The sequence below is a fragment of the Salvelinus alpinus genome, chromosome 24 (assembly GCF_045679555.1).
Source record: "Salvelinus alpinus chromosome 24, SLU_Salpinus.1, whole genome shotgun sequence".
NCBI lineage: Eukaryota > Metazoa > Chordata > Actinopteri > Salmoniformes > Salmonidae > Salvelinus > Salvelinus alpinus.
Window position 1 is genome coordinate 3,963,688 of NC_092109.1, and position 72,089 is coordinate 4,035,776.

General features: G+C 42.3%; 1 long non-coding RNA gene and 1 pseudogene across 1 annotated transcript; one reads left to right on the plus strand and one right to left on the minus strand.

The window, feature by feature from the left end:
- Window positions 1-2,516: 2,516 nt before the first annotated feature.
- LOC139551719 (uncharacterized) lies at window positions 2,517-42,329 on the minus strand. The gene is made up of 4 exons (XR_011670308.1): window positions 42,273-42,329; window positions 42,011-42,094; window positions 11,220-11,563; window positions 2,517-2,975 (listed from the first exon to the last, which is right to left on the minus strand). It is a non-coding gene; the product is annotated as an uncharacterized lncRNA (long non-coding RNA).
- Window positions 42,330-62,757: 20,428 nt separating this feature from the next.
- Window positions 62,758-62,909, plus strand: LOC139552911 (U1 spliceosomal RNA; annotated as a pseudogene).
- The last annotated feature ends 9,180 nt before the right edge of the window (window positions 62,910-72,089 follow it).

The following is a 72,089-nucleotide window of genomic DNA, read 5'->3' on the forward strand; positions in this document are numbered from 1 at the left end:
TTAAACTAGTTGGCAATATCAGTTGGTTTTGTGATGAATGAGGCATCTTTTTCAATGAATGATGGAGTTGAGTTTGCCTTTTTTCCCAGAATTTAATTTAAGGTGCTCCAAAGATTTTTACTATCATTCTTTATTTCATTTATATTGGTTTCACAGTGTATTTTCTTCCTCTTTTTATTCAGTTTAGTCACATGATTTCTCAATTTGCAATAAGTTTGCAAATCGGTTGTGCAGCCAGACTTATTTTCCATTCCTTTTGCCTCATTCCTCTCAACCACACAATTTTTAAATTACTCATCAATCCAAGGGGATTAAATCAGGTAGAGCAGTGCATCTGTAGTGATGCCTCAAGCACTGCGATGCAGTGCCTTAGGGGCCTCCCAAGTAGCGCAACGGTCTGAGTAGATTATTATTGCAAACGTAATAAAATGGTGGTCCAATATTTATTCCACGGGACAAAACTAGGACCAGGGTATGCCTGTGATAATGCGTAGGTCCAGAGACACGTTGGACAAAACCCAATGAGTCGATAATGGCTCCGAAAGCCTTTTGGTGTGGGTCTGTGGACTTTTCCATGTGAATATTTAAGTAAACCAAAAATGTTAATATTTTCTGTCATGACTACAAAATCAGCGAACTCAGTAAAGAACGCTTTGTAAGGCCCAGGGGGCCTGTAAACAGTAGCTATAAAAAGTGATTGAGTACACTGATTAGATTTCATGACTAGAAGCTCAAAAGACAAAAAGGCAGTCTTCTTTTTTTTGTAAATTGAAATTTGCTCTCGTAAATGTTAGCAACACCTCCTCCTTTGTGGGATGCACAGGGGATATGGTCGCTTGTGTAACCAGGAGGAGAGGCCTCATTTAACATAGTAAATTTAACAGGCTTGTGCCATGTTTCAGTCAGGCTAATCACATCAAGGTTATAATCAGTGATTAGTTCATTGACTATGATTGGCTTATAGGACTGAATAATTGAAATACGTTTAAATCGCTAATCTCGTTACATGACCCTATGTGCAGACTTAGGCCTAAATGTCTTTACGGAGAACTTTTGCACGTCCATAAGAAATACGAGGCTCCTGTCAATTGTATCATTGCCTACGTGCAAGGCAGATTCACAAAATAATCTGCAACTGATATGGCATTACAGGAGGACTGAATAGTTTGGAGGAGCTTGTCTTTGGTAATCAGACGAGGGCACACTTTGAAAATGGAGATGGATTGCCTACTTAAACAAGCAAAATGAAGTTTGCATGTATGTGAATAATGAAAAAGCATGAGGGCGAAAAACCTCCAAAATATCTCAAAGAACTCTCAGTATACCATTTAAAACCCCTTTATTCATGCTGTAGGCTACTTTGCTAATGGCCTGTATAAAAAGACACACCTACAGTGCATTCGGAAAGTATTCAGACCCCTTGAATTTTTTCACATTTTGTTACTTACTGTAACAGCCTTATTCTAAAATTGATTTCCCCCCATCAATCTACACACAATAGCCCATAATGACAAAGCAAAAACTGTTTTTTAGAAATGTTTGCAAATCTAAATATCACATTTACATAAGTATTTAGACCCTTTACTCAGTACTTGTTGAAGCACCTGGCAGCAATTACAGCCTCAAGTATTCTTGGGTATGATGCTACAAGCTTGGCACACCTGTATTTGGGGAGTTTCTCCCATTCTTCCCTGCAGATCCTCTCAATCTCTGTCAAGTTGGATGGGGAGTGTCGCTGCACAGCTATTTTCAGGTCTCTCCAGAGATGTTTGATTGGGTTCAATTGGCTGGGCCATTCAGAGACTTGTCCTGAAGCCACTCCGTTGTCTTGGCTGTGTACTTTGGGTTGTTTTTCTGTTAGAAGGTGAACTTTCACCCCAGTCTGAGGTCCTGAGCACTCTGGAGCAGGTTTTCATCAAGGATCTCTCTGTACTTTGCTCCGTTAATCTTTCCCTCGATCCTGACTAGTCTCCCGGTCCCTGCTGCTGAAAAGTATACCCACATTCTCCAATCAAGTTGTATAAATCTCAAGGAAGATCAATGGAAACAGGATGCACCTGAGCTCAATTTCGAGTCTCATAGCGAAGGGTCTGAATACTGATGTAAATAGGGTATCTGTATTTAATTTGTATAAAATTTGCAAAAATGTCTACAAACCTGTTTTTGCTTTGTCATTATGGGATATTGTGTGTAGACTGATGAGGATTTTTAAAAATTTAATACACTTTAGAATAAGGCTGTAAGTTAACAAAATTTGGAAAAACTCAAGGGGTCTAAATACTTTCCGAATGCACTGTATGTCATGCTGCTAAACCAGCCTTGATTAAGGGGAGGGTAGGCTATGCTTGGTTTTTAATCAAATTAAACAAATGGGGGGCAACCAATCGTTTTCATGTTTCACTGGCACAAAAGGCACATCTCTCTTCCATGGGCACTGTGCGTCAATGCTGGATAGGCTCAGTCCTTTGCGTTATATTGTCACGCTGGCATAAATGGTCGGGAGACAGGCAAAGGAATGCGTAATCGTTATTTTTATTTCTTTACCCAAATTACAGCGTGCCGTGTACAGACACGGGGACGAAGACCAAACAAACAAGTTACAAAACACAGGGTTGAGACCCAAACAAAAGAGCGAGGATTTACACAATCGCACAATGATTATCACACGACAAGACCCGTAATCATCTGCACAATACACGTGGCACGAAAGCCAAAACAACACTGCACAGGTACTCACACGACCACCGGACATTGTAACAATAACGACAGCCCAATGGTTAACCAAAGGGCACATTTATACAATACAATCAGTGGGAATGGGGACCAGGTGTGCGTAATGACACAGTTCCGGAGAGATCCGTGACATATATCCCTCCTCCGCGACTCTCGGCCCCTGCTACCAGCATTAGGACCAGATGGAGGCCGTTGCATCACTCGTCCACAGTGCTATAGAAGTTCTTCCCGGGCGGGATCTCCTGCAGAAGAGTTCGTAAGTTCAGAGCAATGAGTCGCTCCGCATGTGACTTTGCCGATCATAGATAGACCCTGCTAAACCTTTCGTTGCTCCTTAGTCTTTGTTTCTACCGAAGGGCAGCCACTTTCTCCTGGATAGAGTGTAGTTCCATGTATGAGAATGTGTGCATGCATTTGTGTGTGTGTGTGTGTGCAGGTGAGAATATATGTGTGAGTGTGTGTGCCACAGGAGGTTGGTGGCACCTTAATTGGGGAGGGCAGGCTTGTGGTAATGGCTGGAGCGGAATATGAAATGGTATCAAATACATCAAACACGTGGTTTGATGCCATTCAAGGTGTTTGATGCCATTCAATTTGCTCCATTCCAGCCATTATTATGAGCCCTCCTCCCCTCAGAGGCCTCCTGCGGTGTGTGTGTGTGCATGTGTGTCAGTATGAGAAAGTATGCGTGTGTCCAATTGCCCATCCTCTGGCTTTCCATCACACTGTGTGACTCTGGAGCTATAACAGTGTGTGTGTGAGTCACTGTGAATGACCTGGTGTCTGCACTCCCAGGGGCGATTCTAGGATTGTTTTAATGGGGTGGCTAATGGGAGACAAAAAAAACAGTCATGGGTGGCCATGGGAAAATAGAACATTGATCAAATATACTTTGAAAATTGGCTTGAACTATTGAATAACTATAGTATTGAATAACTGTTTCAACTGTTCATTTGTATCTGCACTAATTTATTCAAATACATCAATTTGAACTGATTCATATTGATCCATATTCAAGTTAGATACATGTTCACTGGTAACTTCCCCTCCAAGGAATGTAAAAGCTCAAAAATGCTATTTGGACAACAGCAAAAATACTGTAACTCCAGTCATTATCATCATGGCTGCTGTTGCTTCATTCACCTCTGTCAATAAGGGACATGCATAACATTCTGGAACTAACTCATGCCATAGCCTACAGGAATGACCTATTCGCTAGCACAGCACCGAGATTAAAAACTAGTTTAGTTTCCTGTCAAGTCAAACAGCGGTTACCTAGACATCTTCCACCTTTGCACTGCTTTCGTAGACTCAACAGAGAGAAGTAGCGCTGTTCGATCACTGCAGTTGTATTCCTAAAGCCAGCCAGCCAATCCAATAGCATTCCCGCCGGCTCTGAGACTTCCGCATGGTCCTGAAGCAGTGTTTCCTAACTCCGGTCCTCGAGTACCCCCAACAGCACACGTTTATGTTGTAGCCCTGGACCAAAACACCTGATTCTGGTGGCCACAGATGGGGCTTGATGATTAGTTGACAGGTAGAATCAGGTGTGCTTGTCCGGGGCCACAACATACTGTTGGAACCAAATATTAATACGCCCCCTCCCCATTATCTCTAAAGGACATCTTATTTCTCATTAAAACATCTGTGGCCACCAGCTTTTCTATTCGCCACTAGCAGGAATGTAAGGTCACGTTTTGAAGTCTCATCTTATCTCTGTTTTTGTAATTTACAGATTATAATACCAGACAATCCTTCCATTACTGATGCTCAAGCAGAGACACTGCTAGAATATTAAACACTTATCTGCATAGCTGTGATGTTGCACAGACCAAAATGGGCTAGTTATCACAGCAGCGAACACTCTGATTTGTGTGCCTCTTGTTAGGGATGTCTTTTCAGTTTTGGACTAGTCTCGCGTTGCCATGCCTTCCCTTGGAGGTCTGGAGAATTTTTTATTGCAAAAACGGTTTGAATGGTCTGTTGGCTCCCAGAGACAATATTTTTATTGGATGTTACATTTCAAGAACCCTCCCCCCACACGCCCAAGAAGGGGTGCTGTGTGTTATGTGCATCACTGTTGTTGCCTATAGTAGTTTCAAGTGTTAGTTTTGAACTTATCAAGTGTGGCCGACAGTCTGCGATTGAAATTTAAATTGAAAGTGGATTACACTGGTAAAGACAAATGTCACAACATGTTCTAAACCCCTCTAGTGACAGACTTTTTTCCTCGTTTCCATTCGTACACATGGCTGCTGGCTGCGCTTTGCTATCACAAAATGTCATTAATATTGCCCATTATTTTGTTTTTATAAGGACCCAAAAAAGGGAGAACCTATTCAAGTAAGTAAGCACATTTTGGGAAAAAAAACTAAAAACAATCTATTATTAGCTACCTAGCTAAAGTAGGGCACTTTGTAGGCTAACTCAACTGAGCTGCTAGCGAGCTAGCTGATTTACACACTGTTTAGCTAAGTGAATTAAATGTAATCAGCTAGCTAACTTCCTATTAAAGGATGTGGACAGCTGCTCGTCGAACACCTCATTCCAAAATCATGGGCATTAATATGCACTATTCTGGGAAGGCAGTTCACTAGATGTTAAAATATTGCTGTGAAGACTTGCTTCCATTCTGCCACAAGAGCATTAGTGATGTTGGGCAATTAGGCCTGGCTCACAGTCGGCGTTCCAATTCATCCCAAAGGTGTTCGATGGGGTAAAGTCCAGGGCTCTATGCAGGTCAGTCAAGTTCTTCCACACCGATCTCGACAAACCATTTCTATATGGAGCTCACTTTGTGCATGGGGGTATTGTCATGCTGAAACAGCAAAGGGCCTTCCCCAAACTGTTGCCACAAAGTTGGAGGCACAAAATGGTCTAGTATGTCAATGTATGCTGTAATGTTAAGACTTCCCTTCACTGGAACTAAGGGGAACCATGGAAATAAGCCCCAGACCGTTATTCCCTCTCCACCAAACTTTACAGTTGGCACTATAAATTGGGTCAGGCAGCGTTCTCCTGGCAGCCGCCATACCCAGAATCGTCTGTCGGACTGCCAGATGGTGAAGCGTGGTTAATCACTCCAGAGAACGCGTTTAAACTGCTCAATAATAAAATGGGGGCGAGCTTTACACCACTCCAGCCAAAGCTTGGCATTGCGCATGGTGATCTTGGGCTTGTGTGCGGCTGCTCTGCCAAGGAAACCCATTTCATGAAGCTCCCAATGAACAGTTCTTGTGCTGACGTTGCTTCCAGAGGCAGTTTGGACCTCGGTAGTGAGTGTTGCAACCGAGGACAGGCGATTTTACACGCTACACGCCTCAGCACTCTGCGGTTCCGTTCTGTGAGCTTGTGTGGCCTACCACTTTGTGTGGACTTAAGAAAAAACTAGGAGTCATCGGCATTCATTGACACTTTTGTTTTTATCCCCAGGATTTCTAATCTCTTAATGTTCTCGTTGAATCTAATTTTAATTGCTAGCATTTCAATGGCCATAATAAATAGATATGGATCCAACGGACAGCCTTGTTTTTCTCCTCTTAAACACTCAATACTTTCTGAGAAGTAACCATTGTTTACCATTTTAGATCTGGGGTTCCTGTGCATAACTTTAACCCATTTTATAAGAGATTCACCAAAATTAAAGTAATCCAGGCATTTATGTATGAATTCTAGTCGTGCTTTATCAAACGCTTTTTCAAAATCTGCTATGAAGACCAGGGTTGGTATCTTCGATGTTTCATAATGTTCAAATGTTTCAAGTAATTGTCGTATATTATCTCCAATATATCGTCCATGTAATCCTGTCTGATCAGGATAAACAATATCTGGTCAAACCTTTTTTATTTTATGTGCTATGCATTTCGCCATGAGATACAATTGACTGCTGTATTCGCGTAGTTAGGACAGTTTTACATTTTAAAATGCAGAGGTTTTATCGTCTCAGAAATCCCAAGTCAACAAACCAGTGCAGGCATGTTGTGGACTGGGTAATAGGGAACAGTTACACTTTGTGTAAAACACAAATTTCAGAAGCTCAGCCCAATGAAAACATCATAAGACACAAATATAGTCCAATCAAAAATATATTTTATTTATTCCAAATGGACCCATGAATGTCTTGATTTAGTGAGACGACATAGGATAGACAATATTTTGAGCTAAACAAAAGCTAATAAGATTATGTTAAGCAGTAGATGTGAATAAACATCTACTTAGTCGAATGCCCAACTGCATTGTCCAATCCGTTTTGAAATTGTGTATTTTTCTCCAGTGAAACAATTGACTGCATTTAGATAACGCATTGAAAAATCTGTTTCTCTCTTCACTTATTTCTCCCTTATTCCCACATCCCTTCATTCACTCATTCAACAGGAAGTGTGTGTGTACGTGCGTGTGCTAACCCTATCTATATGTCTCTGTACTCTGGACTCTATTATAAAGGAGACAGACCTTAGTGTCCTGAGAAGGCCTGCTGTCCCACTCCTGTATCTCTCATAGCCCCCAGAGCTACACACATCTAATGTAAACCAGGCTGTACTGTAGACAGCTCTGGAGTAAGGGGGAATTGAGGGGGAGGTTTTAGGCCTGATATAGACTATGGTGGGAGAATAATGTTGTGCTGCCTGCCGTCAAAATGTCTGTGGGAATTGGCTACATTGGGGGCTTGGAAGGTTGGGAGTCTACATTCTCTCATTGGATAGAGAATGGGTCACAGGGGATGGAGGAGTTTGGCTATCTGTGAGGGTTAGGAAAGGTACCAGACATACCTTGGGGTTTGATATTCGGAGTCTTAAATGGATGTAACTGGCTATCGAGGGATGTCCTAAGCCTGTAGCTAGACCTATATACCCAAAAAGTTAACGAGAAAATAACAAAATATCCAATCAAAATCGGCCTTTGTTCTTTTTCGGTTTTTAATAACCCCCCCTAAATTAATCCACAAAAGAGGGAGACGGGGGATGGGGTGGTAGTGAGTTTGTGTGAAGCAGCAGGCTGCGTTAGCTTGGATTAAAGAGGTACTGAGGCCCCTTTGGGTGTGTGTGTGTTTACCGTATGTGTGTGTACAGTGTGTGTGTTTGCGCACGTGTGTCTGTGTTACTAGGGCTCCGTATGGGCCTGGTTTCCATTTGGGGGCTCCCAGACAACGCTGTTGCTTTCCACTGGAAATTATTATTAGTTAAAAAAAAAAAAATCCAAACAAAATAAATGTGAATGTGGTCGCAGCTACACTGGAAAAATGTTGATTACCAGCGTGGTTACAATTTAGAACGAAACAATTACAGATTAGCTCGACATGGCTCTCACAGGACTAACTCCAGTTAACAGGAGCAGAAATGAGCTAGAATGCAGATTCAGGGGTCATGTCGAAGTGGACTTGTTTGGGGTTAGCAGACTGACTGGTAACAACAAATAAAGGTTGCTCAAGCGGATGCTCAATTAAATAAAAGTTCTGCTGCACTAGTGGTCATGCATCACATATTGGCCCGGGATATTGGTAGGAGACGCTGAACACTCATATTCAACTACAGAAGCACCACTATTTTAGACAGGGTACTGATTGCCAAATTCAATATCTGTCAATTCATTCTGTGCAAAAGAAACTACTGAACAGTTTTCTATCCTACAAATAGATCAAATTAAGGGGCCATTTGATCTGTCAGTTTCAATGGACATAGTACCGGAGTCTAACTAATTCATTGTAGTTTAAAAGGAGCCCCTTAAGAACAAGGTTATGTAGGGATTTAGAGTAGGCCTGTCTTTTCAAGTAGCAAACCCTTGACATAAGCTCACGAAGCAGTGCGGTTGCTACTCCTCTGTCCCCGATTGGCTATACATTGAACTGCCCCGCTTGAGTCCTCTTCATTGATTGGTCCTCGAGGTGTTTGAACCGCAGTGTTCATTCATTGATCGGTGAGTTATATTCACATCAAACCCACCGACAGCAATGAATGTTTATCGCAGCAATCAGCTCATGAAGGGAGGAGATCCAACTGGGGGATCCAACTGGACTTCTGTCAAAACCAGGGAGACAGGAAATATGTGCACTACCTTTCAAAAGTTTGGGGTCACTTAGAAAAGCTAATTTTTTGTCCATTAAAATAACATTTTTAATCAGAAATACACTGTAGACGTTGTAAATGACTATTGTAGCTGGAAACGGTTGATTTTTAATGGAATATCTACATAGGTGTACAGAGTCCCAATATCAGCAACCATCACTCCTGGGTTCCAATGGCACGTTGTGTTAGCTAATCCAAGTTTATCATTTTAAAAGGCTAATTGATCATTAGAAAATAATTTTGCAATTATGTTAGCACAGCTGAAAACTGTTGTCTGGATTAAAGACGCAATAAAACTGGCCTTCTTTAGACTTGTTGAGTATCTGGAGCATCAGTGCAAACTGATCGGCTATGAAAAGCCAACTGACATTTACTCCTGAGGTGCTGACGTGTTGCACCCTCTACAACCACTGTGATTATTATTATCTGACCCTGCTGGTCATCTATGAACGTTTGATCATCTTGGCCATGTACTGTTAATCTCCACCCGGCACAGCCAGAAGAGGACTGGCCACCCCTCAGAGCCTGGTTCCTCTCTAGGTTTCTTCCTAGGTTCTGGCCTTTCTAGGGAGTTTTTCCTAGCCACCGTGCTTCTACATCTGCATTGCTTGCTGTTTGAGGTTTTAGGCTAGGTTTCTGTACAGCATTTTGTGACATCGGCTGATGTAAAAAGGGCTTTAAAAATACATTTGATTGATTGATCAGCATTTGTGGGTTCAATTACAGGCTCAAAATGGCCAGAAACAAAGAACTTTCTTCTGAAACTCGTCAGTCTTTTCTTGTTCTGAGAAATGAAGGCTATTCCATGCGACAAATTGCCAAGAAACTGAAGATCTCGTATAACGCTGTGTACTACTCCCTTCACAGAACAGTGCAAACTGGCTCTAACCAGAGTAGAAAGAGGAGTGGGAGGCCACGGTGCACAACTGAGCAAGAGGACAAGTATATCAGAGTATCTAGTTCGAGAAAAAGACGCCTCACAAATCCTCAACTGGCAGCTTCATTAAATAGTACCCACAAAACCCCAGTCTCAACGTCAACAGTGAAGAGGCGACTCCGGGATGATGGCCTTCTAGGCAGCTCACCATCCAAGCTGACAGCGCTTGAGAGGATCTGCAGAGAAGAATGGGAGAATCTCCCCAAATACAGGTGTGGCAAGCTTGTAGCGTCATACCCAAGAAGACTCGAGGCTGTAATTGCTTTTATTTTTTTTGCAAACATTCTAAAAACCTGTTTTTGCTTTGTCATTATGGGGTATTGTGTGTAGATTGAGGACAATTATATATTTTTTTAATCCATTTTAGAATTAGGCAGTAACGTAACAAAATGTGGAAAAAGTCAAATGGTCTGAATACTTTCCGAATGCACTGTAACTCAGTTCTTTCTCCTTGGCTAAACTAGGATTGTAATTAAATGTTTTTATTCATATTTACAGATCACATTTCAGTTTGTTATTAATGCACATGAAAGTTCAAATATTCAATTAGGCTTTTGTTGTGTATTGATATTCTAGTTTTGTCCCTTTAGGGCACCTGTAACCCGCCTTGAAATGCTTGGAATGTTCTTCCTGTGAAACGCATTAAACAATGCCCACGTTAATTTCTACTCCCGTCTCATGTCCTGTCCTTATATTAGTTGTAAAAGTAATACAGTGTGCTATACAACAGCTTTTTTTCTCAATTGTCCCTACTGTGATGTAGGAACTAGCGCCAAACGCCCACCTTCCTGAATCCGGTGATGTGTTTGTGTGTGTGTGGGTGCGTGCGTGCGTGCATGTGCATGTGTGTGTATTTGTGTGTGCATGTGTGACTCTTTAGAATTCAAGTTTGTGTGTGTGCCTTTAGGATTCAACTTCACGTTTGTGTGTGTGTTTAGGATTCTCAGTGGCTTCCATGCATGAGCGTGTGTGTTCATCCACCTGGACGGGAACAGTGGCCCTCAGGGTACAGTCAACCGTCGATGGTTTCTGTCAGAGGCTCAAACTCACCGACAGCGTTGAATGTTCCCCGAAAGCACCAGAGTTATAGCTAGCTCTCTGCACACGAAATCAGAAGCTATTCTGTGTCACACCCTGATCTGTTTCAACCTGTCTTGTGATTATCTATAACCCTCACTAGGTGCCTCCCATTACCTCATGTCTATCTATACCTAGGTTTTCTGTTTGTCTGTTTCCCGTCAAGTCCTACCAGCGTGTTCCCGTGTTTCCTGTGCTCTAGTTTTTTACCTTTTTGCCTGTCCCTGATCCTGCCTGCTGTCCTGTATCTGCCTGACTCTGATTTGGATTACGACTCTTTGCCTGCCTTGACTACACTTTTGCCTGCCCCTTGTACTATAATGAACTCTGAGACTCGTACTATCCACCTCCTGTGTCTGCATTTGGGTCTTAGCCTGAGCCGTGATCGGCTGTGTATTCGGTTTACTCACTGTGCTGAGGGCTGATCCTGGATCTGTTGTTCGGTCCATATGGCCTGTTTTACTGTATTTCACTATGCTAAGGCTGCTCATACACCTGTTGTTGGGTCTATGGCCTCTCTTACTACTGTTACCTGTCCTGTACAGGCTTCCTTTCCATTAAAACATCAGGCTCTCTGACCACAGTCACCAGGTGTTCGTGTCTATGCAAGTGTGTGTGTGTTCGAGACAGAACTATCAATTAGAATGGTCCTCCTTCAGGGATCTCTCTCTCGAGGTGTCATGGCCGACCCATTGGCACGTGCTGCATTGTCAACGTTCCCCTCATGCCAACAAACACCACCAAGAGATACCATCTGGAAAGAGAGGGAAACAAAAAGAGGAGGAAATACGTCAATGGAATACTCGTTTTCCCCCAAACATCCTCACAATTACTGCCAAAGGACACACTGCGGCTATAATTGTGTATATCCTAATATAGAACACAAATAATTGAGCATGTTTTGGTTCTAAGTTAGGGTAACACTTTTCTCAGTAGGGTATCACAGTCACTTGATCTTCACAGTTGCATTGATATGCAAGCGCGCACGCACACACGACTTGCTCTTCCTGTGGTGCGCTGAGGTTTACAGTGTGTTCCATGTAGGGGCATAACTTTGTGTGGCAAATTGGTGGTGGGGGGTGGGGTCAGGGTCAATGGGATCAATACCCTTCTAGGGAGGTCCAGGGGCATGCCCCCAGTGTGATTTTATTTTGAAAGAAACAGCTGTGAATTGGTTATTTCTGGAGAATTTGTAAGGGAAAATACATCCCAAGCTTTCCTGATAATTTGGTCAATATATCGCAACCACAACTGAAATAGCAAAAATGTCTGTATGTCTTTAAAATGTTGGTCTAACTCTAACAATTCATTAAGTAATGACTCTTGTCAATTTGTTTGTAGAATGTCTGAGAAAGTCAGATCTGGGGTGCGTTCAGTTCGATTGAACGTTTGCTACGTTGTGTAACGGCTTGTGCTGAATGACACGTTTCCCCAAAACGGTCAACTTTTTTTTAACAGGCTGAGATAGCCTACGTTTGCTCCATTTGGTGGGTTTGGCGGGGTGTGGCTTGAAGCAATGAGTGATGTATTTGAAGGGCAGAGTTCCATTATGAACCTGCAACCCCTCCCCGTTTTTCAACTGGTCATTCAGACCTGCACCGTTTCCGAACATTGGATTACGTTTTTTCGAACAGCCCTTCTCTAATTCTGTAGCCTACAAGAAACCAGGGGCTTCATTTATCAAACATGCGTAGGCACAAATCTGTGCGTAAACCATGCCGGTGCCAGGCGTGCCAGATACAGCATCTTTGAAACGCTCGCCCGCCGTCTGCCGCCCTCACACATGTACATTCTAATGTGAAAAGTCCAGGAGGGCGGCCGTTTCTAAGATACTGAATCCGGCTAGCCTGGCACCGACGATCATACCAAACTCAAAGTCGCTTAGGACCCTAATTTTTCCCCATTCTAACATTCAATCGAACAGTACCTGAATGCCTCGATGCCAGTCTGCCTGCTTTATATGGCCACGTGACTCAATGTCTATAGGAGCAATCCATTTCATTGAATGGGGTGGTGTGCCTAATAAACTGGCCACTTGCATATTCCCCAATGGCTTTAAAGGGATGTTTTTGACCATATATGGCGTTTCTAAATGCAAATAGCCAAGGTCGTGCACGAGCACTGAGGCTGAGAACAATTAGTATTTATCAATGGTTATCGCTGACTGGTGTGCGTATGACGCTTGTAGGATTGTTTGATAAATCACACTTTTTCTATGCGTTTGAACATTCTAAATTCAATTCTACAATAGTCTCTACGCAATATTGATAAATGAGGGCCCCAGATGTTTCAAAGTTTATAATACTACCGAAGTTGTCTTTGAACTCACAAAACGTAGCCCGATACAACCGGTAGATGCGCATCTCGTCGCAATAGAAACCTCCATTTGAAAAACATCCATTTATATATCATTGTTATTCGTGCTCATGAATTGACCATGTTAAATGTGACTGTACTTCTTTATTTGTTGCAAGTTGGCTCACAGAATTCAGGATTTTGTTAAGGAGAGAGCGTACGTGAGGAGCAATTGCTCCGTTCTCCTTACAAGCTTTGAGCAACTTTTTTCCCTTGACAAACAATAGCCTCTGAGGACCGGGCCAAACCAAGCATAATAAATCAGGAATTGAGTAGTAGTGTAAAGCCACAGAAAGTGTGCTAGTTTTTGTTAGCTGTAATGGCAGCAAAAACCAGTACATTACAGTATAAATGCACACACACTCATGCACAAATCCGCAGGCAAAGACTAAGAGTTGAAAATTGTTAAGAGGTAATTCATATTTTGTTCAAGACCCAATTGAAACCTGACAGATGGTTGAACAGTGTTGCAGTGACTATCTGAGCTAGCAAGTTATGACTGGGCTATACCGATCTCTGAACACATGGTCTCTCTACATATCTCATTCTTTCCTCCCCTCTTTCTCCGGCTCTCTCTCTTGCTCTCTCTCTCCCTCACACACAGCTGTGCTCTGACCCCTTTTCTGTCAGCAGACAGCTGCCCTAGGGCTTCTACTCGTTAAAACAGCAACCACAGCAGGAGACTTAGCTAGAGTACCGCCATTACAACATCACAGACACAATGGCCTGGGAGTGCGAAAAGAGACGGACATCGCAGTGTGTGTGTTTCACAAACTCAGTAGTGTCTTCTCACACATGTTCCCTTGTTCCCGATGTCACCAACAATTAGCCATGGCTTTCAATTAGCCAAAATTAGCCAACTTCCCTCAATGCACTTGTGCAGGCTGAAGCTCCTCCCAGTGAAGGCTGACCAGGCCTTGCCAATAGTACAGAACAGTATATGGGGGTTAGACCCACTGGTGTAGCTGACTCCCGGAAGGTGGGAGGCCCCACAAGCTTTGGGCCCCCCCAGATAACATATGAAGCCATGACATTTTTATTTTTTATTACAGGAAATTAGCTTTAAAACTGCAACATTTTCTCACAGGAAATTAGCTCATGGATTCTTGAAAGTCAATACTCATCCTGCAGGGAAACTGGGAATATATTTATTTGCATTATTTGAGCTTAAAATGTACATTTACAGGAGTTTTATAAGGGAAAATATTTGTTTTGGGAACAGTTTCCATGTTGGCTCTATGCCTGGAAATGCCCTTGTTCAGAGCAAAAATACCAATGTCATTAAAAAAATAACAGCAATAATGGATAATAAGTGAAAAATGATCTTATGTAGTTTCTTGCAATAGCCGACTGTGACTTTAAATAATATGTAATACTCTTCGGATAATAAAATATCCGAAGAGTTATATTAGGAAAATTATAACTTTGTAATCTGAAGATTTTCCTTAGTGCCCCAACTTCCTAGTTAATTACATGATTAGTTTAATCATGTAATAATAATTACAGAGAATTGATTTGATAAAATAACAGTCTTCAATTTAATGATGCCAAAGACATGACATATATGGTGCCCCGTGTGAGGCATCTAAGATAGAATTGGACTTTGCTCTTGAATTATATATATAGCAATTGTGCAAACAGAATTGTACAAACAGACTGCTTTGTATACAAATTGGTTGTGCGTGTGTTTCCATTTGAACAAGCTATTTTGGGAGCTCCTCTGGTCGTGTCATTAGCGTCAGAGCAATGAGTGATAAATTCCAGATTTAGTCCATTTGGCCAAACGGTACGATTTCGGTCATTCAATATTAATTTCTAAAGCAAGGGCATAGAGCCAGTAAGGTTAGAAATTACAGGATAGATCTGTTCGACGACCGAGCCGAAGTATTCTGTCTATCTACCGCACTAAGCCAGTGTGGGTAGGCCACAGGCGTATCTGTATTTATGTACCGCGTCGCTCCGGTCAACATAATGCTAGCAAAGTATGCTGAATGGGTTAATGTGAGACGTTACTAGTAAACCCCCCTTTCCATGGTGAAGGGGACCCTATTTTATGCTTGGAAGTGAGATTTCTGAACAAAGTCGGATTAGCTTGCACGAGATGCTAAGCTAACAAAGAGAAACAGTATTTTCTTTTTCCTGTGTCACGTTGAAATTCCTCCGCCGTGCGCGACGGAAGTCCCGCCCTTTGTACTTCCGTTTGATTTCAGCTTTCTGCGATCACTGGTGGTGAAGAATCCCCAGTACATTTCTTAAAAAAATAATTAGGTAACACCCAAACGTGGATCACGTTAAGATATCCAGCCAATCGCAATTGACTGGATATCGATGTCTCATTCAATTGAACTAACAAGTGAAATTGCCATATTTAACTTTCAAGTGGATCTTTTAAATAATATCCAAATTGATTGGTTTTCTACAATGTGACAATTTAAACTTTTCACATTAACCTAGATCAACAAGGTTCAAGTTTAATTCCCAAATAGCCTATACAGGTTTGATTTATCATTAACATTGATTAAATCCGTAAAATTTGCTTTTGCAAAGCACATTCAGTAAAACCCATTACTGACGGAATTCCCGCCTCCAGCGGGAATCCCATGTGGCTTTGGCCTTAGGTAGAAGTGAAACTGGTGGTGAATGTACCCTAACATTTAAACTACTGGTTACTTTTATGATAATCCAGATAATACCAAATGCTTGGATATCATCGTCTCATTCAATTTAATAAGTTATATTGTCGAACATACCTTTCTAGGATCTTCCAATTAAATGAGACATTTTAAACTTTGCAATAGTAACCTAGATGGACCAACGCTCTCAGGTTAATTTAAAGTTTAACTCCCAGAAAGCCTATCCAGGTAGGATTAATCATTATCATTGATGAATTAATTCAATTTGCTTTTGCAAATTAATTCACGTCCAACTCCCACAGCACTGGTACTGTACTGATGGTTCATTAACGTCTATAAATAGATTAAAATCGTCATTGTAGCTTCCAACATATTCCAAAACCAAACTTTGGAAAATTCGGAAAAACATTTTTCCTTTCAAATGTTCTAATAATGTGCAAACTATCAGAGGGGGTAGTCCCCACTCGCCCGCTAATTAGTGAACCTCCACCCATAAATGGACTGATCTCTGACCTCAGCAGCGATACCAACCCTAATTATGCCATTAGCGGAAAAACAGCAGACAACAACGCTCTCCAAAATCAACCATCGGGCTCAGGCCTCGAAAAGCTTCTCTCCAGTCTAGCCCTGATGTCTTGCCATCCGAGATTGGTATCGTTCCAATACCGCAGTGCACAGATGAAGCACGAACAGGTAATGGTAGACATAAAGGGACAGGTGGAGAGAACCGGGAAACCAATGAGAAATGCAGAAAAGGGAAAAATTCTGCTATATATGGAACTGCGGTTGAAAACTGAACAATTAAATGTAATTGCAAAAACTTATGACGATGAACAAGCACAAGCTTTTCAACAAAATTGTCTTCTAAAAGGAACAAAATCGCCTTCTACAGGAACAACTCGATTTAGCCAAAACTAAATACGATGATGTCCATGCCAAACTAGATAAATCTGACGATGCATTAAATTTGTTGAATGTTACTCAAAGTAACACGGTTCTACTCAAAATTCTGCAGACCAAAGACAATCAGTTAATGAACACAATGACTAAGTTGGATGACAAATCAGCAGAACTCATTGAAGTCGCTGTCCAAATGAATGATGAGAGAACTCAGGTGATGAAAATGGAAATATTGATTTCCAAGCAAGTGGAGGAAATCTCATAACTGAATCTCTCACTGCGTACTCAAGACCTCTATCTGAAAACCATGACAGATAAGTTTGAGACCGAAAGGAATGAGTGCGACACTCACGTGTCCAAAATCTGTACTCTAAGCGCTCAAGTGGACTCTGCAATGCAGCAGAATACCACCCTTAGATACCATCTGGAGGAAGTCCAGAATGATCACGCTCTACAGCGTGACTACCAATCCAAGCAACCGGAGCCCTGTATTCAAAGGAGTAAAGACAATAGGTTTCAGACTTTGCCTCCCTCATGTGTCCCTCAGTCTTCTCCTCTTGGCCATTCGGCACTGAGTAATATGGTGCCTCTTGGCCAACAAAGCCAAACGCTTGGCTTCTCCTCTTGGCCTTTCAGCCCCAAGACCAGGTCCGTAGGAATTAACACCCATAGCAAGGACGTTAAAATTCTAATTTCTCCCGCTCTCAATCAAGACCCTATCCAGGGCCCGCTTGATCAAGAAACAAGCCCACGGGCTTTGTTTATAGACTCTGATACAAAGGTTGCGAAGAAAAAGGTCAAAAACTTCGTTAAAGCCAAACCCACTCAAAATCTGAAACGTTGATCTGCTTCCAACTTGAACAGAAATGGCACACCACGTCGTTGCGAATGACCACTCCACTTTGTGGGGAATATGTCCACTAAACACGAATTTAAACGCCCATACCTTGAAACAGTCCTGGAGGATTGCTTAACTTGTAATGCGCTTATTGATTCGGGTGCGACAATATCGCTCATCTCTCAAACATTGTTTGTTGATCTCAATAGAGCTTTGAAGCCAACTAAACGTTGGTTAAAAGTGGAATGATGCGACACTACACTTCGAGGGGTCACTCAGACTACCTCGCCTCTCACATTGAGAGTCATGCTGAAACTACACTTCCAGGGCGTATCGCTTGTTCACCCTGTGTATGTTACCAGCCTCAAATCTGTACCCCTGCTACTTGGAGCAGACTTGATGGATCGGTTACTCCCACTGATGGAATGGAAAACCAATCAGGTATGGTCACAGGCCACACTGTCTTCCCCTAACGCTAGCTGCAATGCAGTCATTCACGAGGGGTGTCTGTCGAAAGCACCCCTTGGGAAAAAGACATTTAGAAACCTCTTGGTGCAGAATCCGATCCAAGGAGATATTACGATATCTCGACACATTCCATCAGCCAACCTGATTGACCATTGTTCTCATGATTTCGAGCCAGCTGTCTCTGTGAATGAGCAACATCCCTCCTCCTTGCAGTCGTGCGATACGGTAGTTGAGATGAACTTCTCTTGCCCTTCGGACACTTCCGCATGCACTGCGGCCGTCTCAGCAAGAAAAACATTGAGGCGCAGAATATACTCTGTTTCCGATGATACACCTTCCACTTTGTGGGGGACTGTCAACCCTTACAATGACACTAATGGCGTCAGTCCAGCAACTGACCCGATGACTCCCACTGGTGAAACACTTTGTGATATCACAGACCGATATCCTCGTCTCAGTTCACAGGTGCGGACGCGGTGGTGATTGACATGCCTCGACAGCCACTGAGCCTTTTGAAGCACGAACACCAGGAGATTTGGTTGAAAGGTTACAGCCATTCTCATAACAACTCGGCCCCTGACAACTCGTACATAGGGTCCGACCTTTTCGTTTGTGCCTCGGATACCAACACCACCCGCTGGTGGAAAAAAAAGTAATGCCTTGCCATGTGTAGGTTCAACTACAATACAACTAGTAAAATGCTCTAATCATGTGTTCCGGTAGTATAATTTTTCAGAATAAATCAGTAGGATAACTGGTCCCCTTGAGTACCAGTACCAATACCAGCAACAGTCAGTCCAGCTACAATTAGTAAGAAGGTTAGAGACCTAACCAATCAAATTACCCTTGACAACAGCGACATAGGAGTCACTCAGAGTGCAACACAGGGAAGGGAATCTCCAGTGCACTCTTCCAATGGTTAACCCACATGCCACTAATAAATAGAACCCTCCATTCAGGAGGAAAGTTATTGGAAGTCATGAACCACGATCACACCACGTACGACTGGTCCAATACTTAAAGAGTAATTCCGGCGGGAGGTTAGCTCCTCCGTGGATAACATAGCTATGAAATAGACCTCTTCATACCTATCGCCACTACAATAGTGGAAGATGCAGTGACATGTAGTAAAACCACTACAGACTCCCTCGACACCAATTCTGACTGACCTCCAGGCATTGACCTGAAAATTACCTGATTACGCAGACTCATTCTGCGCAAGTTGTAATCTGCAAGGATACTTGGTTTTCTTCCCTTGACATGCGCACTTGTGTACACATAAACGCACATTCACAAAATAAAATCCTATTAGGATTTATGCTAGGATCACTTAAGGGTCCGAGCAAATATCAGCCTTAGTAAAGTTGAACATTTACTTTGAGGCCTTTGACTCTACAGTTGCAGTACTCACCAGTTTTCTTCCCAGAAGTCCATAGGTCATCCCCGCAGACTGCCCAAAACTAGTGCCTTACAGCTGTATAGTTATCAATTTAGGATAGTGCCTAAGCAACACACCAAGTAGGAAAACCCTAGACATGACATTAGAGACAATGCCATGATAGAGTCATTTTGCACGGACATTGGACATATATAGAATACAGTCCAATTAGATGATTTTGGTGTGAGAACTATATTTTGTATATCTTTTGTTTATGCTTTCATTGCTTTTTGGTTCAGCTCCTTTGACACTTAGTAAGTGATAGAGCCATGAACAAAGTCCCCATACAACCATCACTTAGTGCCACAACGCCGCTCATTGGGGAGGGAATGTAATTATATATATTTCGTGAGTGTGTGTGTGTGCGTTGTTAATTCTTACGGCTGAGATCCCGTTAACGGGATCGACTTGACAACAGCCAGTGAAAGTGCAGGGCGCCAAATTCAAACAACAGAAATCTCATAATTAAAATTCCTCAAACATACAAGTATTTTACACCATTTTAAAGATAAACTTGTTGTTAATCCCACCACAGTGTCCGATTTCAAAAAGGCTTTGGGTCAAAAAGCACACCATCTGATTATGTTAGGTCAGTACCTAGTCACAGAAAAACACAGCCATTTTTCCAGCCAAAGAGAGGAGTCACAAAAAGCAGAAATACAGATAAAATGAATCACTAACCTTTGATGATCTTCATGTTACACAATACATGTATGTTTTGTTCAATAAAGTTCATATCCAAAAATCTTAGTTTGCGTTAGGTTCAGTAATGTTTTGTCTACAAAACATCAGGTGATTTTGCAGAGAGCCACATCAATTTACAGAAATACTCATAATAAACCTTGATAAAAGATACAAGTATTATACATGGAACTTTAGATAAACTTCTCCTTAATGCAACCGCTGTGTCAGATTTAAAAAAAACTGTACGGAAAAAGCACACCATGCAATAATCTGAGTACGGCGCTCAGACACAAAACAAGCCATACAGGTACGCGCCATGTTGTGGAGTCAACAGAAGTCAGAAATTGCATTATAAATATTCACTTACCTTTGATGATCTTCATCAGAATGCACTCCCAGGAATTACAGTTCCACAATAAATGTGTGTTTTGTTTGATAAAGTCCATAATTTATGTCCAAATACCCCCATTTTTAATTCACACGTTTAGTTAAAAAATCCAAATTCATGGCGCGCAGGCCAGATGAAAAGTAAAAAAATTCCCTGACAGTTCGTAGAAACATGTCAAAGGACGTATAGAATCAATCTTTAGGATGTTTTTAACATAAATCTTCAATAATGTTTCAACCGGAGAATACCTTTGTCTGTTAAAACGAAAAGGAACGCAGCTAGCTCTCACGGGGGCGCGCCTGAGTGAGCTCATGGCACTGCCAGACCCCTGACTCAAACAGCTCTCATTCCCCCCTCCTTCACAGTAGAAGCCTTAAACAAGGTTCTAAAGACGGTTGACATCTAGTGGAAGCCGTAGGAAGTGCAATATGACCCCATAGACACTGTATATTGGATAGGCAAACCTACAAACCTCAGATTTCCCACTTCCTGGTTGGATTTTTTCTCAGGTTTTTGCCTGCCATATGAGTTTTGTTATACTCACAGACATCATTCAAAAACTTTTAGAAACTTCAGAGTGTTTTCTATCCAAATCTACTAATAATATGCATTTCTTAGCTTCTGAGCCTGAGTAGCAGGCTGTTTACTCTGGGCACCTTATTCATCCAAGCTACTCAATACTGCCCCCAGCCATAAGAAGTTAACATCTACCTAAGTTACTGCCCAGATCTTCCAGTCTGGACGAACAGACGACGGGTCCGGAACTGCGATCACAAATCCGGACACCCACTGCCCATCCTTGTCGCGGCCTGCCTGCTGTTAGAGAGCCTACCAAGGTAAACCACCAGAGGGGGGAGGGGGGGGACCGCAATGGCGAACACCAACCAGGACATCCCCTGGCCATTCCTGTGGTACTTTGTAGCTTCCAGGAAACCTACCAAGGTAAACCACTAGAGGGGGACTGCAACGGCGATCACCAACTGGACATCACCTGCCAATCCTTGTGGTGGACTGCTCCGCTTTAAGAAAGCCTACCAAGTTCAACCACCAGATGGGGACTGCAATGAAGATCTACAAACAGGGCATCACGTGGTCATTATTTTTATGTTGATTTGTAACTTGCAGGATAATCACAAGATCCAAACCACCAGAGGGGGACTGTCATGGCGTGGCCCTTTCTGGGTATAGAGCGTGGCATCCCCCTCTCTCTCCCTCCTACACCCAGGTTCTGTTATCGCAGGTCGTAAATTCCTGGAGGAGACTCTGCTTCTGGCCATGTAGTATAGAGAGAGAGTTTCACAGTAGAACAAAGGAACTTCTTTTACATCACAGAACTTGAGAACTGAACAATATCCATGTTTTGGAGAATGTGTAAACGGTCGGTGGAGAAGCCGGCTACGACCCGGTCAGTTTTGTTTCATGTTTGTGACCTAATGAAAGACAATACAGCCACATTACCATAACTGTGTTTATACAGGAGCCTCCGTTATGAGGTTTGCGTTTAATTATTGTATAAAATGAATGAGTAAAGATGAAACTATTTGTGAAATTATGATTTTAAACCGTTAATGTGAGAGAATTGTATTCCCTTTAAAGTTTAACTAAGTCATTGATACTCTGAAGTATCCATTCTAACCACGAAAGACTTCAGGGGAGCAGAGAGACAGAGACGCGCGGATGAACGTTCCAACAGAAAGACAGACGATTCCAACAGAGATCACGACACACTGAGCGTAAATATTGATCGATTGCAATTATTCCCAAATGAGTGAGCGTTCATGTGCAAAGGATTTGAATTTCAATTAATATAATTATCAACTGTGTAGTGACTATTTTGTCTTTCCCGCCCTTCTCAGTCCGCCGTCATATCGGCTTATCCCACTAGGGAACCTCCCCTATCTACTGTTTGTTTGTTTATGCAAGTTTCGAATGAGACTAACGTGAGGTAAAGAATAATTCATTAATTGGAAGACTAATTGATCAGATATTAAAATATCTGAAGAGTTATATTAGGAAAATTATAATTTAGTCATCTGAAGATTTTCCTTGGTGCCCCAACTTCCTAGTTAATTATATTTACATGATTCGTTTAATCATGTAATAATAATTACAGAGAATTGATTTGATAAAATAACAGTCTTCAATTTAATGATGCCAAAGACACGACAGTGTGATGATAGGTGATACTTTTTTCTATCAAAATATACATTTCAAATTTTGTTAGTATTAAGACAAATATTTGTGGGAAAAAAGTTGAGATTGTCCCATCTTTCAAGAATCCCTGACCTCTAAAAGTGTAGCATTTTGTCTCAGGCTCATGGAAAAATAGCATGAGATTAGCTATGAAACTGCACATTTTTCTCTGTGCCCCATGGCTCTGGTCCTGCCACCACACCTGTTTACAGTCTACACATTAAAAAACGAGCTTTCTCCCTCTTTTTCTCCATCTTTCTCTGTCTTCCTCTTCTGAGAGCAGTCAGTGGCATCCCACCAACAATGCTACTCTACCATGCCATGAATGAGAAGGGGGAGAATCTAGGAGGAGAGCCTCCTTGGAGACAGATGGAGTTTACATCAGTCCCACTCTTTGGCAACCAGCCCCCTACCTCCTAACCCCCCTTCTAAACTTGGCCCCCTGCCTCACACTAACAAGATTGTATTTTCTCTTCTTCCCCAGAAATCACCCCCCTGCCCAAACCACAATGGCTTCTTTCCTATTTCGTGCATCTCCTAATTTGCATATATACCCGCCCTGCTTTCTCTGAGTGCCTGGCAGAGTCTGCAGATGACTCAAGCTGTCACTGAGCTTAACTCCCAGGTAGCATTTGAACTTTGCTTATTGGCCCCTCATAAATAAAGTGAAGAATGGGCACTAAGCAGAGGGCTTTGATAAGCCTACATCCAGCAGCGCTGCATGGAAGGCCCGACCAGCCAGCTTGGTGGAGGCCAGCTACCGCCAGCAACAAAGCCGTGAGGGTGGAATAAATAAAAAGTCTGCACCATCAGCGGATTCCGACTGGCAGACAACAGCGGACTGCAGAAAGCAACACCAGCAACCCGCAAAGTATTTCCCCCCCCTTTTTTCCACATTGACCCTGTTTTTATCCGAGCACTGGGCAGTCCACTTAACACTCAAATGGAGTCCCCCATTGCCCATTTTCTTGTACTGCCATTGAACCCACGCTGTAAGTTTTTTGTCGTAGTCTTAACTAAAGAACAGGGAGAGGGGGAGAAAAGCAATGGGGAAATGTTTCTGAGAGAACAATACAGCACCTTATGGGGGGAGCGTTTTGTCCTAGCTGTCCCAGTAGCTGAAAGTGTGCAACTGCAGCACTACTGCCCCAGTGATGGGTCATTTATCAAAGTGGACAGGGAGGGAGAAAAGGTAAATCGACACTGGCTGTCCAAATAGTCAAGATGACAGCAAGCAACAAAAAAAAGACCATCGCAGAGGAATCCATTCTAACCCTGACCCTGGCCTCTTACATCATCACACTAGCGACTCACTGCATTGCGCCCGTTTCTCCTGGACCACCAGCATCTAATAATGCTCATTCGCAGAGCCCAGGGACTCTGAGGGGGGCATGAGATACATTCTATGATGTGAGGCGTAGAGTCTGTCCTAACCCCACGGCATGGTAAAGCCCTGTCGGGTAAGTCACACTGATTTCTGATCATGCACCTTTATCCTACAGCTTTCGAAATACTGTAATATTTAACAAGTTATCAAGCGGAATCAGTGTGTTATGGCAATCTTATCACTTGGCACTCTTAACCCCTTCAGAAAAATATTATGTGGGAATTTGGCTACCTTGGACCAAGCACTAGGCCCATAACACTTTATTCCCTCACCTATTTGTGCCTTTCAACTAGTAACACATACACATTTTTGTACATTACTCAGGTCTCGAAGTTGCACCAACAACATGCAGCAAAAAGATTGGCCATAGTCTATAAATTAAGCAGGATGATGTGATACCTCTCTAATACCTGGTGTTTTAAATTATGTTGAAATAGACCCTTATACTGAGCTTCTACCTGGCTTAGAGAGAGGGAAATGAGACTCATTCGACACGTTTTAAACCAGTCTACATTGCTTCTAAACACTCTGGGTAAGACAGACTTACGTTTGAGGATTGGATATGCCGAGCACAAACGAATCCTCGGCCATATAACGGCATCCTTTGGATCTCATATGTGGAGGCGTTTCTTTTTCCTTTACTCTTTTCCCCCTGCAGAAGAGGTCAGGTTTATAGGTTGCCCTCAATTTCCTTCAAAGCCTTGATATTGTTGGAGCTTCAGAGGCAAAATCCTCAAGAATGGTTTAATTCTCTGAATCATGTGGCGTGACACACCACTTTATTCTTGTCAAAAGCTTTTAAGAGGGGGAGGGCAGCAAAAGGGACTGCCCCCTCTATTCCTGGATTTGAATAATGCAGTGGGGTTCCTCAATAGTTTCAGGACATATCTCACTTTGAAGTAGTTCACTGGGATGTCGCAACTGCCGATGTTCACAAAAAAGATCAACTCGTAGTTGTTAGAGCAGGATGCTAATGCCTCTTAATAAACTAGAACCATTGTTTTGTGAATGACTGCACATCACATATAAAATATATATGTTATGGACTAACATCTATTTAACAAATTTGAATTGAAATTACGTATTTTTTCCAAATCCCTTTAACATATTTGCATCCCTCCCTCTGCGGGAGGGATGTGAATAGGCCCACAAGGGCCTGCTGTATCAAGCAACAGGTTGGACGGCACTTGTTTACGATTTGCCTAATCCACAGGTTTTAATCTCCTTAGCGGATGATGGCCTACCGTATAGCGCTACGTCCAGCTGACAGATAATTATCTCTGGACAGCCTTCAACGGTAGTAATAACCATAATCTTAAGAATTATTAGAGTATTGAGGCACACGGGCGTTCTTTCCAGACCTCGCCCCCTGATGGGAATCTGGGATGGGACTGCCCATGCATGGGGAGTAGCTATCTTTCAGTAGAAAGGAGGTAATGGACCAGTGAATTGCCGTTGTTGCAGAGCACAACAACTTGTCCTCCCTCACGGGCTAATTACAAACGCAGAGAAAGACAGAGAAAGCTGTACTATGATCAAAAAAAAAATCCCCAAATACTTGAAAATATAGGCTGTACTGCGAGCTAGACCGAGTGCTCCATTTATCACTTTAGCTGGGTCTTGGGGCCTATGGCTGACGGAATGGAGGCAGAAGAAGAGGGAGGCGGTATAGACATGTGGGTGCAGGCGGGGGTGGAGTGGTACAAGGGGGTTGGATGAGAGGGTGGGGGTAGTGCGGGGTGGTATTGTTAGTCCCCGCAGTGCTGCCTGCCCACTTCTTCATCTTCACTGTAAATCGCAGTGATGGCCACTGACCCAGAAGTGGTGCGTGTGGGCAAGCTGCGGGGGGCTGGAAGGGGTTGGGGTAGAAGAGTATGAGTGTGGGGTGGAGGGCAGGGGCGGGGCGGGGGGCAGCCCCCTCGTCACTCCGTGTATAAGTTAAAAAAAGAAGGTGGTCATATTAGGCCGAGCTGCCACTGCAGTAGCAGCCCTTGAGCCAACGCTGTAGTGCGTGTGTGTATATGTGTGTGGAAAGGATGGGGCTGAAAATGGGGGGGGCGGGGGGAGTTGTTGTGCCTCCATATCAGAGCATGGCCAAACCAGAGTGATAGTGCAGGCTCTGACGAGAGGCTCAGCTGTCAACTCGATGTGCACGCTTCCCTGTCTCTTTCTGGGGCCATGTCAAAGATTCACAAAGTGAGGTTCAATGGGGCTATTGCTGCTGCACAGGATCCGATCTAACTCGGACTCTGATTCGGACTTGCTCAGCATTTTGGTTCGCTTTCCCTTGACCTTTGTTCAAACTCTTAGGATGTCACCGGAATTACTACTGACAAAAATAAATTGTGGGTGCTGTCTCAAATTTGCGGTAGTTCCATCTTCATCCATCATCTGTTTTGAGTAGTTCTGGGCATTTTCAAGACTTGTCTGCGACATCAGATTGAATCAATATGAGTGGTAAGAGTTGTTTAACCCCTCACAGCATACTAGACGCCATGCACTCATTATCCCTATCATAAGGTTTCAACCTGTCAATTAGCAAATCGCTACTAGACCAATGAAGCCTGATTGTTTTCACTATTGCATGTGTTTGCTTTAAACCCCCTTTTATCCAAGTCAATCTTTTTATAACTTGCATCTCAGGGTCAGTCTCCCCAAAGCTCCAGAAATGCAGCAAAAAGTGGGGCTTGAGTCCTATAACAAGACTGTTAAACATGCAGACTGCTGTGCTTTCTCTTCCCCCCTCTTCCAGAGTCCCTATTTCTCGCTCTTTCGCTTTCTGTCTGTTTCTCTCTCTCTCTAGCCGCCATGCGGAGCATTTCTCCTTCTAAAACTCCTGATTTATTATGTACTAATCTGTCACGGTTAGCAAGATTTTCTCCCTTTGCCCTTAACGGTCATCTGGACAGTTGATTCGCTTACTGACAATTGACCGCAGCCCCAGCCCCTTGCTCCTGACTTCTCTCTCCTCACTTCAAATCTTTTTGGAATTCATAGAGACCCCTGGCTTTCCTGTGCCCTTGGTTAAGGCTGGATCCCATCGCTGCCACCAAATGCGGCAAGTATTTCTGTTCTGTGTCTTCCTTCCTCTCCCTAGCATAGACGGAAAGAGGGAAAACCCTTTGCAGCTTTCCATCAAAAGAGTGAATTGAGACAGGAGGAGCAGATTGTGACAGTGTCACAATCTGGTCAATCTCTTTTTTGACCAGAGTCCCCCACATGGGGATTTACTATAACGGAAAGGCCCAGCTTTTCGCCCGCAGAGATTTTCTTTTGTAGCAGATGAGTGCTTAGACTAATAAATGCTGTAGGACAGATATACAATGAAATAAGTCTCCATGCGTTACATGCACACAGATCCACCAGCCAATAGCTGACAACCGAATCCCCAACATTACTGATGGAATTTCTTTCTTTCTTTTATTTCACCTTTATTTAACCAGGTAGGCCAGTTGAGAACAAGTTCTCAATTACAACTGCGACCTGGCCAAGATAAAGCAAAGCAGTGCGACACAAACAACAACACAGAGTTAAACATGGAATAAACAAGCGTACAGTCAATAACACAATAGAAAAAAAAGAAAGTCTATATACAGTGTGCGCAAAGGGTGTGAGGAGGTAAGGCAATAAATAGGCCATAGTAGCGAAGTAACTACAATTGAGCAAATTAACACTGGAGTGATAGATGTGCAGATGATGATGTGTAAGTAGAAATACTGGTGTGCAAAAGAGCAGAAAAGTAAATAAAAACAATATGGGGATGAGGTACGTAGATTGGATGGGCTATTTACAGATGGCCTATGTACAGCTGCAGCGATTGGTTAGCTGCTCAGATAGCTGATGTTTAAAGAATTGATGCCCCCCACCAAAAAAAGTGTGAGGACAGTTGATAAGTGTACACGAGGCAACCCCCCTCTATCCCTTCCTCCCTTTCTATATCCCTTTTCTCTGTGTTTCGATTCCATGCCTTCTCCACGTTCTCATTCCAAAGACAAAAGGAGAGACAGGAATTGGCCCAAGTAGATGCTCTAGTTCCCCAGTCTGCAGATCAGAGCGACAGGCCTCTCGCTTTCTCTCTTTTTCTTTCAGCCCCTCATTCTCCCTCTCTTTATTCCCAGTCTTCTCTCTTATCTGAAGTGCTCTGCGCTCTAACTGGAGAGAGCCTTTGATCCTCCACAGAAGCAAAAGTGCATAGGAAATGAGCCTTTGATTCAGAATGAAAGGGCTCGGCCCTGACAGAGCATTTTTCAGAGTGCTCACCTGCAACAAAACAGATTGCTGTCGAGCTATAATTTTTTGCCGGTGACATTTACCGAGCATTATTATTCTGGTGTCCCATTTGAAAGTTAGTCAAAATCAAGTTGATTGCCAGATTGGAACATTTCGAGAAGACACAGTCGTTCTATAAATGGCAAAGTCAATTAGCCTTAACCAAAAAGCATTATTTATTTAGTTAACATTATTGATGAATCATTTATAATTTTTCTTTGAATTATTGAAAAACCTGGAAGGGTGGGGAGGGTGTGTTGGGGGCTACCACTTTACTCTTTCAGAGTGTTTGTGTTTAGCCTGTGTGTACTTCACCGTGTTATGCTTGGGTGAATGTTTCGCTGGGGGTGTGTGGGCGAATAAGATAGTGAGTGAGGAGCGCCTGGGAGATATGTGGGTCACCCAGGCAGATGACCATGGGCTAGGTCCCCTCCTACTGTACTGTGGGCCTGCTTGCCTAATATGCACTAATGCGCAGAGAATGGCTGCCAGACGGGACTCCATAATTGACCCTGATATTCAGTGAACAGAAAAAAGCCTGTCAAATGACTCGTAGCCGCTGTGGTGAAAATGTGCTCACGTTTTAGTTTTCGTCATATATGTACAGTGAAATGTACATGTACTGTGCCTTCGGAAATATCCAGACCCCTTGGCTTTTTCCACATTTTCTTAGGTTACAGCCTTATTCTAAAATGTATTCCATCATTTTTTCCCGTCATCAATTTACACACAATAATGACAACGCAAAAACAGGTTTTCAGAAATGTTTGCTAATTTATAATAAAAAAAAAATGGAAATATCCATAAGTATTCAGACCCTGTACTTTGTTGAGGCACCTTTGGCAGCGATTACAGCCTCGAGTCTTCTTGGGTATGATGCTACAAACTTGGCACAGCTGTATTTGGGGAGTTGCTCCCATTCTTCTCTGCAGATCCTCTCAAGCTCTTTCTGGTTGGATGGGGTCAGCTATTTACACAGCTATTTTCTGGTCTCTCCAGAGATGTTCGATTGGGTTCAAGTCCGGGCTTTAGCTGGGCCACTCAAGGACATTCAGAGACTTCTCCCGAAGCCATTCCTGCATTGCCTTGGCTGCGTGCTTAGGGTCGTTGTCCTGTTGGAAGGTGAACCTTCCCCACAGTCTGAGGTCCTCGCTGTACTTTGCTCCGTTCATCTTTCCCTCGATCCAGACTAGTCTCCCAGTCCCTGCTTCTGAAAAACATCCACACAGACTGATGCTGCCACCACCATGCTTTACCGTAGGGATAGTGCCAGGTTTCCTCCAGACGTGAAGCTTGGCATTCAGGACAAAGAGTTCAATCTTGGTTTCATCAGACAAGAGAATCTTGTTTTTCATGGTCTGAGAGTCTTTAGGTGCCTTTTGGCAAACTCCAAGCAGGCTGTCATGTGCCTTTTACTGGGGAGTGGCTTCCGTCTGGCCACTCTACCATAAAGGCCTGATTGGTGGAGCGCTGCAGAGATGGTTGTCTTTCTGGAAGATTCTCCCATCTCCACAGAGGATCTCTAGAGCTCTATCAGAGTGACCATCTGGTTCTTGGTCACCTCCCTGACCAAGGCCCTTCTCCCCCAATTTCTCAGCTTGGCCGGGCGGCCAGCTCTAGGAAGTGTCTTGGTGGTTCCAAATTTCTTCCATTTAAGAATGATGGATGGAGGCCACTCTGTTCTTGGGGACCTTCAATGCTGCAGAATTGTGCCTCGACACAATCCTGTCTCGGAGATTTACGGACAATTCCATCAACCTCATGGCTTGGTTTTTGCTCTGACATGCACTGTCAACTGTGGGACCTTATATAGACAGGTTGTGTGCCTTTCCAAATCATGTCCAATCAATTTGAATGTACCACAGGTGGACTCCAATCAAGTTGTAGAAACATCTCAAGGAAGATCAATGGAAACAGGGTGCACCTGAGCTCAATTTCGAGTCTCATAGCAAAGTGTCTGAATATTGATGTATAAGGTATTTCCGTTATTTTATTTAATAGATTTGCTAACATTTAAAAAAAAAACTGTTTTCACTTTGTCATTATTCAGTATTTTGTGTAGATTGCTGAGGATTTGTATTTATTTAATTAATTTTAGAATAAGGCTGTAATGTAACAAAATGTGGAAAAAGTCCAAGGGTCTGAATACTTTCCGAAGTGTTAGGTTATAAATATCTGAGTAAGAAATGTATGGACACTATAAAAGCTCCAACAAAGTTTATTCACCCAAAGGATCGAACAGCTGAACAGACAAAGACATATTTCCACCAGTGGTAATATACAGTATGTACCCCAATTTGGGTGGAATCTCCTCAGGCTGTAATGTTACAAAATGTGGAAAAAGTCAAGGGGTCTGAATACTGTATGTGGTGGTTGAAGTATATATAATAGCAATCATTTAAATGAACACATTTGAACAGTAGTCCTGGAAGATCAATATGTATTGATTTAAATATTTATTGATAATTCATTAATTTGGGGTTTGATTAAATTGCAGCGGTTAGATAATACTCGTTAGAAAAACCAACATTGAGATAATGCCATCTGTTCATTTCTCATGTCTGTATGAAAATGCTCCATTGAACTAGGTGTCACAGAGATTAGCCACGCTACAACAAAATGGTTGCACGTAATTACATGGACAACACAATGGTGACAATGAGCCAGATGCCCATCTGTTCCAGAGAGACAGAAAAAAATGTGGATTTGACACGCTGTCAACATCTCCCAAATTCATATTTAACTTAATCAAATCCAGAAGAGGGTTCGTTACTGCGACCAAAACAGTCGCACTGGCGACTTTTTGACTTGGCATAGCGTTTTTTTTTTTTTTTTTAACAATTGGAACCAAAAACTATTATGATTTATTCAAACAGTAATGTGCAATTGACCAAAAATATACCAACTTTCTGAAGAGGCAACAACGGCACGGGAGTGCCCCTGTCTGTGTGTGTCAGGGCTCGACATACAGGGCAGCCCACCCCCAGGGCCTGTCGATCATCCCAGTCAGTGGCTCGCTTGGGCCAGTAAAAACAGTATTGTAATAATGCCATTTTTAATCTAGGCTATATAATTGATTAAAAAAAGATTAATTCCCGAAGTTGTTTGTCCGTTATGTCGATTATCTATCACACGCACATTGTACACAGATAATCTGTCAGAAAAGCCTGCAGCTCTCAAACATCCGGTTGTTGCGTGGCGCAGCTCGCCCGAAAACCAAAAGATGTTCTAAGTTATGATATCTACTAGTAAATGTTAAGGCAAGAATGGGTATGCAAAGCAGGTATTTAAAAAGTTAAAAGTCTTGGTTAAATAGTTGCGATGAGCAATTCGGTCATCACGGAATAGCCTACCTTGAACATTTCCTCTAGGCTATTTGGTCCTTGAAAAGCCATTGAAGTTATGGTAGCCAATGTATACGTTCTGCTGCTCCAATATAATTATTCTGTGATGTCATTTCTGATCAGTTTTTATGAGAGATGTAGCCGCTTTCGTTTGTTTCCCACCATTTCAATTGAAGAGTGATGTGCTAGTTGTCATATAAATAACAATGAATAGATCGGGCTTGGAAGCTCTAACCCTGGCGATTCGCTGGTAAACTCATGGGTACACTCGCAATGGCTGCCTGGTATTGTGATTCAACCATTTCCATGGTATTATGGAATGTTCTATCAACTGATGCTGGATTGCCATGGGTAATGTAGAATGTTCATTCAAATGATGCTAACTGATGCAGCTAATTTAGTGGAATGTATTTTTTGTAATGTCAGCTGAGTTGACTCAACAAATCACAGCACAGATAAGGGTACAATTCCTGCTTTGACTTCATGACATGGGTACGCTCAAAATGGCTGCCAGTCCATGCATTATGCCATCATTGACTTGAATGGAGACGCCCTTTCTATTCATTCTCACTTCTATGCTAGTTATTATGAACAAGACAACATCGAATGTTGGCTTCAACTTGGTTATCCAACTTGGTTATCCAACCTGGTTTTCTATACGTTCCATTTTTGGTCGCTTTCTCATTTTTAAAACATGATGCAATATCCCCCTAATAACTCTTCAACATCTCTAATGGCGAGGCTGACTACTACCAATGACCACATGTACACTCGCACAGTATTTCGGATAGTAACTCATATCCCACTTAAGGTCTTATTCCGAATAAGCTGTTTACGTGCACCTGCCTGTATCCATGAATAAACAAAATATTTTTAATTTAAGTATGGGTTAAATTGAATAGTAAATGAAATATGGACAATGAATGTAGGCCTATAACATCCCACATGTAGCATAATAAAATATAAACTCCTGCAGAATTAGGCTTTTTTTTTTTTTTTACCCCTTTTTCTCCCCAATTTCGTGGTATCCAATTGGTAGTTACAGTCTTGTCTCATCGCTGCAACTCCAGTACGAACTCAGGAGAGGCGAAGGTTGAGAGCCGTGCGTCCTCCGAAACACTGCTTCTTGACACAATGTGGAAGCCAGACACACCAATGTGTCAGAGGAAACACTGTACATCTGTCTACCGTGTCAGTGTGCACTGCGCCCGGGCCTGACACAGGAGTCGTTAGCGCGCGATGGGACGCTGGTTCAATCGTGCGCCGCCCCATGGGTTTCCCGGGTCGCGGCCGGTTGCGACAGAGCCTGGACTCAAACCCAGAATCTCTAGTCACACAGCTAGCACTGCGATGCAGTGCCTTAGACCACTGCGCTGGCTGTGCATTTCTTGCAGTGAAATTATACAACAAACGTTAATTTTGTCCCAGTAACAGGAGTGGAGAAATATGATATATTTATTTCAGTATCTCCGGAGAAAATGCGAATGCGCGTGTTGTGTGTTCTCTTTAACACTTGTGCAAGCAGACAGTATTTCAATCACATAAAAATATGCACTGTGGGGTTTTGCTAGGCTTAGCGTGCTAAAAGAACTATAAACTAGAAGGATTTTACATTAATTAAAGTTTGAGCTACTGACACATGTAGGCCTGACAATTTGTCTTTGTTCTCAGGAGTAACAGGTTCTCATAGCCTAACCATGGGGCCACAGCCTGAAATATGTGTGTGTATGCAACATTGTACAAGGGCATAAGATATGAACAGCAGTGTGAAATGTGTGTGTGTTATAATTGTGCAACAAAGTGTGGCTAGTGTGAGGTTCTGAATTATGCACTATAACCCAATACTATAACACATGTGATTGAATATTAGCAACTGTTGGCCTGGGAGCCTGGGTGTCTGTGTGTGTGTGCTGGAAGTAACAGTTAGCTCCAGATAAGTGTGCTGGGAAGCTGTGGTTAGCCTTGAGCGAGAACAGTGGGCTTTGTATACAGGTGCAAATAGCTCAGACAATATTGCAGAGCTGTCTGACCTCAGTCTTTGGGGTGAAGGAGCGTAATCTACACAGCAACAGCGTCGGGACATCACATGCGCTAAGAGGCTAGGACTAGCTTAAGCGCCAACACCAACGATAGGCTGGGTGAGTCTAAACCACGCCCAGTCTCTACTCTGACAGGCCGGCTCGGAAGCGGGAACTATCTCTGCCATGAGTATATTATAATATCTTTGTCAGGAACAAGTCAGTTCCTTGTTCCACCCTCCGGGGTGGTGCAGTGAACCCGTATATACGGAAATTGCATTTGCCATTTATTAACTATTGAATTAAACAATTATTTTAACCAAGTTCAGGTGTGGTATTGTTCCTATCTCAGTTGAACCTTCGCAGCCTTAACAGCACCCAAGACGAATTGAAGTCTTATCAGAAATGTGTTTAGTTATATTCTCAGCTTTTCATATCCTTGAAACTGATGACAAACTGTCTTGCTGGTGCACACCTAAATTAAAAGGTAACTACACAAAAAAATAAAATGTCTCCGATTTTTCCCAGATCTCAAAAATGGTCCCCTGATGTGGTTTAAGCATCAAATGTAGTTGTTTTTCTATTCAAATGTATGATATCATGAGCGAAAACCTGAGAAAACTGGGAGAAATCAGTCCTTTTTGCTGTGTTGGTATCAAGTATTGTATTTTTCAATTTCTGCTCTCTAGGGGATTTCACAGAAAAAAAACACATGGCACTATGAAATCTGCAATAAGTACATTTTGCACTTTATTTTAATAGTCTCTTTTCTTTGCTGTTACAGTAAATCAATTCAAATCAATGTAAGAATACAAGGGTATGCTAATTTAAAACATGGCTTGTCACTATTAGCCTGGTTCTGTATGGAATGCAGGCACATTATGGGAAACATGCCTCGTCATTATAAATTCAATAGTTTTTTATATTTAAAAAAACGGTGCTACCAATTCATGTGTTGGTGCCACCAACTGAAAAAGTTGGCGCCTCCTTTGGAAAAAGTTAGTGTAGAATCCTGCCAAAACTGTACTCCGTGAGCAAGTGTTACTGCATGTTCCTTTTCACATTTTTTCCAGTACAGGACGAGAGCACAGCCTTTTCTTTTGTGTCAAAATAATTTCCACCCTTATGTAAAACAAGATTCGCCACCCCTCCATCTTTGCTTCATTGTGTTAGTTTCATGCTGCCTATTTTCCTTATTTATTCAAATACATTTTCACTGAAGAGGTATATCACTTTCACTTTAGAACTCAACAGCCTATATTTTGTCCAGACATCCATTTCCCCCGCAAATTTGCTAAAAACTCAATTTAATCTTCTGAGAACCTGTTGCCTCTCTTAAAATATAATATAATTTCATGAAATCACAAGTCCAATACAGCAAATGAAAGATAAACATCTTGTGAATCCAGCCAACGTGTCCGATTTTTAAAATGTTTTACAGCGAAAACACAACATATTTATGTTAGCTCACCACAATATCCAAAAACACACCGCCATTTTTTCACATCAAAGATAGCTTTCACAAAACCCACAAATAGAGATAAAATTAATCACTAACCTTTGAACAACTTCATCAGATGACAGTCATATGACATCATGTTATACAATACATTTATGTTTTGTTCGATTATGTGCATATTTATAGCCACAAAACGTGGTTTTACATTGGCGCCATGTTCAGAAATGGCTCCAAAATAGCGAAAGTAATTACAGATAGCAACATGAAATACAGAAATACTCATCATAAACTTTGATGAAGATACATGTTTAACATATAATTAAAGATACACTGGTTCTTAATGCAACCGCTGTGTTAGATTTAAAAAATAACTTTAGTAAAAAGCACAGCATGCAATAATCTGAGACAGCGCTCAGCCATTCTCCGCCATGTTGGAGTCAACAGAAATACGAAATTACATCATAAATATTCCCTTACCTTTGATGATCTTTCATCAGAATGCAGTGCCAGGAATCCTAGTTCCACAATAAATCGTTTTTTTGTTTTATAATGTCCATTACTTCTGTCGAATTAGCAACTTTGGCTAGCATGTGTATTTCACGTGTCCATCGAACTTTACGCAAATGAACGAAAACTTCAAAAAGTGATATTACAAATAGAATAAACTGGTCAAACTCAGTTAAAAATCAATCTTCAGGATGTTTTTCTCATATATATCCAATAACGTCCCAGACGGAGTATTTCTTCATGTCTATCTAACGTATTGTAGACAAGGACATCACAGTGTGCGTGGCCAAAAACTGGCAATCTGCCTGACCTGTCACTCCAAAGGCTCTCATCCGGTCCCACATGAAGCTATATGCTTCATTCCACGTTCTACTGCCTGTTGACATCTAGTGGAAGGCGTATGAAGTGCATACAGATCCATAAATATAAGGCAATTGAATAGGCAATGCCTTTCACAGCGACCCATTTCAGAATTTTCACTTCCTCTTTGGAAGTTTGCCTGCCATATGAGTTCTGTTTTACTCACAGATATAATTCAAACAGTTCTAGAAACTTCAGAGTGTTTTCTGTCCAATAGTAATAATAATATGCATATCATATGATCTAGAACAAAGTACGAGGCCGTTTAATTTGGGCATCAATTCATCCAAAAGTGAAAATGTCGCCCCCTATCCCTAAGAAGTTATTAATCATGAGTATTCCCGTCCGGGCCCTATTTTTAGCTTTTGTATTTAGCGTTTTGTTTGCTTTGCAGTGCGGCTGTAGTTATTATAGTGCTCAGGAATGCTTTGAGTCACTGAACGAGACTAGAAGGGGCTTCTCTCTGGGCATGTGGAAACAGCCTTGCATACTACAGCCTCTCCTGCCATGTCACCTAGCACACATCCCCTCCAAACATAAACACACACACTCACACACATACATACACACACACAATATGTTACTCTTAATCACACACACACACGCCACTGACATTGTCAATCTGTTACTCTTAATCATTAAAAACACACATCACACACATGAAACGGCAGCTATCGTAACAGCCAAAATGGCTTAATGTAATACATTTTAAGGGGAGCATAAGGGTTTGGAAAGCTGTGAGGACGCTAAAAACAAACAGTTGGTTGTCAGCTATAATGGATGCTCCTGACTGTATAGTATGTTCGCAGATTGACACATATGCTCAATCCCTCTCCCTTTCCATTCACACGCATACCCTCTAACACACACGTGCACTCTTTCACACACATACAAGCATTTACCCAAAGTCACACTCCGCCCCACGGTATATCACACAACACTCTGTATTAGTCAATGCTAGCTAACTATATATCCATCCTCTCAAGTAGTAGGACCCAAAGTCACACTCCGCCCCACGGTATATCACACAACACTCTGTATTAGTCAGTGCTAGCTAACTATATATCCATCCTCACAGGTAGTAGGCCTTAAAGTGAAAAACTGAAAACACAATGCTTCCCTGCCTTGCCAAGGTGGCCTCCAAGACACACACACACACACACATTTTCCACGTCTTCCATGTGGAAGTCCAAGCAGGTGGAAGTCCAAGCAGGTGCCCGTCCATTCAACACTTCAAACCTGTCTTGCCCAAAGGCACCATGGGAGGTAAAGGGGGTCACAAAGCAAAGGACAGAACGGCACAGGTGACCACAGCGAACCCGAAACACACACACACACACACACACACACGTATGTCTTTGTCTATAAGCAGCGATGCAGAACTGAGCTGACAGGGAGCAGTTTTAAGGTTGGTGCCTTGGCCAGGCGGCTCCATTCCCTCCACTGCAGAAGAAAGTTACAATTAAGGGCTTTGACAAGGTTGGGCCCTTGTCTCGGAAACGTAAACGTAAAGTCTACTTTTACTCGCTCACTACATTCCCGACCACGCTTAGCCTAGCGGGTTGGAGTGTAGCTGCTAGCTAGATGAAGGGGGTCAATAGTGCGAGATAAGATGTTGCAGATTTTTTGGGGGGTTGTTTATTTTTTTTAACCTCACTTACTCTTGTTGTTGTTCTTTTCCTTTGTTATTGATGTATGTTCTAGAGATTACGACTCAAGCGATCTCCCTAAAGTCTGTGACAAGCATGTCTGCGGTTCCTCTCTGAAAGAGGGGGAGAGATGGAGGGATAAAAAAAGATGAAAAGAGGAACTGCCGGGAGGAATGCAGATGCATGGTGAGACATAGGAGAGAGAGAGAGAGAGAGAGAGAGGACCTTGGAAAGAAGGAGGGGTGGCATAAATTAACCCCCTTCCCCTCCCCTCCTTTTGAGTGTTTGTTTTTGTGGCACCTGACTTCTTTAACAACCGTGTCATTGGCAGAAGAAGTGGAAGGTAGGTTCTGGGGCTTGACGTCGTTTTGCTCTATCCCTCGTTCTCTCTCCTCACACATTTTTTTTACTGCACCAAATTGGCTGAGAAAGGGCCCCCAGGTGGAAGGTTCAGACGGAATGTTGCCATGGCCCGCTCCTTTTGGGGAGTGCCAATCTGTAAGGGGTTTATCAAAGGCAGACATTTCCTGTCCACTGCTACCACCCTCTCCTCAAATCCTGACCCCCCTTCCTCCAAAAAACACCCACCTTCTGTACACTAACCCTCTCAATCGCAACCCCTCTTTTCTCCCTCCCTCTTTTTCTCCTGCTCGGCGCAGCTCCACTCTTGGTTGGGGGAAGGGGGTTGGTTTTAGGACTGGGTGCTAACTGATCCCCATTGTCTGGCCAGCGTATTTGAATGGCGACTGAGCCCAGTGAATTGCCTGTCTGGCTTCTATTCAAATCCAGGTAGAGGCTGGGAGAGGCAGGAGGACGGACAGACACCAGAGGGAGGAGGGGTAGAGGGGTAGACGATAGCTAAGGCATGGCTAAGGCACTAGGACATTTTAATGGCTGCATGTGAACAAAGTGAAGGTGTCCCTCAGGCCATAAGGGCAGCTTAAACAAACCGTTGCCCTCCTCTACATCCCTCATAAAGTAGAGAGAAAAAAAAGCCAAATTCTTGCTCCTAGTTTGCTGTCTGGCTGGTTGCCCCCACTGTTGGCCCTGTCATCAACAGTGGTGTGTATTCATGGATGCCAAGAGAAGCCAGGCTTCCCCACATACTTGACCATTAACTTCTTTATGATAGGGGGCAGCATTTTCACTTTTGGATGAATTGCGTGCCCATAGTGAACTGCCTCCTACTCTGTCCCAGATGCTAATATATGCATATTATTATTATAATTGGATATAAAACACTCTGAAGTTTCTAAAACTGTTTGAATGATGTCTGTGAGTATAACAGAACTCATATGGCAGGCAAAAACCTGAGAGAAAATCCAAACAGGAAGTGAGAATTCTGAGACTGGTCATTGTTCAACTCATTGCCGATTCAATTTCCTGTAAGATATGGATCTGGTGCACTTCCTACGCCTTCCACTAGATGTCAACAGTCTGTAGAATGTTGAATTAAGTTTATACTGTGTTGTGGGGCCGGATGAGAGGGGGAATGAGAATGAGTCAGTGGTCTGGCAGATTGCCAGTTCCTGGTCACGCGCTTTCCTCATGATATCGCCTTGCGTTCCATAACTTCTACAGACAGACGGAGAATGCTCCGGTTGGAACGTTATTGGATATATATGATAACAACATCCTGAAGATTGATTCGCTACTTAGTTTCACCAGTTTATTCGACCTGTTATATAACTTTTTGAAGTTTTCGTCCGAGTTCGCCTGCATCTGCGCGAGCGTTTGGACATGTGCACTAAACATAACAACTTGCCGCCATAGCATTTGATTGATAAAAACCATTAGAAAATAATTAGCCAATCAGCGTTGAGCTGAGCTCAACTGTGGGTTGTCCCGGTGCAGCAAAACACCACCCAAGGGAGGCCAGTTTGGATTTGGCTTCAGACCAATCAAATCTCTTCCTTGCAAAATATAATTTTCTGAAAAAGGTGTCTGTTTCTGGTCTGCTTGTGTTGATGTCCTGCAGTATCTAGCTTGCTAAATCGACCCTTTCCTAAACCATGGATGGAGATGGGGATTTGGACTTGAGGTTTTTACTTAATTCTCTGTACAGGCCAATGATTATGACACCGATTCTGATCTTACAATAAATGAATATGTTGTGCCATTGGCCTGAGACGATTGAAGTTCAATATGTAGCCTAGATGTAGTCTAGTAGGCTCACATTAGGTAACTAACTTAGCTGGTTCATTGTTGCCCATGCGAGGAAGTCAGGCTAGCAAGCATTTTAGCTAGTTAGCCTATGACAACAAAAACCTAAAAGTGTACTGTATGACAGAGCCATAGACCTCAAAGACAGGAGGATGGCATTGGCCACTAGACTTCAAGTAGGGTGAGTCAACATTTTTTGTTTTACTTGCACACACACACAGAAATCAGTACTATGGACAGCCACATGACATTTAGCAACATTGATTGGACTAAATTGTTTTGATTATCTTTAAGTTTGTTTTCAGTGTTTTAAACTAAGCATATATAGCCTAGTTGATTTGATGTTTAAATGTTTAAGTTGAAATGGGGCTGGAATAGTGGAGGCAGTGCTCCTGTTGTCTTTGTGCTGACTTGCGGTAACTCCGTGGTTATAAATCTGTAGTCGTTTAGTAAACTGTTGAAAACACTAACATGCTTGACCATGCTGTAGGTGAAATAACTGTTTGCTTTGTGGACTTCACTGGACAGATGTTGCTTTCCTATTTTGTAACGAAACAAATATATTCCGCCACTATGTGACTTGTCTTTTTGTTGGCACAGCCTTACTGTACATCACGGTGGCATATGTACTAATGGTTATAGAGCAAACAACACAATTATCCCAACATAGGTTGTAATATGGCTTTTTTACTGGCTTGGCTTCCTCAGTGATTTTACCCACGCACTGCTACTGGTCCTACTGGTCATCAACTAGTTTACACAAATATCAGCGGGTACTTGCCAACATCGCCTTACTGAACGTGTGTGAGAAAAATAAACCTTGAGCAGTGGTAGCACTAACTGAGTTTCTATGCAACTGCAACATTGTCTGACTCTGACTGTTCTGATTTATCCTGTACTATCCTTCACTTCGCCCCAGGCAATGTTTCTATTTTAGCTACCGGTGTCCAGACTTTAATCACATTTGAGCAGAAACCGCAAGAGATTTATGTCATATTGCTTCCCAGCTTCCTCTTAACCCAAGTTGACCGATACAGTTATTTAAAGAATTTAGATTTTTGAGATATGTGAATATTGGATTTGACTTCCGTCTTATGGATAAATGCGGTTTGATCTCCCACTTAAAAATCACTTGAATGGGGATAGTAGCTTGTTTAAAGTTGACACTTTATATTTAGAAGCAAATATTGTTGTCATTGCCTCTTTTAGCTTTGGAGAAAAAACACACAAAAGGTCAGACAAAGCATTTCCTGTCACTCAACACAATCCAACACCCCCTTCTACCCCCACCTCCCTGAAAAAACCTCAACCCGCTCTCCTTCCTTTCATAATTGCTGCATTTCTTTCCCCTCATCTTTTTTGGGACGAAATCTCTCCTTGTATTTTGCCATGTTGCCGTCTGGCCACTTTCTTTTCCAAGGTGGAAAAAATTGAGAGAGAGTGGATAAAAGCCGGTCAGTCGAAAGCTGCATATAAGCACCTCTGCAACCAGGGCCTCTTCCCTCACCCCAGCTTTCGTGACCCTTGGTCTCTCTCCCCCCACCAGCTCCCCAGCAGTTAGCTTTCCTGTCTTATCCAGTCCCTAGCAGTGGGGCCGGGCCTTCTGATTTTGTCCAATGTGTATCCCAGGTCCTCACTCCACAATCACGACCCTTTTTTCCTCAAGGCCGGGCTCTCCTCTCCATCCCCCGTCGTCGTCAGGCACGTCGCAACTCCCCTAGTCTCACCCCGACAACCCCCTTCTCCACACACTCTCCATGGAAAGAAAAACTGCTTTTCTCTCCCGGAAAATCCCCCTCCCTCCACCCACCCACCCACCTGTGCTAACGGATTTGCCGGTTACAATGTCGGTAGCGATGACAATAAACGTCCTCACCCCGTCGCCGGTGGCAGTGACTAGCGACTAATTACGAAGTAGACCCTCTCTGTTCGAATGGAATCTTAACCCCAAACGGTCTTTGAACCGACAAGCACACCTGGACATGAAGCTGGTCTAAAATGAAACAGCAACCACTGCAGAAGTGGAAGTGAACAGAGCGGCGAGAGAAAAAAAGCAAAGCGAAACATGCTCAGGGGAGTAAGTTAGTCACAGCACAGCACCATTGCACACAGTGGACAGGAGGAAAGAATTATGTTTATTTTGCTTACCTAAACAAAGAGAGAAGTACGTCCTGTGAGCTTCTCCCCGCGTCACATGGGGGTGGGGGGGCACGCTTGAGAAATGAGAGTAATCTGTCCAGAAATCAAATAAACGGAAATACACAAAAAGGGGAAAATAGGATGAAAAAAAGAGGGAGCACAGCAGCGAGCAACATTGAGCAGAGGATGATTTCCATTAAATGTGCTCTTGTGAAAAGTTGGACTGGAAATGAGAGGAATGGGAGTTTCTCTCTCTCACTCACTCACTCACCAGGCTAGACAACGTTTTGAACATGCTTCCACCCAGCCTCCTCTGCCCCACTTGAAATGAACTATATATGACCCAGTTGATGGAAAGGCGCAAATTCAGTCATGTGAACAGAATGAACACTCCCCATTGGCTGAGCCTCCAGAATCCGTGGGCTGGGGCTATGCGATTGGCAGAAACAGGGATCATTGAAGCATGAGTCCCATTCACAGGCTGCAGAGCTGGGCAGGGTCACTGTTTGGGTGTCTGGCACTAATCCCAGCCCATTGAGAGGAGGTGAATTAGTTTCTACCAGACCCCTCTTTAATGCTGCTGCTATGCTCTGTATATTATCTACGCAGGGTCACTTTAACTCTACCTACATGTACACTACCGTTCAAAAGTTTGGGATCACTTAGAAATTTCCTATAATTCAAATAATAATTGTGTCCTTCAAACTTTGCTTTCGTCAAAGTATTCCTCCATTTGCAGCAATTACAGCCTTGCAGACCGTTGGCATTCTAGTTGTCAATTTGTTGAGGTAATCTGAAGATATTTCACCCCATGCTTCCTGAAGCACCTCCCACAAATTGGATGGGTTTTACCGGCACTTAATAGGTACAATACGATCAAGCTCTCATAATCAACGTGCCATTGGAACACAGGAGTGAAGGTTGCTGATAATGGGCCTCTGTACACCTATGTAGATATTCCATAAAAAAATCAGCCGTTTCCAGCTACAATAGTCATTTACAACATTAACAATGTCTACACTGTATTTCTGATCAATTTGATGTTATTTTAATGGACAAAACATGTGCTTTTCTTTCAAAAACAAGGACATTCTAAGTGACCACAAACTTTTGGACGGTAGTGTACATATTACCTCAATTACCTTGACTAACTGGTGCCCCCGCACATTCACTCTGTACCCCTTGTATATAGCCTCGCTATTTTTATTTTACTGCTGCTCTTTAATTATTTGTTACTTGTATTTTCTACTTTTTCTTAAAACTTCTTAAAGCATTATTAGTTAAGGGATTGTAAGTAAGCAATTCACTGTAATGTCTGCAACTGTTGTATTCGGCGCATGTGACAAATCAAATTTGATTTGATTTTGTTTGGAGGATATATTGGCACTGGTGTTGTTAGGCCCGAGATGAAGTCGAAGCATGCCAATATATCCTCCAAACACCGGCTTCGAGGGCATTATCACTTTTATACAACAGGTTACCAACATATTCAAATAATGATTGACATATTTGAATTAAAAACGTTATTTTGATGAATTTATTCATATTATATCATCCTTCCACAAGTTATAGTCCCAACACAAATCAAGGGTTGCTAACCAAGCCAGCTGGTCGTTCGTTCTATTGGTTCCGTTGCTAGAGACGTACTAGTCATTCAGTCTTTTTGTTCCATTCCCATACTGGCTGGCAATGTTGTTATCTCTTGCTTGTTATAGCTAGCCAACTACGGCTAACTTACAGTCACGTCAAAAAGTGAAGCCAGAATAACAGCAAAGTAGCTTCGTTTGCATTTGTCTAAGCTGTTTTCTGGTGACATTTATATCAAATCAAATGTTATTGGTCACATAAACATGGTTAGCAGATGTGATTGTAGCGACATGCTTGTGCTTCTAGTTCCGACAGTGCAGCAATATCTAACAAGTAATAACAATTCCACAACAAATACCAAATACACACAAATCTAAGTAAGGAATGGAATAAGATTTTCTAAATATAAATATATGGATGAGCAATGACCGAGCGGCATAGGCTACGATGCACTAGATAATACAGAATACAGTATATACTGTACATATGCAAGAGAAATGGTAGTGACTGGTTATGTTTTCAAGTTGGTCTTGTAGCTTTATTGGCCAAGGAGCAGGAGCATTTTGAAAAGCTACCTCTGTATTCATATGGTTCTCATTCAAACCCATGTTAATTTATGCACATTTGAAATTAATATATTTCAAAAAGTAATAATTGTATAAATAATCTGTATAACCTAAATTGGGTCAGTCTGAAGCCTATGGAGCTTTTATGAACATTTAAAATGGTTATAGTTCAAAAAGTATAAAAAATCTGATTGCAAGCAACCTAAGTTGGGTCAGTCTGAACATCTTAGTGTTGGGATAAAGTTGAACGGTGAGACGAGATACAGGTAACTGACAATATAAAGGAAACACTTGAGTAATGAGGTATATATCTCAACCCAATTGTACACAGCCACCATCAACAGAACACCAAATTATGGATTTTCTCATGGAAGAATGGCGTCGCATCCCTCCAGAGACTTGTAGTGCCTTCAGAAGGTATTCACACCCCTTGACTTTTCCACATTTTGTTGTGTTACAGCCTGAATTTAAAATTGATTAAATTAAGATTTTGTGTCACTGTCCAACACACAATACCCATAATGTCAAAGAGGATATTTTTAATAAATTTTTTACAAATTTTAAGCTGAAATTAAAAGCTGAAATGGCTTGAGTCAATAAGTATTCAACCCCTTTGTTATGGCACGCCTAAATGTTCAGGAGTAAAAATGTGTTTAATAGTCACATAATAAGATGCATGAAGTCACTTTTTTGTGCAATAATAGTGTTTAAAAATATTTTTGAACAGAACAAAATATGAAAAAAGTCAAGGGGTGTGAATAGTCTCGGAATGCACTGTATACCAAGGTTCATTGAAACTGTTCTGGTGTCTCGTGGTGGCCCAATATCCTTTTAAGACACTTAATTTGGGTGTTTCATTTCTTTTTTTTTTTTTTACCATTCAAGTCTATGGGTCTTTTTTTGCCATTGAAATGCATTGGGAAGCTAATATAAATATTGTTGTAGTTTAAAAAGTTTAAATGCTATCAAAAATACATTCTCAAGCAATCTAAATTGGGGCGGTCTGGACAGTTAAAAGTGTTGTGTTAATAGCTTGAATCATTCCAGAGTGGGCTGAGTTTGAATGGCTCTAGAGCGGGCTGAGTTTGAATGGCTCTAGAGCGGGCTGAAGAAATAGAATAATAATACGACTATGAGAGAAATCTAAAGTTGTGCTTTGCCTTCAGCAAAACACACCTAATTAGAATGTGCTCAGAAGAAATGCGATGCCATTGTTGAGTGTGTGATAAATGGGCTACACAAAACTTGAATGTCTAAGGCAAAGTTCCCTTCAAGGACAAACTTAAACTTATTAATCTTATTATCTTATTAACAAACAATTAATTTGCTCATTGAAAGGATCCTACATTTTGGGTTATGCTGTGTAGGCAGAGGGGGGAAATTAGATTGTGTATGTTTTGCCGTGAATGTGAATATTATTACGTAGCGAGAGAAGCAGCCGGCGTTTACAACAAGATCACACTCCATATTTAATGCTACGGTGACGATGGCACACTTATTTTTGTTTTATGTCAACCTTAATGAGTCCAAATTTGAAGAAAGAGCTGACTATTGGAAAAAACAATATATTACAGTGAAAGGACAAAATTTCCCTATAATTTCCTCTCTTTCGTTCTTTCCCACATAAACAAAAATCCTACAGTAAACTATAGTATACTGTATAATACTATACTACACACTGTAGTATCCTTCGTTCATGTGTAGTAATTAGTATAGAATTCTGTAGTATACTGTAGAATACTGTAGAGCAGTGGTTCCCAAACTTTTTATAGTCCCGTACCCCTTCAAACATTCAACGTCCACCTCTAGCACCAGGGTCAGCGCAATCTCAAATGTTGTTTTTTTGCCATCATTGTAAGCCTGCCACACACACACTATACGATTTATTAAACATAAGAATGAGTGTGTTTTTGTCACAACCCGGCACGTGGGAAGTGACAGAGCTCTTATAGGACCAGGGCACAAATAATAATAATAATCAATAATTTTGCTCTTTATTTAGCCATCTTACATATAAAACTTTATTTGCTCATCGGAAATTGTGAATAACTCACCACAGGTTAATGAGAAGGGTGTGCTTGAAAGGATGCACATAACTCTGCAATGTTGGGTTGTATTGGAGAGAGTCTTAAATCATTTTCCACACACAGTCTGTGCCTGTATTTAGCTTTATGCTAGTGAGGGCCGAGAATCCACTCTCACATTAGGTACGTGGTTGCAAAAGGCATCATTGTCTTAACAGCACGATTTGCCAAGGCAGGCTTTCCTGAGCGAGAAATATGGCAGTGGCCTCTGATTAAATTACATTTTCACAGAACCGCTTGTTGCAATTTCGATGAGGCTCTCTTGTTCAGATATCGGTAAGTGGACTGGAGGCAGGGCATGAAAGGGATAATGAATCCAGTTGTTTGTGTCATCCATTTCAGGTAAGTATGTGTGTAATTGCGCACCCAACTCACTCAGGTGCTTCGCTATATCACATTTGACATTGTCCGTAAGCTTGAGTTTATTTGCACACAAAAAAATCATACAATGATAGAAAGACCTGTGTGTTGTCCTTGTTAATTCAGACAGAGAAGAGCTCCGACTTCTTAATCATAGCCTCAATTCTGTCCCGCCCATTGAATATAGTCGCGGAGAGTACCTGTTATCCTAGATTCAGATCATTCAGGCGAGAAAAAACATCACCCAGATAGGCCAGTTGTGTGAGAAACTCGTCATCATGTAAGCGGTCAGACAAGTGAAAATTATGGTCAGTAAAGAAAACTTTAAGCTCGTCTCTCAATTCAAAAATACATGTCAATACTTTGCCCCTTGATAACCAGCGCACTTCTGTATGTTGTAAAAGCAATACTTGGTCGCTGCCCATATCGTTGCATAGTGCAGAAAATTCTGAGTTCAGGGGCCTTGCTTTAACAAAGTTAACCATTTTCACTGTAGTGTCCAAAACGTCTTTCAAGCTGTCAGGCATTCCTTTGGCAGCAAGAGCCTCTCGGTGGATGCTGCAGTGTACCCAAGTGGCGTCGGGAGCAACTGCTTGCATGCGCGTTACCACTCCACTATGTCTCCCTGTCATGGCTTTTGCGCCATCAGTACAGATACCAACACATCTTGACCACCAAAGTCCATTTGATGTCACAAAGCTGTCGAGTATTTAAAAAATATCCTTGCATGTTGTCCTGGTTTCCAGTGGTTTGTAGAAGAGGATGTCTTCCTTAATTGACCCCCCCCCATAAACGTAATGGACATATACCAGGAGCTGTGCCAGGACCACCACGTTTGTTGACTCATCCAGCTGTAACGCATAGAATTCACTGGCTTGTATGCGAAGCAGTAATTGTTTCGAAACATCTCCTGTAATGTCACTGATGTGTCGTGAAACAGTGTTGTTTGATGAAGAAATTGTCTGTATAGTTTTTTTGTCCTTTTCCCCCAGCATTGTCCCAGCCATATCCGCTGCAGCAGGAAGAATTAAGTCCTCCACAATAGTATGTGGCTTGCCTGTCCTAGCCACTTGGTAGCTCACCATATAAGATGCTTCTAGCCCCTTCTTATTAATGTTATAATAATAATTAATGGTATTATACATGTCTTAATTCTCACTCAAAAACCTCCTGTGGTTTATTTTTGGCATGTTTTGTTTCTAAATGTCTGCGCAAGAGTGAAGGCTTCATCGAGTTGTGAGATAGTACTTTAGCACATATAACACACTGTGGCTGAGGAAAGGCACTACTCCCAATGTAAGTGAACCCCAAATCAATGTAGTTCTCATCATATTTGCACCTCTTCGATGGTCCAACGTCCCTGTCTGTTGTTCGGGGCAGTAGCTCTTCGGCTGCATCAGATTCACAACTGTCATTGTCCATGCTAGTTGGGCTAACAACAAATGTAGAATTACTGATGCTAGCATTGGATGTGCTCATGGAAGCAGAACAACTTGCAGGTGTAGTACTGCTGGTAGTAGCAGTACTACCAGTAGAACTAGTATGTGTCTCTATGGACGCTGGCCTTACTTTTTTTTAACCATTAGAATGAGCTACATACGTTTGGCTACATACGGACCATTAGTGGAATTCCCACGAGAGAGTAATGGTTAATGTGATTGCATGTTAATTATTTGACAGGCTACCTGTATTTGACATTGTGTTGTTATTTCGCTGAACACTAGATGGTTTACTTTTTGGCAGTGAAACGAGGCTACTCAGGCAAGAGAAAAAAGCCTCACCCAAATGTATAGCCCTGTTGGAAAATATAAATGTACTGCTTGAAAATGTGAATTAAATTTAATTTAAAAAAAAAATGAATCACATTTTTATTTGGCGTACCCCCGACGGCATTGCTGTTTAGGAATACCTGCTGTAGAATAATATCCACACAAAAAAACATTGTTGTAAATACTACAGAAATGTCAGCAAAAACACTACATTTACTGTATAAAACTATCGGAAATACTACAGTATTTAAATTGCATATACCCTGCCCATTCCCCTCCCCCTATCCCAATTTGTGCCACCCGTAAGTGAGAAACCTACACGTTAAAAAAAGCAGAAGCCCTGAACTCTACATAGAAAAGAGCAGAAACTCTGAATACTCTGTACTGTTTGCAAAAACACTACAGTAAATACTACAGTATACTACTGTTTGCCAAACACTACAGTAAATACTACAATATACTACAGTAGAGTCCACAAAAACACTACAGTAAATACTATAGTATTCCTTCTATAGTATACACTATATACATTTTATGTGGGTTCTCTTTCCTTCATCTTTCTCCTTCAATCTACCACTCTTTCATTTCTCTCATTCTCTTTCTCACTCTCTCCCTCTTTTTATCAACCTCTGTCTCTCACCCTGTCTTTCATTGACCATGTCCTATCCATAGTCCAATTTTCAACACCATCGCTCTTATATCTTTAGGATGCCATTCGGTTTGCACAGACCCAGAGGCTTCATTCAATGGCCAAAAACCATTCAGGAATGACAGCTACAGTTTTATCGCTTGTAAATCATTTAATGCTTACTGAACGCGACCCACAGATCTGTCTCACGGGTTAGCAGGGTGCAGAGGTTAGACACTGGCGAGCTCCCCTTCTGAGTTTTGGCTTGACAAATTGCCCTGGCCATGCAAAACAACATCTGCCCACCTTGCAACAATCTCTCAAAGCTGCAGCACACCCCAGAAATGGCCATATTTTGTAAGTCTCCATTTTCCATGTATTCCACCTGTTCTCCATTTTTGCCTGGAGGCATATCTAACATTTTAACTAATTTTATAACTTAACTTTTCTGTAACTTATGGGCTCGAGTGGATTCATACAATGCTGCCCTACCAATATGAACGGTTGTGGACGGTGAGAAGGAAGTATATCTCTGTGTAGAGAGAGAGGCTTGTGAGAAGTGATGAGAGAGGCCTGGTAGAAAGGCAGTGAGGGGAGACAGGAAGATGGATTGAGAGGGAGCGAGAGTAAGTAGGAGAGTGGAAGAACCTCACGTGACCCCCATTAAACCTGTTGAACCCAGGGGTCGCCATGAAAAATCTCTCAGTTAGACTTCCTTCTCCGTTATCATTGGCTGGTGGCTGGGCAGTGGGGGCCTGCTCTGCCTGGTTTCCAATGTTACACACACACACACACACACACACACACACACACACACACACACACACACACACACACACACACACACACACACACACACACACACACACACACACACACACACACACACACACACACACACACACACACACACAGTCCGTCAGACAGAACACCCTGTTCCTCTGGCTTGGTTTGACCTTCCCTGGCTAACTCTATTGCCACTCGCCACAGGACTGTCGTCTTGTCCTTAATTACCAATGACAAAAATAATATGGCCTTCCCTTCTTTCCAGAGCTGTCCACAAGTCCAGAAGTCTTGCCAGCTGCTTCAATTTAACCCTCTCTCTCTTCTCTTCAGGAACACTTGCTTCTGTCACAGGCCTGGGATATATAATTGCTATTCCTGTCCTGCCTGCTCAACAGCCATTCAATCATGGGCAGAGGAAGCCACACATTAGGGGTAGGAGAGAAATAAAGGATATATAAGGACCTGGTATATGTAAAAGGAACCTACTGTACTAGGGGTGAGAAGGAGTGTGTTGCGTAAGGGCAGATCTGAGATCAGATGATAGGTTAGTGGGTGATTATATGTCTCAGTGGTTGGAGGGAGGGTGGTGGAGAGGGTGTATCAGAAGCTTGGGACTCGCAGCGACTCGAGGGCTCTTGAACTCAGACTTGAAGATTTTTCTGGGTTGGAGGGTATTTGCTAGGTGTTCTTTTATCGTTCTGTATTTTTTCTTGAGGGGAGCAAGTTTAGTAGGCTGTAGGAGGTGGCCGATGTTTATGCGAGGGGGCGAGAGTGCAGACGGGACAAGTCACTCTTGCTCTCTTTTCTCTCTCTTTCTTTTTCTCCTTCACTCGCTCGTCGCAGCAGCCACTCCCAGCCCGAAATGAAATCCAAATGTTCCCAGTTAGCGGCATGGCTGTGGCCAGCTCCCTCCCTGGACCTCTCTCCTTCCCTTCATCCCTCCATCCCTTCCCTCATTCCGTCTCTTCACCCGCTGAGGCCACAGCCAACCATGAGTGACAGGGTGTTTTCACACATAGTTTTGAGTTATAGTTTGAATCAGAGTTTTATTATGTGTTACATTGCTTTCTTTTTTTGTTACATTGTCAAATGTCAAACAAACAAAAATTTCTAAACAAATAAAATCAAGTTTTATTTGTCGCATGCTTCCTAAACAACAGGTGTGGACTAACAGTGAATTGCTTACCTACCTTCCCAACAATGCAGAGAGAAAGAAAATAGAGAAATAATCAAAAAGTAAAACAAGTAAAAAAGGTAATAGATACACAATGAGTAACGAGAACTTGGCTATACTGTATTCAATAGGTACCAGTACCAAGTCGATGTGCAGGGGTACGAGGTAATTGAGGTAGATACACTACATGACAAAAAGTATGTGGACACCTGCTCGTAGAACATCTCATTCCAAAATCATGGGCATTAATATGTAGTTGGTCCCCCCTTTGCTGCTATAACAGCCTCCACTCTTCTGGAAAGGCTTCCTGCTAGATGTTGGAACATTGCTGCAGGGACTTGCTTCCATTCAGCCACAAGAGCATTAGTGAGGTCGGGCACGGATTTTGGGCGATTAGGCCTGCCTCGCAGTCAGCATTCCAATTCATCCCAAAGGTGTTCAATAGGGTTGAGGTCAAGGCTTTGTGCAGTCCAGTCAAGTTCTTCCACACCGCTCTTGACAAACCATTTCTGTATGGATTTCACTTTGTGCACGGTGGCATTGTCATGCAGAAACAGGCCTTCTCCAAACTGTTGCCTCAAAGTTGGAAGCACAGAATCGTCTAGAATGTCATTGTATGCTGTAACATTAAGATTTCCCTTCCACTGGAACTAAGGGGCCTAGCCCGAACCATGAAAAACAACCCCAGACCATTAGTCCTCCTCCGCCAAACTTTACAGTTGGCACTATGCATTGGGGCAGGTAGCATTCTCCTGGTATCCGCCAAACCCAGATTAGTCCGTCGTACTGCCAGATGGTGAAGCGTGATTCATCACTCCAGAGAACGCGTTTCCACTGCTGTAGAGTCCAATGGTGGCAAGCGTTACATCACTCCACCTGACGCTTGGCATAGCGCATGGTGATCTTAGGCTTGCTCGGCCATGGAAACCCATTTCATGAAGCTTCTGACGAATAGTTCTTGTGCTGTCGTTGCATCCAGAGGCAGTTTGGAACTCAGTAGTGAGTGTTGCAACTGAGGACAGACATTTTTTGTGTACTACGCACTTCAGCGGTCCCGTTCTATGAGCTTGTGTGGCCTACCACTTTGCGGCTGAGCCTTTGTTGCTCCTAAACATTTCCACATTACAATAACAGCACTTACAGTTGACCGGGGAAGCTCTGGCAGGGCAGATATTTGATGAACTGACCTATTGGAAAGGTGGCATCCTATGACGGTGCCACCTTGAAGGTCACTGAGCTCTTCCGTGAGGCCATTCTACTGCCAATATTTGTCTATGGAGATTGCATGGCTGTGTGCTTGATTTTATGTACCTGTCAGCAACGGGTGTGGCTGAAAATGTCAAATCCACTCATTTGAAGGGGTGTCCACATACTTTTGCATGTACACGTTGAAGTAACAGAAGTCTTCTCTCTGATCACTCCTATGACCTCCGAGTTAAGATGCAGTTGCTGCACAAGCACATCTTCCTGGGCACAGACAACAAAATCACACCACTGCTTATCAGGGTTTTCAACAATTCAGATTCTATTTCGATTGATCAGGTTCACCATAAAAAAAAAGTTTTGTTTTAAACAGTCAGTGTATTTGGTCATTTTTACATGAACAGGGTAGGACCCTAATTTCAGAAAAGACAGAAATAATTTAGCATTTATTTTTTTATTGAATATCCGAAACATACAATATACTTGCAGTGAAGCCGCTCAACAACTACACCATACCAGTCATCCAACAGACTCCCATTCAGAGCGACACCCAGAAGCATCCAGGGTCAATGCCCTGCTCAAGGGCACATTAACAGATCTCCCACCAGGCCAAAAACCGTGAACCCGAACACTCCAAGATCCCCCCCACAGTTCCCCAATAGCTGTCCCTCAACCATTCGAGACCCCTCCCACAGTCCCCCCCAAGAAGAAAAATAAAAAATACGATTAATTCCATTCCCCACCCCCAATGCACCAACAACCAAGAGAATGAACCAAAGAGAAAAAAGACAGAAGAAAACAGCAAACAATGCAAAAAAAACTAATAACAAATAAAATCATAACAGCAATGCCAAATGTATATGTTTGTGTGCATGTCTGACACTATTACATGCATGTGTGTGTTCTTGTATGCGTTTATTTGAATGAGTGTGTGTATATGCATGTGTACAAACACCTGCACGGCATCAGCCTCAGGCAAACCGGCATTAGCTGTTAAAGCAATGCCCCTCAGTGTCATTCAAACTTACTTTTTATTATGTTTTATTTTGACTTTATTTTTGACTTTTATCTTTGACCATCATCCTATCTCCCGCACAGCAACTCCACTCCCACTTGTCTCTAATTCCACATCCCAACCCTCAGCTCCCCTCAGCCCATCCCACCTATTTCTGCTGCTGACCACCCTCTTCGGATTTCTACGAAACATATATCTTTCAAATATGCTGTGATGTTTAACGTACAATTTCAATCTATTTAATTGAATAAAATCCACAGATTGCGAGTTGAAGATAAATACTTTTACTAAGAGTATTAGTATATTAGTAATTGACTGACCCGGTCTCTCTAGATCTCCTAACAGTGCATTTCTAGGGTCAATTTTAGATTAATGCTATGCATTTTCAGCCATTCCTGAACCTGAGACCAGAAACAGGCTACCTGAGGGCAATACCAAAATATATGGTCTATTGATTATGCATCCTCACAACTAAATCTGCAGAGATGATTTTATGCCCCAAATATTCAACATTTTGTGGGTGGAAAGAATTCTATATAATAATTTTAGCTGAAAAGCACAGTCTTGAATCGTGCGTTGTTTTATATATCAACTCATACACCGTGTACCATGGAATCGGTACATCAAAAATCTCTTCCCAAATATTTTGCAATCTGTATGGCACAGTTGTAATCATCCTGGTCCTCAAATGAAACTGGCATCCTATTTATATTCCTCTGCCAGTTTTGATCCTTTATATTGGGCAGACAGACCAGTTCCCTACCTCATCCTGCTGCCACCTGCATTACAGTAATGTTGTAATCAATTAGTTGTACTCTTTGATTGAGCAGACCTTCCGTACAATTTTTGTCACGGCCGTCAAAAGGAGGAGACCAAGGCGCAGCGTGGTATGCGTACATTCTTCTTTATTATAAGAATGAACACTGAACAAAAATAACAAAACGAACCGTGAAGCTATACAAATGAGTGCTGACAGGCAACTAAACATAGACAAGAACCCACGAACACAAAAGGGAAAATGGCTACCTGCATATGATCCCCAATCAGACAACAATTAACAGCTGCCTCTGATTGGGAACCATATCAGGCCACCATAGACATATAAATCACCTAGACCTACAACAACTCTTGACATACAAAAACCCTAGACAATACAAAACTAACGTACCCACCCTAGTCACACCCTGACCTAACCAAAATATAAAGAAAACAGAGAACTCAGGGCGTGTCAATTCTGATAACTCCATGAAGGGCATAACTCTACCATTCCAATTTACAATATCATTTAACAACAAAATACCCTTTTCAAACATCTTTCCCATAAATACAGGTATTTTATCAACATGCACATTTGAGTTCAGCCATAATATTTGTTCTATCTTTTCAGAGGATGAAATTGAAATTGTAGCCAGCTCTGCAATGCTTGTTTGAAAAAGATAGATACTTTGAAAAAGTATAATTTTCAATTATATGAAAATGAGACATGGCAATCTGCAAAAAGGCGTTTTTTTATTTTTTATGGATGAGCTTTTCTTTGTAATCTACTTGAGAACCATTCAGGGTTCAATTAAAACGTTTGAATAAGTGAAGCTTTTAGAGACAGGTATAGTGCTTTTATATTTAATAATCTCATCCCACCCAATTCATATTCATTATATAGATAGGCGCGCTTTATTTTGTCTGGTTTAGCATCCCAGAAAGCAAAATATTTTTTGCTCATATGATTTGAAAAACAAATCATCAGGAGTAGGCAGCGCCATAAGTAAGTGAGTAAACTGAGATATGACTAAGGAGTTAATCAGGGCAATTTTTCCATAAATAAATAACCTCTCCATGGTTGCAGGATCTTGTCTATTTTTATTAGTTTTCTATTGAAATTCATTGTGGAGAGCTTATTTATATATTTTGTGATATGAATACCAAGTATGTCTACTTCACCATCAGTCCATTTAATAGGTAAACTGCAGTGTAATGTAAAAGTTGTATTATTTTAAGATCCAATATGTAATATTGTACACTTATCATAATTAGGTTTTAGTCCAGAGAGTACAGAAAAGTTATCTTCAATGAGACATTGCAGAGATCTAGCTTGCGGACTTAATATAAAGCTTGAGTCATCGGCATACATGGACACCTTTGTTTTTAAGCCTTGGATTTCTAATCCTCTGTTATTGGATCTGATTCTAATAGCTAGCATTTCGATGGCCATAACGAATAGATATGGTGACAGCGGACACCCTTGTTTAACTCCTCTTGACAATTCAAAACTCTGAGATGTAGCCGTTATTTACTATTTTACACCTGGGGTTGCTATACATTATTTTTACCCATTTTATAAGAAAAATCCAGGCATTTATAAATAAAATCCAGTCTTACTTTATCAAATGCCTTTTCAAAATCCGCTATAAATACCAGGCCTGGCTTCTTAGATGTTTCATGATATATTATCTCCAATGTATTGTCCATGTAAAAAAAACCTGTCTGATCAGGATGAACAATACCTGGTAAAACCCTTTTAATTCTGAGTGCTATGCATTTCACTAGTATTTTTGCATCACAGCATTGAAGTGTAAGGGGCCTCCAGTTTTTTAGATAGACTGGGTCTTTGTATTTTCCATCTGGGTCTTGTTTTAATAATAGAGAAATCAGTCCTTCCTGCTGAGACTACCATTTCTATAGGAGTAGTTGAAACAATCTAACAATGGAGCTTTTAGTATATCAAAAAACGCTTGATATACCTCTACCGGTATGCCATCAAGCCCTGGGGTTTTTCCAGACTGAAAGGATTTAATCGCCTCAAAAAGTTATTCCTCTGTAATTTGGCCTTCGCACTGATCTTTCTCTACATTTGGTAATTGTCCATGTTGCATAGTATTTGGAAAGAATTGGACAGTACCCCCCCCCCCCCCCCCCCGTAATCTTCATTCTGTGGGAGAGAATGAGACGGAAAAGAGAACATCTGCCTAAAATATTTAGCTTCCTCTTTTAAAATATAATTTGGAGAATTATAGATGACTCTGTCTTCAGTAATGAGTTTCTGCAAATTATTTTTGTTAGCATTCCTTTATTGGAGATTAAGGAAGAATTTTATGAATTTTTCTCCATATTCCATCCAGTTAGTTTTCAAAATAAAAGCCTGAAACTATGTCTAAAGCCTGGTCACAGCCTGAGGAAGCCATTGGAAAAGGAATCTGGTTGATACGCCTTTAAATGGAGGGGCAGGCAACAGAACAGGGATTTTTTTTAAAAGCACTTCCGGGTTGGATTTCCTCAGGTTTTCGCCTGCAGAATCAGTTTTTTTATACTCAGACAATATTTTGACAGTTTTGGAAATGTTGGAGTGTTTTCTATCCTAATCTGTAAATGATATGCATATTCTACGATCTGGGCCTGAGAAATAGTCTGTTTACATTGGGAACGTTATAAAAAAATATATATATAATTCTGGCCCCTAGCGTCAAGAAGTTAACACTGTGTTAAAGTCTCCTACCATAATGATTTGATAATTTGTTGTCTGCAAGTTCAATAAATTGGTATAAATATTTTCGAAGAAGTTTGGACCATATAGATTAATGAGCCAAATCTCTTTTTTGTCCAATTTCATATTCAAAAAGATCCACCTTCCTTGCGAATCATTCCTGACTATTTGGACATTCAGATCGACATTTTTGTTAATTAATATCATCACACCTTTTGAGTTCCTTTGTCCATGACAGAAAATTATTTCACCACTCCATTCCTTTTTCCATGCAACTTCATCTAAGGATGTAGAGTGAGTTTCCTGTAAACAGTGAATGTTATATTCCTTTTCTTTTAGCCACGTAAAGACTGATCTTCCTTTTTTATAATCTGCTAAACCGTTACAATTATAACTGGCTATACTTATTTCACCCCTTACCATAACTTGATACTATTCTCAGTCTAAATTGACCATAATTAGTGTTTGTAAAGTTACTGCCATCAGAGGTCAAAATTAGGGCTTTCAAATGTCTGATATTTAGAATTCAAGGTTCAATAGGTTCTAGCAATATTTGTTTTATTCCTTTGCCTGTTTGCCTGTGAGCCAATTCCACAGATGTTAGAACATTGAGACAAGACATTATGTGTGTAGTAAATCTGAGTAGGTTGATGTGTACGATGTCTGTATAAGAGTAAGACTATTACATGTGCTGTCCAAATAAATAATAACTTCGCCAATTTGCATGGTTGAGTGTCTATGTGTGTAACATGTAGTGTGTATAGCCTTAATATTCATAATGATAATTGTAATCCATATCGTATCACCGTCATAGTTGCATTATAATTACCTTTAACATCATTGAAAAAAACATCCCGGCATTTCCATAGCAATTGACATTTCACATGATCATGAGACATTGTAATACTCTAGAGACAACAGCTGGAGGCAGGGCTTTCTCCTATAGAGCTCCATTTGTATGGAATGGTCTGCCTACCCATGTGAGAGACGCAGACTCGGTCTCAACCTTTAAGTCTTTACTGAAGACTCAACTCTTCAGTAGGTCATATGATTGAGTGTAGTCTGGCCCAGGAGTGTGAAGGTGAACGGAAAGGCTCTGGAGCAACGAACCGCCCTTGCTGTCTCTGCCTGGCCGGTTCCCCTCTCTCCACTGGGATTCTCTGCCTCTAACCCTATTACAGGGGCTGAGTCACTGGCTTACTGGTGCTCTTCCATGCCGTCCCTAGGAGGGGTGCGTCACTTGAGTGGGTTGAGTCACTGACGTGATCTTCCTGTCTGGGTTGGCGCCCCCCCTTGGGTTGTGCAGTGGCGGAGAACTTTGTGGGCTATACTCGGCCTTGTCTCGGGATGGTAAGTTGGTGGTTGAAGATATCCCTCTAGTGGTGTGGGGGCTGTGCTTTGGCAAAGTGGGTGGGGTTATATCCTTCCTGTTTGGCCCTGTCCGGGGGTATCATCGGATGGGGCCACAGCGTCTCCTGACCCCTCCTGTCTCAGCCTCCAGTATTTATGCTGCAGTAGTTTGTGTTGGGTCTAGGGTCAGTCTGTTATATCTGGAGTACTTCTCCTGTCTTATCCGGTGTCCTGTGTGAATTTAAGTATGCTCTCTCTAATTCTCTCTTTCTCTCTCTCAGAGGACCTGAGCCCTAGGACCATGCCTCAGGACTACCTGGCATGATGACTCCTTGCTGTCCCCAGTCCACCTGGCCGTACTGCTGCTCCAGTTTCAATTGTTCTGCCTGCGGCTATGGAACCCTGACCTGTTCACCGGACATGCTATCTGTCCCAGACCTGCTGTTTTCAACTCTCTAGAGACAACAGGAGCGGTAGAGATACTCTTAATGATCGGCTATGAAAAGCCAACTGACATTTACTCCTGAGGTGCTGACTTGTTGCACCCTCGACAATTACTGTGATTATTATTATTTGACCATGCTGGTCATTTATGAACATTTGAACATCTTGGCCATGTTCTGTTATAATCTCCACCCGGCACAGCCAGAAGAGGACTGGCCACCCCTCATATCCTGGTTTATCTCTAGGTTTCTTCCTAGGTTTTGGCCTTTCTAGGGAGTTTTTCCTAGCCACCGTGCTTCTACACCTGCATTGCTTGCTGTTTGGGGTTTTAGGTTGGGTTTCTGTACAGCACTTTGAGATATCAGCTGATGTAAGAAGGGCTATATAAATACATTTGATTTACATTTACATTTAAGTCATTTAGCAGACGCTCTTATCCAGAGCGACTTACAAATTGGAAAGTTCATACATATTCATCCTGGTCCCCCCGTGGGAATTGAACCCACAACCCTGGCGTTGCAAGCGCCATGCTCTACCAACTGAGCCACACGGGACGGGATTTGATTTAGAGACGGCTTCACTACAGTACAAATGTATTCCGTACAATATGTTATTATTCCCTAACATACCCTGAAGAAGGCACAGTGATGCCGAAATGTTGGTAAATACCTAATAAATTACTGGGAGTTTATAGATGGAGTGTGCTACATTCTTTATTTTGATAGTTTACAGTTTATTCACTATTAGTCAGCACAACAACAACACACAAATACATTTTTCTGGGTGTGAGCCAGCTCATGTTTTTTAATCTATTATTCCTCAATGCCTCTATTCCGCGAAAATAACTGCGTTTATTTTCAGCAAACTTAACATGTGAAAATATTTGTATGAACATAACAAGATTCAACAACTGAGACATAAACTGAACTGAAGTTCCACAGACATGTGACTAACAGAAATGGAATAATGTGTCCCTGAACAAAGGGGGGGGGGGGGGCTCAAAATAAAAAGTAACAGTCAGTATCTGGTGTGGCCACCAGCTGCATTAATAAGTACTCTAGTGCATCTCCTCATGGACTGCACCAGATTTGCCAGTTCTTGCTGTGAGATGTTACCCCACTCTTCCACCAAGGCACCTGCAAGTTCCCTGACATTTCTGGGGAAATGGCCCTAGCCCTCACCCTCCGATCCAACAGTTCCCAGACGTGCTCAATGGGATTGAGATCCGGGCACTTGGCTGGCCATGGCAGAACACTGACATTCCTGTCTTGCAGGAAATTACTCACAGAACGAGCAGTATGGCTGGTGGCATTTTCGTGCTGGAGGGTCATGTCAGGATGAGCCTGCAGAGGAAGGGTATCACATGAGGGAGGAGGATGTCTTCCCTGTAATGCACAGCGTTGAGATTGCCTGCAATGACAACAAGCTCAGTCCATTGATGCTGTGACACAATGCCCCAGACCATGATGGACCCTCCACCTCCAAATCGTTCCCGCTCCAGAGTACAGGCCTCAATGTAACGCTCATTCTTTCAAGAATAAACCTCGAATCCGACCATCACCTCTGGTGAAAAACTCGTCAGTGAAGAGCACTTTTTTCCAGTCCCATCTGGTCCAGCGACGTTGGGTTTGTGCCCATAGGCGATGTTGTTGCCGGTGATGTCTGGTGAGGACCAGCCTTACAACAGGCCTACAGCCCCTCTCAGCCTATTGCAGACAGTCTGAGCACTGATGGAGGGATTGTGCGTTCCTGGTGTAACTCGGGCAGTTGTTGCCATCCTGTACCTGTACAGTCAATAACACAATAGAAAAATCTGTATACAGTGTGTGCAAATTAAGTAAGGAGGTAAGGCAATAAATAGGCCATAGTAGCGAAGTAATTACAATTTAGAAATTAGCACTGGAGTGATAAATGTGCAGATGAAGATGTGCAAGTAGAAATACTTGCAAAAGAGCAGAAAAACAAATACGGGATGAGGTAGGTGGTTGGTTGGATGGTCTATTTACAGATTGGCTGTGTACAGCTGCAGCGATAGGTAAGCTGCTCTGACAGCTGATGCTTAAAGTTAGTGAGGGAGATATAAGTCTCCAACTTCAGTGATTTTGGCAATTCATTCCAGTCATTGGCAACAGAGAACTGGAAGGAAATGCGGCCAAAGGGGGTGTTGGCTTTGGGGATGACCAGTGAAACATACCTGCTGGAGCGCGTGCTACGGGTGAGTGTTGCTATGGTGACCAATGAGCTGAGATAAGGCGGAGCTTTACCTAGCAAAGCATTATAGATGACATGGACCCAGTGGGTTTGGCGACGAATATGTTACGAGGACCAGCCAACGAGAGCATTCAGGTCGCTGTGGTGGGTAGTATATGGGGCTTTGGTGACAAAAGGGATGGCACTGTGATAGACTGCATCCAATTTGCTGAGTAGAGTGTTGGAGGCTATTTTTTAAATGATATCGCCGAAGTCGAGGATCGGAAGGATAGTCAGTTTTACGAGGGTATGTTTGGCAGCATGAGTGAAGGAGGCTTTGTTGCAAAATAGGAAGCCGATTCTAGATTTAATTTTGGATTGGAGATGCTTAATATGAGTCTGGAAGGAGTTTACAGTCCAGCCAGACACCTAGGTATTAATAGTTGTTCACATATTCTAAGTCAGAACCATCCAGAGTAGTGATGCTAGTCAGGCAGGCGGGTGTGGGCAGCAATCGGTTGAAGAGCATGCATTTCATTTTACTAGCATTCAAGAGCAGTTGGAGGCCACGGAAGGAGTGTTGTATGGCATTGAAGCTCGTTTGGAAGTTTGTTAACACAGTGTCCAAAAAAAGGCCAGATGTATACAGAATGGTGTCGTCTGCGTAGAGGTGGATCAAAGAATCACCCGCAGTAAGAGCAACATCATTGATATATACAGAGAAAATAGTCTGCCCGAGAATTGAACCCTGTGGCACCCTCAAAGAGACTGCCAGAGGTCCGGACAACAGGCCCTCCAATTTTACACACTGAACTCTATCTGAGAAGTAGTTAGTGAACCAGGCAAGGCAGTCATTTGAGAAACCAAGGCTATTGAGTCTGCCGATAAGAATACGGTGATTGACAGAGTCAAAAGCCTTGGCCAGGTCTATGAATATGGCTGCACTGTACTGTCTTTTATTGATGGTGGTTGTGATATCGTTTAGGACATTGAGCGTGACTGAGGAGCACCCTTGACTAGCTCGGAAACCAGATTGCATAGCGGAGAAGGTACGATGGGATTCGAAATGGTCGGTGATCTGTTTGTTCACTTGGGTTTCGAAGACTTTAGAAGGGCAGGGCAGGATGGACGTAGGTCTGCAACAATTTGGGTCTAGAGTGTCTCCCGCTTTGAAGAGGGGGATGACCACGGCTGCTTTCCAGTCTTTAGGAATCTCAGACGATACAAAAGAGAGGTTGAACAGACTAGTGATAGGGGTTGCAACATTGGCGGCGGATAATTTTAGGAAGAGAGGATCATTTTAGGAACTTAGTGTCATCAGTTTTCATAACTGTGACCTTAATTGCCTTCCGTCTGTAAGCTGTTTGTGTCTTAACGACTGTTCCACAGGTGCATGTTCATTAATTGTTTATTGTTCATTGAAAAAGCATGGGAAATAGTGTTTAAACCCTTTACAATGAAGATCTGTGAAGTTATTTGGATTTTTACGATTTATCTTTGAAAGACAGGGTCCTGAAAAAGGGACGTTTCTTTTTTTGCTGAGTTATTAGGAATTTTACTTCGCTGTGGGCACCAATCCCATGATGCCAGACATCAACAACTTCATCCCCCTTGTGCTAACTCTTGTTCAACTGCTCGTTGATTAAATAAGTTTAAATAAATGTTTTGTGGTGTACAGGTCAGCCATCAGGGGGAGACTCGTGTAGGCCTGGTGACAGACGGAGTATACATCGAGGCGATGGCTCCATCTGCTGGACGTGCCAGGCCTCGACGGGCTCTTCGGACAGGACTAATTGGGGATTGGTGAGTAATCAAGGGCTGATTGCTCACCAGCTGTAACAGTCCCATAAAGCTGCCAGAAGGGCAGCACACAGGGGAGAGACTGGGGGAGGTTAAGATATTAAAAAGTCATTGGTTATTATTTCTACAGTGTTGCATGATGGGAACCTAGTGTTTCGCTGACATAATCTAGTAAACAAAATAAACTACTTTTTCACTGCTCTGTCTGCAAGTGCGTTCCTAAATGGCATTTAACACAGGTCAATGTGATATTATCAGAACACAAAGTGGTTACCATCAGCTGAAAATGTTGGCACTGGCTCTCCACCGATGTGTACAATTCATACTTACCTGGCAAGGGAGATACCGTGATCAAGAGGGCGGTTCACTCAGGGCGAGGCTCAGCCATTGCATTCCGGCTGTGCTGACCCCTGCAAATTTCCCAAAGATTGCCTAGTTTCTGGTAGTGGAGGACTGCATTTGCGCTCTCCCCTCAAGTCTTGTTTAATGATAAACCGTTGCTTGGCGTCAGGCTTGAGGATGAGTCAGCTGACCGTGCTTATAGAGATCTTTGAAATCAGGCGTGAAAGACTTTGTGGACCAATGTTACGCTTAATTGAAAGGTGAAAACATTGTTGGCATTTTGTGGAAACATCATTTTGCGAAATGCAGCATGGTATTTATGCCACACTGGTACGTCAATCAAGAGCTAGTTAAAGCCGCTCTGACCCCCCCTGCTCATGACGTGTCGTACATGCCCCATATGCTTACAATATGAAATTGTCCTTACATGTGCTCCTCCTTAGCACAGAACAATTCTATAGGTTTTCTACATTCAGAGCTTTTGTGTATTCTGTCTTGTAGGATAACTGCACGGGAAACTGTTGCTGATGTATTTGTCAGAAGTCATTGGATTTGCCCGTTTTTTCCCACAAGGCTGAAATGTTTCCTGGCTTTGAAATGTTAGCAAGGTTTGTTTGTATTTCATCCAACTATCTGTGCTACAAAGTGATGGCTAATTTCTTCCACTTTTTGAGTGACCCAAAGTTCAAGCTGCTTATCTAATTGGTGAAAATACAATGTCTGTTTATCAGACTGACTGACTTTATATGGTGTACCAAGAGTTGTTCCCTCGCTTACGGCCATACCAGCCTGAATACGCCCTCTCTGTGTAGGAGAGTGTTTTTTGGGGTTTTATTCAAAGGATTTTGAAGTGTAATCTTGGTTTTTGATGAATTAGTTTGTTTTGCTGCTTGGGGGAGAGTTTTTGGGTCTCTATTTTTCAATGACGGACAACGACAAACGGAATGGACAAGGAAAATGATCAAAAGAAGAAACGAAGGAGTAAAGAAATAACGGTGGCAGTGGAGTTGACGGGAGAAGATAAGGTGACGATGGAATTATTACGATCAATTAAGGTGTGTGGAGAGGTGGTGGGTTATAGAATGAAAGGCGAAAGAAAGTACGAGATTACAATGAGCAATGGAAAAGGGAAGGAGCATATAATGGATGGCTTCATGATAAAGGACAAGAATTATGGCGAGAGATGTGGTAACTAATGAACTCAGTCTCTTATGAATCTTCCTGTGTATATATACTAGACAAGCTACGTAGCTGGGATGTAGCTGCAGTCTCGGATATCAGGAGGAGAGTTTGGCCAGGGACGGATATAGTGGATGGTACGTGTTATTGTAAAGTTAAATTCACTGACACTGTGCAATCATTGCTGTATTCTACTAAATTTGAGACACTGGAGAGTACTTTCGTGTCATTTCATGATAAGCAGGTCAGGGTTTGTAGGCTATGTATTCAGCCTGGACACATCTTGAAGGACTGCCCTGAATTTAAATGCTTTAAGTGCGGGAAGCAAAGACATTATGTGAGGAAATGTATTGGAGGGAAGGAAATGGAATTTTGCAGAGGATGCCGAATGAGAGCGGGTGAGTGCAATTGTGGAGAGGTTTTGGCTGTGGAGGGAGTCAGGACCTTTTTAGCGAAGCAGTTGTATCACCGCGAGCAGATGAAGAGGACGTGGTGAAGGGTGGAGAGGAGGAGAGAGGAAGAAGATGGAGCAGAGGCCGGATGATATCGGGAGCAGTATGGATTCTGAGATACAAAGAGGGAGCTTTCAAGAGGGAAAGATTGGGCTGAGTGGAAGCACTGGTGACTCACAGGTAATGGGGGGAAGGTCAGCCCATGTGAGTACCTCGGGAGGTAGTGAAATGGAGGGGAGTTTGTTACTGACAACTATACAAGAGACTGAAATGGATCCAGGGAGTACAAAAGATACGGGACAGAAGAAAATGAGTTGGTTGGAAGAAATGGAATTAGTCTATTTCTGATTCAGAAGATATTGAAAAGATGGAACAAGGGAAGAGGAAAGCAGCGGATGTGAAAAAGGACGGCAGAGGGAGAAAACATGTAGAGGACAATGAGAATATATGTTCTCTTATTTATTGGAATGGTTAATTTTATGTCAATAAATGTTAATGGTTTAAGGAAAATGGAAAAATGTCAAAGTATAGTTAAGATGAAGAATTTTTATATTTTGTGTCTACAAGAGACACACTGGGCCAATGACTGTACATTACATTAAGTGAAAAAAATATGGAGTTTATTTTTGTAAATAATGGTAGGGGGAATTCAAGTGGTGTTGCAATTTTGTGGTGGATAATGTAATACATATAGATGCTGATAATGGGAGGATGTTAATTTTAGATTTTTAATGAGTATGGTTTTTAGAATTCTAAATGTTTATGCACCTAATAATGAAATAGAGCGGAAGGATTTATTTATACATGTCACACCCTGACCTTAGAGATCCTTTAAATTCTCTATTTGGTTAGTGTGACTAGGGTGGGCAATCTGTGTTCTATTTCTTTGTTGGCCGGGTATGGTTCCCAATCAGAGGCAGCTGTCTATCGTTGTCTCTGATTGGGGCTCATACTTAGGCAGCCTTTTTTCCACCTTAGTTTGTGGGATCTTGTTTTTGTACTGATGCTTTCCAGCCCTACAGAACTGTGCGTTTTCGTTTTGGTATTTGCTGTTCTTTCGGTGTCATCAAACAAAGAAAGATGTACGCCTACCACGCTGCACCTTGGTCCGATCCTTCCATCAACGAGCGTAACAATAGGATTAGGAAAATAGTGTGAGGGAAATTGTATTGTGGTTGGGGATTTTAATGTTAAAATGGACAGACTTGATATGACGAGAGGAGCTACCTTTAGAAGTGATTCATCTTGGGAGGTTTTAAAGAAGTTAATGTTAGAAAAAGGAATTATAGATGTTTGGAGGGATAAGTCCAAACAAAAGAGAACTTTCTAGAAGGCAGGTGGGTGTTAGGTGAATTTAAAACAAACAGGGATAGAATTGGTGTTGGTTAAAGAAGGCTTCTGGACTTTTATGAAAGTTATTAGGTATGTTTTTACAACTTTTAGTGATCATGCAGTGTTCAAATATGGGAAGAACAGGAGGTGGAACATGGTAAACAACTTAAAGCATTGATAGAATATGAAAGTGTCATTGGTGGGAAAATGTTAAGGAAAAAATAAAAGTATTTAGTATCAGATATGCAAGGAAGAAGAGTTTTAGGATGAAAAGATAAGAAATTAGGAAATGTTATAGTGAACCTAATTATAATATACAAAAGTGTAAGTGTGCAATTATCAAAAGTAAGGCAAAGTATGTTCTGGAGGGGGAGAAATGCACTTCCTTTTTTCTTGGTTTAGAGAAGAGTAAACAGAGGAACATACACTGCTCAAAAAAATAAAGGGAACACTTAAACAACACAATGTAACTCCAAGTCAATCACACTTCTGTGAAATCAAACTGTCCACTTAGGAAGCAACACTGATTGACAATAAATTTCACATGCTGTTGTGCAAATGGAATAGACAAAAGGTGGAAATTATAGGCAATTAGCAAGACACCCCCAATAAAGGAGTGATTCTGCTGGTGGTGACCACAGACCACTTCTCAGTTCCTATGCTTCCTGGCTGATGTTTTGGTCACTTTTGAATGCTGGCGGTGCTCTCACTCTAGTGGTAGCATGAGACGGAGTCTACAACCCACACAAGTGGCTCAGGTAGTGCAGCTCATCCAGGATGGCACATCAATGCGAGCTGTGGCAAGAAGGTTTGCTGTGTCTGTCAGCGTAGTGTCCAGAGCATGGAGGCGCTACCAGGAGACATGCCAGTACATCAGGAGACGTGGAGGAGGCCGTAGGAGGGCAGGACCGCTACCTCCGCCTTTGTGCAAGGAGGAGCACTGCCAGAGCCCTGCAAAATGACCTCCAGCAGGCCACAAATGTGCATGTGTCTGCTCAAACGGTCAGAAACAGACTCCATGAGGGTGGTATGAGGGCCCGACGTCCACAGGTGGGGGTTGTGCTTACAGCCCAACACCGTGCAGGACGTTTGGCATTTGCCAGAGAACACCAAGATTGGCAAATTCGCCACTGGCGCCCTGTGCTCTTCACAGATGAAAGCAGGTTCACACTGAGCACATGAGCACATGTGACAGACGTGACAGAGTCTGGAGACGCCGTGGAGAACGTTCTGCTGCCTGCAACATCCTCCAGCATGACCGGTTTGGCGGTGGGTCAGTCATGGTGTGGGGTGGCATTTCTTTGTGGGGCCGCACAGCCCTCCGTGGGCTCGCCAGAGGTAGCCTGACTGCCATTAGGTACCGAGATGAGATCCTCAGACCCCTTGTGAGACCATATGCTGACACATGCACATTTGTGGCCTGCTGGAGGTCATTTTGCAGGGCTCTGGCAGTGCTCCTCCTTGCACAAAGGCGGAGGTAGCGGTCCTGCTGCTGGGTTGTTGCCCTCCTACGGCCTCCTCCACGTCTCCTGATGTACTGGCATGTCTCCTGGTAGCGCCTCCATGCTCTGGACACTACGCTGACAGACACAGCAAACCTTCTTGCCACAGCTCGCATTGATGTGCCATCCTGGATGTGCTGCACTACCTGAGCCACTTGTGTGGGTTGTAGACTCCGTCTCATGCTACCACTAGAGTGAGAGCACCGCCAGCATTCAAAAGTGACCAAAACATCAGCCAGGAAGCATAGGAACTGAGAAGTGGTCTGTGGTCACCACCTACAGAATCACTCCTTTATTTCGGGGTGTCTTGCTAATTGTCTATAATTTCCACCTTTTGTCTATTCCATTTGCACAACAGCATGTGAAATTTATAGTCAATCAGTGTTGCTTCCTAAGTGGACAGTTTGATTTCACAGAAGTGTGATTGACTTGGAGTTACATTGTGTTGTTTAAGTGTTCCCTTTATTTTTTTGAGCAGTGTATATTAGAGAGATTGAAAATGTAAAGGGTGAAGTTGTCAATGACTATGTAGAGATACTGCAAACAGTGCAGAATTTTAATAAGAATTTATTTAAGAAAGGGAAGGTGGATGAGGGGTGTGTAAAGGAGATTTTTGGAGTGTGGAGGACAAAAGTGAATGAAGTTAAAGATGCGATTAAGGATTTACAATTAAATAAGAGTCCTGGAGAAGAATGAATTTCATACATTCTATAAAATATATGGAAGTCTTTTAGCACCTATTTTATTGGAAGTTCATCAATATATGGAGGAAAACAATAGTGTTTTAGACTCAATGGTGACAGGGCTGATAACAATTGTATATAAAAATAAGGGGAGTAAGTTGAACCTGTAGAATTATAGTCCAATTAGTTTTTTGAATTCAGACTAAGATTTTAGCTAAAATACTTGCAAATATTATGAAGTTTTAAATAATAGTATAGCTTTTTACTTTTTGGAGGCAGGCCACTCGATTTCGTCTCTGCGTTATATTGGCATTGAACGTGTCACCCTCCCTAGGAGAGGGGGTGACCTTGATAATTTATTGTTAAAACGAGAGGCTGCCTGGATCTTTAACTTAAAGACCCTTGCTCCCTTCGGTCTCAACGTGGACTTTGATCTGAAGCCATTCTTGTGATTGTTGTGACTTTGCCATTGTGGTTGTTTTGTAGGCTTGTGTTGTCTTAAGTGAGTCTATGATCGTATGGTATTTATTGTATACTGCTCTTTCTATGCCATTTTAATATTTGAGAAATTAACCAAGATTATAGACACCTGTGTGTCTTGACACTATATAAACGAGTAATCCCGCAGTGTCTGTGATTGTACCCTGATGAAGACAGCTTGCCTGTCGAAACGTTGGTAAATTAAATATTTTTTGCATCTGTGCGGCTCTCCTTTATTTTCAAGTTTTCTACTCCGCTAGCCAGCACCTCGCCTAAATAGGTGTGCGTTTCTTTTTCTTCTAAATTATATTATAGCACCTACACAAGATGGGGGGAATTGTTTTAAGTATAGATTTAAATAAAGCTTTTGATAGGGTGGAACATGATTTTATGTTTAGGGCGATGGAAAAATATGGTTTTGGAAATAAAATAATTATATAAGAAGGCAAAAAGTAGGGTGAAGTGTAATGGGGTTTTAACTGATTATTTTATTCTTGAGAGATCTGGAGACAGGGGTGCCCTTTATCAGCTTTACTATATATCAGTAGAATCTTTAGCAGCATTCCTTAAAAAATGTATAAATTGTGTACAGACTCCACAAGGAGGGTATAGTTTGATTCATCAATATGCTGACAGTACAACTATAACAGTTAGAGATGAGGAAAGAGTGATGGAGTGTTTTGAAATATATGGAAAAGCCTCAGGTGCAAAGGTTAACATGGAGAAGTCAGTAGTAATGTATATTGGGAAGTTTAATGAGGGGAATTTTACTTTTAATGGATGGATTCATGATAAAAAACACAAGGATCATGGCGAGAGATGTGATGGCTAATGAGCTCAGTCTCTTTTATGAACCTTCCGGTATATATAGAGGACAGCGCTATAATGGATAAGCTGCGTAGCTGGGGTGTGGCTGCTGTCTCAGATATCAGGAGGAGTTTGGCCAGGGACGGAGATAGTGGATGGGACGCGATACTGCAAAGTGAAGTTCACTGACACCGTACAATCTTTGCCGTATTCAACGAAATTTGAGACAAAGGAGGGTGGAGAGTACTTTCGGGTGATCCACGATAAGCAGGTCAGGGTCTGTCGGCTATGTTTTCAGCCTGGACACATAGTAAAAGACTGCCCTGAATTCAAATGTTTCAAATGCGGTAAGCAAGGACATTATGCAAGGGAATGTGTCGGAGAGCAAAAAGAGCCAACAGAGACTGTACTTTCTAAAAAAGTTGGGTTCTTTTAATATAGACTGTACTATATTGACTCTGTTTTACAAATCCTTTATTGAGAGTATTTTAACTTTTTGTATTGTTTGTTGGTTTGGCAATGCCACTGTCAGTCAGAGAAACATGCTGAGAAGGATTATTACCACAGCAAGCAAGGTACTTGGAGTCAAACAGACAGGCCTGGATGAGATTTTTAAGGTCAGGGCCCTCCGTAAGGCTCACAAAATCATTTTAGACCCAAGTCACCCCCTGTACCTGGACTTTGAATTACTCCCCTCTGGGCGCAGGTATAGGGCACCCCTCAGCAGGAAAAATAGAACGAGACAATCATTTGTGCCAGGTGTGATATCCCTCTTAAATAGCTCGGGCAAATGTTCCCTTTGACCCCGTAAGGCCAGCAGGCTAGTTTTTTTTTCTTCTTCTTTTTACATTTTAAATTTTAAATTTAATTTAATTTATTGGTGCGTGACTGTTATTGAAAGTTGTATTGTCAATCTTGTTTTGTATTTAACGCCACGTTAAATGTGTACATGACACTGCAACAAAATAAGTAAGTAAGGAGGGAAGGAAAGGGCAATTTGCGGTGGATGCCGATTGAGACCAGAAGAGTGCAACTGTGAAGAGGTTGTGGAGGGGAGTCAGGAACTGGTCTGTGAAGAAGCTGTATCACAGCAAGAAGATGGAGAAGAGGACGTGGTGAAGGGTGGAGAGAGGAGAAGATGGAGCAAAGGCCGGATGACATCGGGAGCAGTATGGACTCGGATGAGAAGAGGGAAAGATTGGGCTGGGTGGAAGCACTGAGGACTCGCAGGTTTTGAGTACCCCGGGAGGAAGTGAAATGGAGGGGAGAGGGACGATGACAACTATACAGGAGATGGACACAGGGAGCACAACAAATACGGGACAGAAGAAAATGAGTTGGTTAGACGAAATGGAATTAGAGTCGATTTCTGATTCAGAAGAATTTGAAAAAGGTAGATAGAACAAGGGAAGGCTACAGGAAGAGGAAAGCGGCGGCAGATGCGAGAAAGGACAGCAGAGGGAAACATGAAAACAGATAGAGGACAATGTGTGTTTTATATCTCTATTATTTAATGTAATGGGTTAAGGACAATGGGAACATTTCAAAGTATAGTGCAAAGGAAGAATTCGGATATTGTATGTCTACAAGAGACACATTGGGACAATCACTGTATTGTAGAAGTAAAACAAAATTTGGAGAGATTTTATTTTTGTAAATAATGGTAGGGGGAATTCAAGTGGAGTTGCAATTTTGTTGAGGAAGGATGTGGTGGAAAATGTAAAACATGCAGTGCCACCAGAGACTCTGGGTTCGGGCTCAACTCTGCCGCAACTGGGGCAGCGCACAATTGGCCCAGCGTCGTCCGGGTTAGGGAGGGTTTGGCTGGCGGGGATATCCTTGTCTCATCGCGCACTCCTGTGGCGGGCTGGGCGCAGTGCACGCTGACCAGGTCTCAATGTGTACGGTGTTTCCTCCGACACATTGGTGCGGCTGGCTTCCGGGTTGGATGCGCGCTGTGTTAAGCAGTGCGGCTTGGTTGGGTTGCGTTTCGGAGTACCTATGGCTCTCGACCTTCGCCTCTCCAGAGTCCGTACGGGAGTTGCAGCAATGAGACAAGATAGTAACTACTAACAATTGGATACCACGAAATTGGGGAGTAAAAGGGGGTAGAGAGGGAAAATGAATTATAGACATATGGAGGGATAAATCCAGACAAAATATTAATTTTCTAGAAGGCAGGTGGTTTTAGGGGAATTGAAACAAACGAGGATAGATCTGGTTTTAGTAAAAGGGTCAAGGAATTTTATGTAAGAAATTAAGTATGTTTTTACAACTTTTAGTGATCATGCAGGTTTAACATTTTCGGTGGGTTTAGATAAGGAAAGAACAGGGGTGGAATATGGTGTATGAATGCAGGGTTTTTAGTAGGAGGAATATGGGAAACAACTTAAATCATTGATAGAATATGAAATGGAAGATAAGCATAAAGGGAATGATAAGTGTCAATGGTGGGAAAATGTTAAAGAAATAAGACTTTAGTATTAGATATGCAAGGAAGATATGCGCCAACTCCCCGAGCTTACCGTGGAGCGCGAAAGTACGGGCAGACACCGTGTTATGTGGTAGAGCGCACGGTGTCTCCTGTACCTGTGCATAGCCCGGTGCGGGTTATTCCACCTCCCCGCACTGGCAGGGCTAGATTGAGCATTGAGCCGGATGTCATGAAGCCGGCCCAACGCATCTGGCCTCCAGTGCGTCTCCTCGGGCCGGCATACATGGCACCAGCCTTACGCATGGTGTCCCCGGTTCGCCTAAACAGCCCAGTGCGGGTTATTCCACCTCCCCGCACTGGTCGGGCTACGGGGAGCATACAACCAGGTAAGGTTGGGCAGGCTCAGTGCTCAAGGGAGCCAGTACGCCTGCACGGTCCGGTAT